The following is a 68,922-nucleotide window of genomic DNA, read 5'->3' on the forward strand; positions in this document are numbered from 1 at the left end:
GATATTGTTACAGTATTTTTATTTTTTTTCAAGTCATTGTGATCCTGGAATTGTTGTGTTTGGTATAATCCCTTCTTTGTTTTTTATTACGTGGAGAGAAAGAGACTGGTTATTTAACCAGTTGTAATGTTGTATTTATCCGTCACTTTTGTATCTATTTTGACACCCTGGTTGAAGGAGGCGTGTTAGTCTGTTGTAAGTGGTGGTTTATTGCTTATTGGGACAATAAATATACTCAAGATCACCTTTGCACCACTTTGCTTTGTTTATTTTCCTCTTAAACACAAATATGTGGACAACATTTTTCCAGATTAGCTGATCTACTCTGGAAACTGCCGAAGTTGCTTCTGTAGTTGGGAATCACTGTACAAGAGGATTTCATGACCAAAAGTTCAGTATCTTTATATGTCTTTATTTTTTTACATGGAAAATATTTGAGTTTGGAACAAATTAAATGTAACAACAGGTCTGTAAAGGCCAGCAGGCACTGGATACAGTCTCAGATGTATCAGGGTTGTTGGTTGTCTTGTTTTTTGTATTAGTCACTGATGTGATTGCTTATGTAGTATTGGGTAATTGTCCGCCCCCTCTGATCACCCTCTCCCTATATATCTATATACTGTATGCAAATATCCTGAAGAGAGAGCCATTTCCTGTCTCATGCCCTCACTAATTTACACTCCCTAATCACCCGGCCCTCTTTGTATTGTGCAGCCTGGTTTTGATGTCCTACAGATTCCACTGCCCGCTCTTTTCGTTAATGAACTAATCTCATTGCTCCGAGGTTGTGGGTGGAGGGAAATGACACTCCACCTCGCTCTTTCATTCATAAATATAATACCTGCATTGTGGTGTAGTGGAGGGGGGAGGTTTTTGAGAGCTTTTTGTAATGCAATAGGAGTAGATCAAAGCGTTAGACCTGGGGGACAGATTGCTCCTCCATCATGGCTGAGGGACAGGATTGTATAACATGGAAAGGTGTCTTTTCTGTTCACCAGGTTTGTTCCATCGTACTACTAGAGTGCGCACTCTGCCCATATGGCCCTTTCGTTTCTCCACTTCCGGTCCCACGCCATCCCCCACTGCGGCCTACAGGGCACGGCTTGCCCAGAAATTAGATCATACCAGACCAAAGGTGCCAAAAAAAAATGAGGCCCTGGCGCTCCAGCACTCCCCTCTGCCACCCAAAACACTCCTCCCACTCGTCTGTGTGGGCAATGCCACTCTCAAACACATGCTCTCCTATGTAAACACCCACACAAAACACACACACACACACACACACACACACACACACACACACACACACACAAACACTGACAAGCAGAAGCATGCAGATTACATTACTACATTCACACACTCGTACAAACACACACACACTCTCCTCTGTGCCCACTGTGCTAATACAAAGTCCATGGACGGATCATGAGACAATGGGTACCTCGGCACAGACATTGTAAAAGCCCCCCCACCCCTGCTATAAACCAGCAAGACACACAGACTGAAACGCACACAAAATTACTACAAACTAGTAGTGTCTTGCGTCTATATTTAGTAGTTTTGCGTTTATTTTTAGTCATTTTGCATTTGTTTGTGGTCTGTTTGCGTCTATTTTTAGTCATTTTGTGAATCATTCTTTTTGTTTTGCGTTTATTTTTAGTCATTTTATGAATCATTCTTTTTGTTTTGCGTTTGTTTTTAGTCATTTTGCATCTTTTTTAGCCAACTGCGCCTCTTTCTGTTTGGTTTGTGCCTATTTTTCATGTAATTTTGTGAATCATTCTGTTTGTTTTGCGTTTATTTTTAGTCATGTTGCATCTCTTTACGGTCATTTTTGCATCTCTTTGTAGTCAGTTTGTGTGCCTTTAAGTAACATTTAGCAGGTGGAGACCTTTGGCCCCTCGAGCCTGTGCCCAGTAGGTCCATTCAGTAATCTATCCAGGACGGCGTCATCCTGCTTCAGTCTGGTTTTCTTTCTTTCCGAATGCCAACAGGAAATTCCAGGGGACCACTTCCCTCCCCGAATGTGACACACACACACACACACACACACACACACCTCCTACCCTACTGCACTCTTTAACACCATCACCAGGCTCTGTCATCTTTGTTCTCCATCATCAGATGATGCCAAGTTATGCAAGAAAAGTCTGTGCTACAACATATTTCAGAGCTGAGAAATAGTATGCTGTATTGTACACCGTTTGTGAAAAGTAGACAAAGTTGCCATCACTTTTTCCTCCCACAGGTATATGAGTTCATGGAAAACGGGAGAAAAATGTAGGCTCACTAGTCAATTAGGTTATAAAACCAACACTCTCTCCTCAGGTTGACGCTATTCCTGGACTGCTGTTGTGAGAGGAGATCTGTGTGATCTGCTGCCTCCTGGTGGCTGAACACCGTCTCCGATTACATAAAACAGGGCTGTGTGTGTGAGTCATCACCCCCCAGTGAGGACAGATGGGAGGTGTGTGTGTGGTGTGTTTGTGTGTAGGACTGGGCGGAGCAAACAGCAGTGGACTGTGAAATAAGGGCTTTCCCCTCTCTCTTTTTCTCCCTCTCTCTCTTTTTCCTTAGTTTTTTTTTTTTTTTTGTGGGTCAGGAGAATCAGTTAGCACACAAGTGAAGTGCTGTGATGGTAAAAATAGAACAGAAGGCCGCAGAGCTTCAGTCTTGCTTCTTTAAACTGCAGGCATTTGCTGCCTTTCCTCTCTAATTTAAGGCTGTTAGGAAGTTGATACAAGATTTAATCAGCTTCTTCCTGATATAAAAACAGTAGAAAAGCAGATATAAAACATTTATTAGTGAAGAAGAGAGAAAACTAAATGGGGCAGTGATCTTTCTGTCTGTTTTTTATGTAACTGATATGATTGGTTGAATGGTTTTAGGTAAGAGATTCCTGCCACGGAAAGCATTTTAGGACAGAAATCATGATGATGTTGGCCGATGATGATACAGAAAGAAGCAAATATATTTTGCCACGTAGGGAGGGCTGCGTTGTTGAGTGTGTGGGTGCAGATAAAGAAGGGGGTGGTTCTGGGATGCTGGAACTAAACCAAACACCAGTTACCCTGTAGACTTGCCTCTTCTCTTACACACGACTTCATGTTGAAACCACTTGTTTCTTAGGTAACAAAGGGAAATAATGAACTGGTGGAACTAGACAAACACTGATGTTTGGACAACTGAGCAGGCCATGTCTATAGCAATGTCCCAGAGCTGGAGGTGAGGTTCTCACAAAGCTTTCTTAAGGCGATCAACAGTCTAAAACACAAAGATATACAGTTTATATTGATATAAAACAGAGGAAAACAGCAAATTCTTCAGCATTTTTGTTTGAAAATGAATTTCCTGTCCATAAATCAGCTAATTATTTCAGCTCTAACGAACATTAATATAAAGGGTCCAGATGGATGGATATTGCCCATAAGAATGAAACTAATCTTTTTCAAGGTATATTGTTTTATTTGGGTTTAAATCTTAGACAAAAAAAAAAGTACAACAAAATCAGCAATGTGACAAACCAATAAAAAAGCAGTGATGGAGAGCTTGAACATAGGAATGGACAGTGGAGGGTGAAGGAGGGGCGTGGATGCTGAGGTCTGATCTGAGTGGTTACTGAATCACGTCTGTCAACAGGAAACAGGGCCGAAGGAATAAAGTGACAAACAGAGCAGAACCGAAGATAAGGATGTAAACTGGTGAAAACAGATTAATCTAGTGACGCTGAGCATGAATCATTGCACCTGAAGGCAGACAGAAAATATGCCACACAGACTTGTTATCACCCTGAACAGATGTGAAGAAAAGATATCTTCAGAGTAAAATCCCTTTTTTTATAGACATCGACCACAGAATGATGCTGTCAGATAGGTACTAAGTACAAAATAACAGTAAACATGATAAGAAACACAAGGGAACTAAACTGACTGGACTAATTCTTTTAAGGCTGTAATTTATCTGAGACACTATTGTATATGTATACTGTATGTATATTCTTCTACATGTAATATGGTGGGCTGACAGAAATGTGTGGCTTTCTTTGGACGACTAATTACGAAATGCTAAGATTGTAACATCACAGTGACTGGTTGAACTGCATCGACCACTTTTGTTTTACAGCTTCATTTTCCTTTTTTGCATCTGTGTTTCTTCCCCAGCTCTCTCTCTCTCTCTCTCTCTCTCTCTCCTTCTTTAAAAGGTGTACGGCCCAACGTAGATGGAGAGTCTGAGGGCGGAGCTGGTTTGGTAGCTGCCCTGGTAGCTGAGCAGGGGGTTAACTGACACCATCTCCAGGTCCAACGTGTACTCTCTGGGCCCCGACACAGCGCGGGCCAGGACCAGCATGGCACTGATATTATTGATTTGCTGGAGAAGATCAAACAAACATTACTGAGCACATTTATACAGCAGAGATACAACTTCTGTGTGAAGTTCATATACAGCTATGGGCAGAAGTTAAATTAAGTTACAAAGATGGGAAACAGCTTGTTTGACTTGGCTCAGATGTAACAATAATCAACCTACCAGTACATGCAACAACATCTACAGCAACTTGTGACACTGAAGCTCTCCTGACACTCATAAATCAGTCTGACCCACCACATTCAGTGATAAAGGAAACAATATATCAATATATGTATATATGTACATATATATATATATATATAATGTGTCCATTATATCAGGAATAATTTGTTATGATGCACTGATATGAATGAATGAATGAATGTGGTGGGTGACAGAACTGTTTCTTGTAATCAGGGAACTTCACAAGGTCTCTGATTACAGGTTTTGTCAGCAGTTGTATTGATAACTTGAGCAAACAATCATACAGCTCTCCATGCTCTGTAACAGTACTCACCCTGATGTAGAAGTCTCCGTTTTCGTCACCGGAGCGGATGCGGAAGGTGTTGTAAGCCCCTGGAGAGACGCTGGTGGCCTGAATCTGGAAGATGTCGGAGGGGACGGAGCGCTCGGAGGTGATGCTCATGTAGCGGTGTACGATAGAGAAAGGCAGATCTCGACAGACGGGCTTGTTGACGGGACACACACAGCGGCTGGACACACACACAAAGGAGTAAAGTAAGGGTGAGAGTTCACTTTGAGAGGCGCACAGGAAATTGTAGTGATATCTGGGCCAGAAAAACATTAAGAGTAGTTCATAAATCAGCCAGCAGAGGGAGTAATATGACTTAGAGTTCTCCTAAATTTTAAATAAATATTGAACAGTAGCCATTTTTTCCCCTCATGTTTTTCTAAAACACATTTTATATTACTAAATCATCTTGGATATGTTAATAGTGACCCACACCTGTTACCAATCCAACACTTGTTCAGTCTGTGATAGTTTTCTTATTGCACTGGAGCATGCTCAAAAGAAAAGGTTGCAAGTTGGACTCATATGTGGAAAAAGTAATTGGGGTAATCTCGCACTTTGAGCCATACTCAATACAGGGGCTGATTATATTCTCAGCTGATGGCCAGCACATAGTTTAGTAATTGGGAAAAGGTGTGTGAAAGTGTGTGTTTGTGTATGAACACACACAAGCTTTCATGAGGTGTCACTCACTTGTCAGACACTTGTACATAAGGGTCTTGGCACCGGTTTGCGTCCACACACTGGTATCGTCCGTGGATATTCACACAGGTCTGTGTGTCGGTACACTGGTGTTCACCTGTTTCACATTCATTTATATCTGAAGAAGAGAAACAGCTCATGATGTTCAATCAAACAGCAACAGGACAAGAATAGAGCTGCTGCCAAAGAATGAATAAGTATTGACTCAGAGCAGCATTTGTGACTCTGAAAGCACAGAGGTAGGTGTTCGTTTTGGGAGGAAATGGAGGCGGGTGTGCTTACCCTGGCATAGTCTGGTGCCTTGCAGCTGGTATCCTTCTGGGCACACACAGGAGAACTTCCCTGGTTCGTTGACACACTGGTACTGGCACAGGTAACTAGAGTAGCTGCACTCATCAATGTCTGTTAAGTTAAAAGTTCAGGTTTTATTAATAGCGCCAATTAAAGGGAGAACAGGAACAGAAAACAGAGCAGACTGGCATCACAGTAAAGGAGAGCTTACACTATTACTCTTTACAGACAGAGTGGGACTCTTACCGTTACAAGCAAAGCCATCAGGCCCCAGCTCATAGCCCTGGTCGCAGCGACACAGGAAGGTGCCGTACGTGTTGTAACACCTCTGAGAGCAGGGGGCACCCATGTCACATTCATTCACATCTGAAAGGAGGAAAGACAGATTTTATAGTGTGAACTTAAAGGACCATTGTGTAGGATTGAAACCAACTGAATACTGTTTGCCTTCCAAGCTTGTAGGAGAAACTAAAAAACTCGCAAAAAATTTAAAAGGCCATAGCTAAAGCCAGTGTTTGGTTTGTCCATTCTGAGCTACTGTAGAAACATGGCAGTTCAATATGGGCTCTATAGAAGAGGACCCGTGGCATCTGTAGATAAAAACGGCTCATTCTAAGGAAATAAAAAAGATTCTCATACACCAATAAAAACATATCTATGAATATTGTATTCCATTTCTGCCAATAGATCCTTGTAAATGTTACACACTGGACCTTTAAATACTGTATGACTAATTTCAAACAGCATGCACACCCAAAAAATTTTACTGGATAAAAAAACTCAAACTGAAGACAGAAATCAGAATGATAGCTCCCAATACATTTGAAGGCTGTGAAAACACATTTTCTCAATCAGCTTGTTGCTGTGAGTGAAGGGGTTCAACATGGGAACACAGTTTTCTGCCAAAGTTGAAACTGTTTTAGTTTCTTCACATGAGAGATTTTTTTTTTACCGCTGGTTTAAAGTGAGGCAGGCTGCATTGGGAAAAGGTCATGTTAGGTGCACCAACTAGAATTTAGCAATATTGAATCAATATGTAGTGGCAGTTGTTGCAATTACCTAACTTTCTGAAAATTTAACTCTTAATAAATACATTTTTCTTTTTCTTAACTGTTACCTCTGTACTCACGAATGTGTAATCATGAAAAATGCCTTAATGTGTAATCCACTGATTTAGCATTGACTACTGGAACATTGTCGGACACATGATGGACAGTTTTAGGGATCAAAATCGATCCAGCAAAACCCGAGCTAATGTCTTTTATTATTCCACACATTCTTCTTCCTTGTCAAAACCTGGCACCTAAATTACCCACATTGCAACTCAACCACTGAAAGTTTAGTCTGAATCAGTCAAGTGACATCACTTGAGGCAATTTATTAGACTCCACGCAGCTTCCTCTGGAGCCACAAAAGGCTTTTTACAACTGTTGTCACATATGCAGTAGTTTTCCCCCAGAGCTGTAAACGGACTAATGTGTAAAAGATGTTTTTAAAGGCTTTAATTTTTGTCAAGCACTTGACAATAGCAAATAAATCTGTAAGATCAACATTGATTGGAAGCTATCAGTACAATGTGCTGATTTCAGAGGCTGTAGCTACGACAATTAAATCTCATAATCAGCTGCAGAGGGCGTCACTCACCGATGCAAGACCGGTTGTTTCCTGCCAGCTGGAAACCAGGTTCACACTGACAAGAGAAGGAACCGGGAACATTGACACAGCGATGTTGGCAGTACCTGTACCTGCACTCATCGATGTCTGAGAGAGAGAAACAGAGTCAGACGAGGGATATTCACATTCCTACTGGCTATTAAGATCACTATCCAACTTTACCCCGGGCCATGTGGCAAAGCATCGCTCTGAGTTGCCATATTTAAGCCTGCTTAGCTACACTCGTTAAAGAATAAATTATCTCACCAATACACTCTGTGCCAACCTTGCGGTAACCATCCGGACACTGACAGGTGTAGGCTCCCAGTGCGTTGATACACTGCTGGCTGGGCTGGCAGTCATGTTCATCTCGCTCACACTCATCGATGTCTGCGTGAAAGTGAAACAAGCACACACATGTCAAAATGTGGCTATTGTGAGCAAACGCATCATAATTCAGCATGACAGGAAGATACAGTGTGACTGTTGGAGGGCAGACGATAGCGACTCTATTCCCCTCATTTGCACCCGACAGCTGAAAATATCACATCATGTTGAATCATGTTTGCTGTCTCATGCAGGCTGATGAACACCTCGCCGCCCTCCAGCACGAGTAGGTTTCTCGCTGCAAGTCCAGTTCTTAAAACACAGCAGCTGTTCTCGTGTGAAATTGTCCGAATTCCTACACTGTCTGTCTGCCCCCCGTGGACTCTACTCACTCACACCCACACAGATTGCACCAACATGCTGCCTCCAGTCCCAACACCTGCTACAGCCACCTGTCCCTCACAATCTGTGGCCACTGACAATAAATTTACACAATTACTCACACACACAAACATGCCTAATGATCACTCATCCTGTGGCCACCTGTCCACCTCAAGCCCCCCAGACCTACAAACCAGACACCCACCCACACAGCTGTCTCCCTGCGGCTCGTATCCCGGAGGACAGGGGTTGGTCACAGCGGGCGTGATAGGGGGCTCTGGGGCTGGGATGACTGACGCAGAGCGGGGAAGGCACAGGTATCCTCCATAGTGGTTGAAGCACTTCATTTCCCCTTTGCAGGCATCTGGAATGGTCTCACACTCGTTTATGTCTGATGGAAGATACAGAGAACGTAATTAGGACCAAATCAGCAACAGGAGAACAACGGCATGATCAAAACTGTTACTGTACATAAGAGTTAGGTGGTGAGGTGGAATAAATGAAATTACCTTTGCAGTGCTCAGTCTGAGGGTCCCAATGATACCCATCTGTGCATTCCTACAAAGAGCAGCAGAGGGAGAAAGGAAATTTGAGAAAGTGATGGAAAGAAAGATGTGAACAGTCCCAGTGAGCCAAGTAGTTGCATAATATATTCATAATACATAATAAATCCCCAGTAGTGGGACATGCAAAAAAGAAGCAGAGGATAGAGAAACTTGTTTCCTGTATTCATGTAAGAGTGCTGGGCCAAAAAGAAGAAGTCGGCTGCTGTTAAAGTATTTGTGACATTTTTAACTACTCTCCTTAAGCCAATGTCACTTCAAAAACAAATAAGGCCAATGTTTGGAAAAAGGGCCATTATCATTCTGGAAAAAAAATATTTCTGTGAGCAGCATGGAAAGAAAAAGTGTGGCCTAAAAAAACATGGAATTATACCTAAAATTACCCCCAGCTATGACTGCTATAAAATGTTGGAAAAGGGAATACTGCTGTGGAATATTAAACAAGAAGAAGATGAGGAAAGAAAAAAAAGAGAGAAGAGAAGGATTTGAGCCCAAAATTTCCACACACAAAAGAGAAGTAACATCAACTGAGAGGTGTGATATATATATATATATATATAATATGGAAGAAAGAAAAAGGAGATGCAAAGAAAAAGAAAGGAGGAAGAGAGGAGAAGAGAAGAGGAGGAGGGAGAGAGATTCGTCCATCCTTACCGTGTAGGTGTCACTTTCTGTAGGCGGCTGTGAAATAGCACTGCGGAGGAGCACAGACACACATATGCACACGCACAAGATTGACACACAAGCGCCCTGCATACTAATGCACTAATTTGTGGGAGACGGGACAGGAACACACACAAAACATGCACACACACACACACACACACACACACACAGACACAGCTATCAGACAGGTAGTGCTGCTTTAAAGATGAGAGGCCGAAGACTTTGTGATGTACAGAGCAGCCAAGAAGTGATATCTGTATTTCGGGGAGAGAGAGAGAGAGAGAGAGAGAGAGAGAGAGAGAGAGAGAGAGAGAGAGAGAGAGAGAGAGAGAGAGAGAGAGAGAGAGAGAGAGAGAGAGAGGACATAAAAAGGCAATATTAGAAACTCACAAAATGGTTCAATTCAGTCTCAAAACACACTGGTGCTAGAAGCCGTTCCCACAGCTGAAATGGATAAATCAACTCGAAGCAAAAGCGCTGGAGCCAATTTTTAAGTAGTCAGTCAGAACACAAACAGTTAGCTTCTTGGACTTGGTTCACTGTTTGTCAACCAAACAGTTTCCCCTTGAACGCAGCAGGAATAAATGGAATGAATCACTCTGCCAGGTAAAAACATAAACATTGTGACGTACTCCATCCTTCTGCTGAAAATAACAAAGTCAACATCACAGAAATACTTTCATATTACAGAAAGCCCTCTGTGTCTGCAGACTGGCAGACTACAACTCACTGGAATGATAGTCTCGCTGAGCGCTGCCTCCAGAGGTTCGGTTTACTGTGTATCAGAGCAGCATCTGACATAAATCCTGGCTATTACTTGCATATTTTAAAGCATCTCCTGTTCAGCTGCCTCAGTTTCTGAGATAAGCTTCAAGTTAATTTGTCTCTGTGACAAAGAATCTCCTGTGGGGATGCTGTGTTGGTCTTTGTCAGTGGTGGAAAGAAACTAAGTACATTTTAAGGTACTTTATACTTGTACTTCACTACATTTTAGAAAGTTATTAATACTCAGTAAAAAAAAAAGGCCAAATGTTAGGCGAGTATTCCTATGGAAGCCCAGTAATCCTGTTAAATGATGCGCATGCCTATTGAGCAACCAAATTAACCAAACCAAGCATACTGTCTGAGCCACCTACTAGACCTAAAATAAGAGTAAAGCACATATTTTAACACTATGAAAGAGGCCATTAGGCATAAAGAGTATTTTTACTTTGGATACTACAAGTACATTTTACTGGTAATACAATTGCACTGTTTCTTAAGTAGAATTTGGGACTGTAGTACTGCTACCTTTACTAAAACAAAGGATCTAAGTACTTCTCCCCTCGCTGGTCTTTTCTACCAGGTTCTGTACAGTGTAGTGTATTTTTGAGGTAGATTTATAGTGAATTATGTTTGCTGAGTATTCTGGTGGACTGGGCTTTTCTCCCAGCAGAGACACAATGATCCTTCAGTTAATGTTCCTGGGGGGAAGCTATAAGTGTTTAAGCTGACTCTAAACATAAACAAATCACCTATTCCAGCTCCCACAGACCAAAAACTGAGCTAAGGCAGGCCGATTCAAGGAGTTAAAAAGAAAATCTAAGTCATGTGCAAAGTCAGTGAGTTCCAGTTAAAATACATGACAGGAAAGTTATAATCACTGCCTGTCTACGTGCATGGACACTCACACACACGCTCTGATGTGAACTCCAGAGGCCACATTTGCAGGCATTGCTTATTGTTTTATTTCATGTTGAGACAAACAGAAGGCCACAGGCTGACGTGGACACCCTCAAATACTTCATGGATGACATCACAGGTGATTTGTGACCTTTGTGTGGTGAAAAGCAGCAAAACGTGCCTTCACCCCGTAAGCACAGACGGTAATACATACCACTAAGCAATCAGACGGCCACAGTACGTGACCTCTCCGAATTGGCCCAGCAGCCACTTACAACCAGCAAGAATGTGAATCAAAACCACCCAAAAACAAACTGACCATCAGTCCGGGGTCCAGTCACTCGCTGGCTACTGAGTGCGGGCAGTGGGGATGCATGGGTGTTGCCCTGCTACTGCTGGAGATCAAGTGGCGGTGGACCTCTGGAATGCAAGTGGCAAGGATGTGGGCGCCAGTTCCCAGCTGGGATGCCCTGCCACGGCAGTGGTTCCCAGAGTATCAGGTTCTGGGAAACCCCCCATGGATTCACATAAGAGGATAGCTGGTGCCAAACCTCCAGCCACTGCTCCCCTAACCCTCTCTCCTCATTGTGTAGGAGATGTCAGAACATGTGGCCCAAGTGCAGGAAGTCATCGTCTGGGTTTTGACTTCCACTGACAGGTTGACTGTAATACCACATCGCCATGAAAGATAATCAGTAACTATTTTGATAAATAATTTCTGATCAATTTCTGAATTTCTAAAATCCTAAATGTTTGTAGTTCAAGCTTCATAAATAGGGAAGATTTGCTGCTTTTCCTTGTCATATATGTTAGAAAATGAAATATATTTTGGTTGTGGACTGCTGGACAGACAAAACAAGACATTTTTACTATTTTGACATTTACTAAATTAAATAATTCATGGATAAAATAATCTCCAGATTAATCGATCATCCCAAGTCAAAACCTCAAAATATTACTGCTGTAACACCTGTTGTGTATAATATTAACAATACCTCTCAGGATATAAAAAAAAGTACCACTTGGGACTCGCTTTGGCCTCAGTAACAGCAAGCTGACCCATTTTTAAATTCACATAGTCAGCACAATTTAACACGCAAAATGTCAGGCAGATTATAAAAGTGACCACATGGGGACCAGGAAAAACACACAGTTGGACCACACACACACGCACGGAGTGTACACTGCAGGATAGTCATGTGTTGTAGTGTATACACAGTGACCTTTGTGTTGTTCTGCTCGGTTGTGCATGGAGCAGCCTAAGAACACGGTGGCCCAGCGAGCTCCAGCTGAGCTCTGGTACTGTTGTAGCACTGAACCTGCAAATCCACAACCAGGGGGTCACCGTCTCACACACAGCAGCAGCTTACACAACTCCTGCTCAGGGAAACTCCACAGTCAGTGATGGATTGTGGCCTTCAGGAGGAATTCACACTGTGTAACTGTACCAAGTCCCTCCTGAGCTGTTCTCCCAGTGGTGATGCTGCTCTGCCTCCCTGTGTAAAGGGTGTTTAAGAGCTGTGATGTATTATAGTATGCATACAGTGTGCCACAAAATGATGGGCGGCTCTCAGGGGAACAGCACTGCTTCCTGTTGCTTTTATAATCCCACCTGAGTCATTACAGTGACGGTAGAGCTGTCACATGTTAGCTATTAGGATTATACTGTATAAACAGTGATTAAATACGCTGTCAAATATTAGTAAGGCAGCAACCGAGAGGTTTCTAAGAGTGTTTTGTGTGTATATGTTCCTGTAGCTGCCACCTGCTTCTCTTACTTAGAACTTCCCACAGATTGTTTTCCTTTAGTTTTCCCCTCGAGTAACCACACCGAGATTGTGACACTGACTTTAAATGTTGGACAACTGGGATGAGGTGGAAGAATTTTGCAACATACTGTACAATAAAACATGTCCTATGAGTCATTGCCTCTCTTCCTGTCTACCCCCCTATTACAGTCTCTGAAACACAGAGCCAAGAAGAAAACTAGACAGACCGTGGGCCACGTTATCTTGGCTCTCGTAAGGAGCCAAGTGTAGCGGGGAGAGCAGAGCAGTGGTGTAGCCGTGACGTGTATGGCCTGTACCACAAAAGAGTGTAAGTGGCACATCTCACCTCCATTACTCCTCCCTAAAAAGTCTCGTAAACATAATAAGTCATCCACCAGTTCTCTATTAGACACAAATCTCTTATAACATGGATATCAGACATTAGAGAAACAGAGGAAAACTCACAGATGAATCTTTTCAAATGGGTCTTCTGTGTCTGCGTGTCCCTCTGACCAGCGTGTCCTTCTGCTGGCTGCAGTCGTCCCGGCTGAGCTGGCGTACAGAAGTGGTCCCTTAAACTCCTGCCTGTATGACCCTGAGAGAGTGAGTGGGGAGACCGACAGCTGGAGCAGCTGAACACATGCAAAGGGAGGGAGGGAGAGAGCAAGAGACGGAGAGTAGAGAGAGAGAGGGAGGAGAGAGGGACAGCCCATTCTTACCCCCCCACTTCCCTCCCCTCTGGCCCCCTGCACTGCCATCCTCCACTCTCCGAACCCCCTCTCCCTGACCCCCCAGGATGCAAATTCCTGGTCTGCGGCCCAAATACCAAAATTCCAAATCCGTCCAAATCGCAGGCGGAACAACTCACAGATTCACACACTTGCCCCCCCCCCCCATCTTCTTACAAAATGCCCCCTCTTGCTGGTCCCACAACACACCTGGTTTCATTTAAACTAAACCCCACAAAAGCTCCAAGCTCTCCCACCCTTTCCTCCCTCCTTTTTCCCACTTACCCCCCATCTATCTATACTTACCTCCCCCATCTTTTTCCCTTTTTTTTTTTTCCATAAAGCGACTAAAGCCCTCGCTCCCGTCCAATCTGACATGCAGGATATTTATAGCCGGGGAAAGAGAAGTTAATGGAATGTGGACAAAAATTAGAGAGTGGAAGACCGAGAGCGAGAGAGTGCGGAGACTTGTTTGGAAAATTTGTCATCTTATTCTGCAGAATGAAGCGGTGGCGTTTTTCTGGGATAAAATACAGAAAAATAAACAGTTTTTCAATATTCAACTCATTATTCTTGACCGATACACCAACTTTGCTCTTCTCTGTTCGTGCATGACTAATCCATTTCTCCACGTGGAATCATTTCCAGCTTTTTTGTTGCAAAATTTGTAGTCTGTTATGTTGCAAACTGGATAAGATATTGCTTAACGCACGTTAGTCTACATTAGTTCAACTCTGACTCAACTTAGTGTCAAACTTTGAGGTCACCCTTTCTCTTCTCACTAAATAAAAGCCCCTTTAAAATTAAACGAGCAACAGCCACATTACTATAATTGCAGGCTTCATTCCAAGATACTGTAAGAAATATAACACCATTACAAAATGATGGCCTGCATTAAAGTTTACAACCAAATATTCTTTAGTAGACACTAATCTTCATATTTTTAGAGCGCAATCATGCTATTGTTTTAAATTACAGGAGCAATTACTGTATTTTCTCATGTTTTTTCCAAGTAAATCTCCATAGTTTTGGTTCACACCTTTTCTCAGCCTCAGATTGTTTATCTGCCCTGTCTTTGTGGGGGGTGGCAGACATGGCAGCTGTCATTACGGGGGATGTTGTTAAAAGTCACACTGACAACCCCCTAGCTGGACCAACTGTGCCCCCCCTGGTTGGTCCCTTATTGCCATGACCACACACAAACACCCCATACACACTGGAAGAGGTCTCAATTCATGACACATGTAATCTGCTGGCGATATTTAACATCTAAACACTAACACAGTTTATGCTCTATACTGAGTGCAGACTGCTGAAACAGGGCTTTACAAATGTGCCATCTTCACTTTAGCTGTGTTTTATATCTCCTCTCTCGCTGTCTCTAATCTCCATCGAGTGCTCTAAAGATCAGTAAATCTTGTCCCTGGAACGGGTTAATGATAACATCTCTCCCATATAACACAGCAGATAAAACGATAACATAAAACAGAATTGATGTAAATGTGTTCATTTTATTTACAAACCAAATTTACAGACACTGCGAGGACAACTAGAAGTGCAAACAGGGAGGCTGAAAGCGATAATGGGGCTTGAGAAGCAGAATTCATCGCCGCTGATGAAACAAAACAGAGAAAGCAAAAACCGAGGGGCTAAGATAACGGCTTCAGCGGGGGGAACAGACAGAAAACAAACTGAGGGAAGTGCCGGGGGGAGAGAGAAAGGGGCGAGCCGCAAAGAAAACACTTCAGTCGTGATACATTTTGAAGATACAGCTTTTGATGACGCCCATGTATCTGTCCCACACAACCTGATGTCTGAGGGTCAGAAAACAGAAAGAGAACAAACTGTAAGTGAATGGTGCAAAGAGGTACTGTAAGTCTTATGACAAACTGTTGTGAAATCTGGGTGAAGAGAGTAAATGAGGCAATCTTTGTCCACTGAGAGGAATGGGGGGGGGGGTGTGTCTATGTTTCTTTTTATGAATATCTCTTTGTTAAGCATGTAGTGGTGCAGGGCTGTGTAAACCCTTAACTACATTCCAGAGTGTTTGCATGAGAAACAAGGTAACTACAGTTTAAGAAATCAGGGGCGAGATAGGGTGACACCCACTGGTAGAACAGAGACGTCAATATTAAAGAGGATTTTAACATACGACTTTATGCTCGAGCAGCATTTAATGACTGCCAGAGTGTATGTCATTATTCAATTACTGGTTAGTTTTCCCATGACTGAATTCTTAGCATGAGTTGCCCCCGGATGGCCTCTGATAACTTAAGCAAAGTTGGTGATATGCTTTACTTGATAAGCTTTGCAGAATAAAAGCACATTAACTCACTTGAATGTGTCAAGTATGTGTGCAGAGTTGGTGTAGTGAGTGAGGTAGAGTTTCATATCCGCTGCTGTCCATCTGTCCGAACGACACGGCTCAATAAACTGGGGGAGAAAAAGGAGGGGAGGAGACGTTACATCACACCGTCTCAAAGGCAGACTCTAAAGCTGGCCTCAGAAAAACTGGCTGAATGATTTGTCTTTCCTTTAAACACTTTTATAAAACGTACAAACCTTTTCCACAAGATCAATGAAGAAATCTCTGACATCTTTTGTGTTGGTTAACTTTGCAGCGATATTAATGAGGCCTCTGGAAAGATTCTAAAAAAAGAGAAATATAATTACATTTAAAACTTATATTTCCTTCCATTGCAGAAGTTACTGACTGATTACATTTAGGATATTACAAAAAATGCTTCTCACCTTGAAATTAGCCTCCATCTCATTAAAAGCTTTAGTTTTTCCTCTGAGAGCTGTGCAGACCAGACTGAACCAAATGAAGAGAATGGAAAAAGATAAATTGTAAAAGAGATTGTGGATAAAATTATAATTAAAATCCAGTCTGTTTTTCAGTCATCAGCAAAAAATTTGTAGGTTTCACTGTGTTTCTGTTACCTTTTGTGTTGATCCAGCAGATCTTTGTCAGTGATTAAAATCTTCAGCTCTTTCAGCTCTTGTAAAAACTCTTTATCGAGATCCACGTCCATGTCTTCCACCATATTATCTACAAAGAAAACTCAGACAAATCAGTTTAAAGGATGTTTTTTCTTATTACTATTATCACTGATTATTCTTTTTCTTACAATTATTCAGTTATTATGGCATTACTCAAACTCTAACCCAATTAACATTTTTAACTTATAATTATCTAATTGGTGACAAATTCATCTTCATTTTAATGAGGATCTGCAAAACCTGAAGGACCTCTGGTGGTCAGTAGGTCTCACTGAAGGAGGCTCTGATTGTTCTTATTCATAACAACCAACCATAAACAGAATACCTCTTGTTCCTACGCATACTTAGTCTCACAGTTTCAAATGTTTTTACTATATATATATATATATATATTTATTTATCTATAATATATGTTTTTCTTGGATTGAACACAAATATTTTGTCACTCTGTAAACATCAAACTAAGAGACATTAACATAATTCCAGTTGATTAATCAATCAGTTACATAACTGATTTAAATGCTGTGTATGTCTCTTACGTCTCAGATAAAAATGGCAGGAGTCCGCCAAAGGAAACAAGAATAATGGCTCACCAACGGCACCAACGGTCCAGTTGTTGATAAGCTGCCCAGCACAAAAAGCAAAGTCCTGGAAAGTAAGATATTGCAGCTTTCTTTTCCCAGTCTCAAACCGATTGTTGGCAAAGAAGACGATGGCAGCATAATCCCTAAAACAAACAAAGAAGGCATTATAAGAGCTAACAAAGAAAACAGTACAAGACAATAAAATAAAACTTTTAATATCCTGAACACTGATCTTTTCTGGTGTTGTTTTGTTAATGTTAGTTAACAAAACAAACCTATGACGTAATTCATCATAAAACCTACAATAAATCAGATATGAAGTAACAGCAATGTTTTGGAAAATAAAACTGAGGAAGGAAGGCGTCTACTCTGTTCTCCTCACTGATTACCTTGCAAGCTTGTCAGAGAGAAGGAAATGCTGACGTATGTTCTCCACCAGGGGTCCCTTCAGCTCTTCCACAACTTTGAAAACACGTTTGAAGTTGTCAAACTGAAATTAAACACATGACTCAGGGTTTACTAAAGTACTAAAAAACATGACTTGTATAAAACCTGCCAGAGTGCTTACTCTGCAGACATTCAGCTGCAGCTGCCTCGTCACAACTAATAAACTGAACCCACTGCTAGAGAAATGTTGCACAATAAAAGATGTTGACTGAAAATGTTAACAGTGTCAGAGATTCAGTTTATTGCTGAAACTCGAAACAAATATAAAGTAACTATAATAAACAATAGCCAAACTGGAGGTCAGATTAGGACCAATTTCACTACAGAAATGAGCAAAGAAAGCATAAAATACTAAATAGTGACCACAGACCATTTAAAAACTGATAATACAGATGAATCATTGTGGTGTTCAGAATTCAGAATGTACATACCTGCCGTCTGCAGCTCTTCAGAGTCACACCTGTCTTGGCACCGATATCGTCCAAGTCTTTCTTAGTTCCTTTGGAGAGTTTCTTTCCTAAGACCTCTCTGACGAACGCATCATCAAAGGCATAGTATCTACACAAGGAAAAACCGATGGGAAGAAAAGAAACTTATAGAACATATCGTCATTTAGTATGTCACACTGTGGTAACATCTTCCTTGAGAGGAGAATAACCTGGTTAAGAGGAATCCACATTTTACCCTTCTTACACCAAAATTAGCTCATCTATGAAGGTGTTTTTTAAAGACGGTAAACCTGCTAAAAATAGGCAATTGACTCCTAACATCTCGCCAGCAGACAGTTTTGCCTTTCTTTTTCTTCTTTTTTTATGTCACGCACATGCCAGAAAACAGGGTTAGTGAACAGTAGAAAGCAGCATTTGTTACTTGCCCTGGGCTGGGAGCAATGCCTCTTTGATTGTTACCCTTTTTCACTGGAGGCAAAAGTCAGATGTTAGTGGGTTTTTTGTCGAGTGTAAAAGGGGATAAAGAGAGTAAAAACCTTTCCTTGATTAAATGTTGACAATGAGATAAATGTAATACTCATTCAAATCAGACACTGAAAACACATCAGATAACTGAAGGAGAATTAATGAGAACATCATTACTCCACCTCTCTATGAGGATGGCTTGTCGATTTGGTGGGATCTGGAACAGTAGCTGGTTGGCTAGTTTGGCTGGACTGTGCAGCAGACGTTCACACATCTGGAAAGTCCTGTACTGGTCCATGGTGTCACTCAGCAGAACATCTGCACTTGCCTCACACTCCTCCATCACTCCTCCTTCCATCCGTACCTTCACTGCATCATTCACTGTTGGATAAGTCAGACAAGCTTGGTGATCCAAGTATGGATGAAGTTATGTGTAATAACAATTAGCAAAGCTACTGGTGTGGTGTGAACATACAGCAGCAGTAATGTGTGCTTCCCCATCATACGTCACACTGACGTCTACAAATGTACAGGATGTGGATGTAAATGCTGCAATATGGGTGTGCTCATTATTGGCTTCATTGTGTGTTTTCCATTGCTGTCGGACATTTAGTGTATTAGAAGCTCCCAATCTTTAGGCTTGTAACCCTTTAAAAAAAAACTTACTCAGTGTCTATTACCACCCCTTACAACCAAAGAGGGATGTTGCCAGATTGGTTCATTTGATCAGCTTATAGAGGACCGAAAAGGTAAAAGTCACTTTCATGAATTTTAAAATAAAAATGGCAAACAGTAGAAAAACTAAATATCTTTTTTTCTAAATTTCCTATCTTTTTCAATACTTTTATTAATGTATTTAACCAAACTCCAATACATCTCACATTAGTGTGCATCTTTGTAAAATAACTCCAATCATCCAGGACTCCTACTGAGCATCTAACCCTATGTCCACAGTCCCCTGGAGCACATTGTGTGAAGAGACATAAATACATGGTGTGATCCATACCTGTGTATCCATCCAACCAGAGCTGGTAAACCTCCTCATCCATGATAGTGGTGTTTCCCACGAACACATCCAGCTCCACTGCCATCTGATTGGAGGCAAAGAAGTAAAAGCAACATTTGTTTATCTTAAGTAGCCATTAACATCATATTAAATTAGCTCCACACCATTAAAAATGCCAACAGAGTAACGTTATACCTTGCTTTAAGTGTTGTCCCAACCAGCTTCAAAAACCAAGCTACAATAAAACCTGACGTGACAAGTATACAGTTGACTTCTAATGGCTGAACTTAGATTTTCTTTCCATGGCGTCCTAATTAGCTAACTTCCTCCATTAACAGCTAGCCTGCTATGCTAGCTACGGCGCAAAGTTAGCAGGGTTGGCGGAGTTTAAACTGACAACCGGACAACGAAACGGCAAATTAAGCACAAATTAATATGACGACATAATCGACTAATCAACGCACGTTCTTTGAAACACGAACATCCACCAAATGGTAGCTTATTGCTAAGGGTGCGCAGTGTCAACAACAGCAGTCAGGGAACACGAGTTTCCGTTTTTGTTACGTCACAGGAAAGGCTCTTAACGTGCACTGTTATGTCTCTTACACTAGCTATCTCCTCAGAACAAAAAATACATATTTATTGTACTTAAAATGATTTAATTTGAATCTTTTATCTTATTATCTTATTTTATTTACGGGCATTATATGTTTTATATTAAATGTTCTTGTATTGTTTAAGTACGAATTAGAATAATGTTCTAACATTCAGTATATTTCGTGGACTGTAATAGAAGACAATGTGTGTGTGGTAAACCAAACCCTGCATCCGTGTATACAAATCATTAATACCACATGTTGCTCAGAATGTAAATGTGTTTTGAAGGATTGTGTGTGATTATTTTTTTTTTCAGAAAGTATGCTTTTATTCTGAAACAGTCACACCGGTAATGTATTTTTGCTCTATTGCCGCTCTCCTGTTAGAGATTCTCAGTTAGTTGAGTTCACACTTCTTATGTATCTGCGTTCCATTCCTTTTCCTTTTCCTGTTGTTGCCTCATACGTTACACTGTAACGCTGAACGTTCCAACGTTCCATCATCGCAACAATGTAGCAATGGTCGAGTGTGCGACTGTTGATGTACCTGTTCCAGTTACAGTAGAGCCGGAGCAGACGTGTGTTAACCCTATCTAATCCACTGTGTGTAGAACGTGCCACAGTTCCATATCGAATGTGTTTAAATGAAGATCAATGAATATGCGGGTGCAGACAAAGTTGCCTATACACAATTAACAACCAGAGATAGATAAAGCAGTAAGGGGCAGTGTTTTGGGGTTTTTAATTAGGGACAGGCTACAGTAGTCTTCTTTGTTTGAATTCCATTATTATGGAAAGCATGATGACCAGTTTCATCATTTGCAGAATTGATACAAATGTAGGCCACATGTTTACCTCAGATTGTTTTATTACCCCTGTCACCCCACTTATAAATGAACCCGAACCTAAAGCTGAAAGGAAGGGGTTGCTTACATAGCAGCATGCTGACATGGGGCCCAGAACCTATAACCACTGGCTATACTGCACTCAGGGCCGAACGTGAGAAAGTATTTACCTGTATTTAATCCTATTGGCCAATCCCAACACGGTACCTGATATTTCTTGCTAACTGGGTAGGCTTACACTTGAGTGGCTTCACATCATAAGGGCCGGATTATTAACCCAATAACAGTCTCCATACTTGGGACCTACCTATACATCGCTTTACTTTTAAGTCTCATCACTCAACACCAACACACCATTCATTTTAAGTTAGAAAACCATCAATGGCCAGATGAAATACTGAATATTCAAATTACAACTGTGCATTTAGCAGCCAGACAGTAGCCTATTGTTGATCTATGTCCTTTCATTTGTGCTCTTAGTTGTTTTAAAATGTGTCAGATCAGAGATAGGCCTCTGTCTGAGCACCGCGGCCCCCTATGTGCTGTGCTTGCTGCGTGTACACAATCTGCTCTCTTTTTCCTCCGGCGATTAATCTAAATAAATCCCTGCAAATCCCTGTCCTCGCCCTCCCTTTCTGTGTTTCTGCATGTGTCCTTCAAAATCACAACATAAGGGAAAACGACTCAGTCAACATGTCTTTTTGTCGCATGTCTCGCTGCACATCAACACTCTCGTTTCTAACCTCACATGACACCCTGATTCCATCCCCAGCTCCCCCTTACACGGTTAACACCCTACATTGTTATGGCCTCAGTGAAACAATGGAGGTGGGACAGAGGGCGGAAGGATGTGGCTGAATGCCTCAGCATAAACCCATGGAAAAAAGCCTGCAGTCACACTTTCCGCCAGTGTTCTTTGAAAAGAAACGAGTACAACCAGGAGTCACTCGTGATACGACTATACTCTGTACTGTACATCTTCCTCTGTAGTGAACCCCAAAGGCATATATGGCTTATTGATGTATTTCTCATGTTTTGCAAGGGTGTGGGGATAGAAAATTAATATAGGCATATATCTTTAGTTTGTGTGACGATGAGTTCATTCCAATGAACAGAAACCCCCAGAGGAAGTGGCTTCACACAGGCCTTTCCTACTCATTTCCTTTGTGAATTGCGCTTATCCATGTTGTTTTGGTTTCATAGCACGGTACGGGTAAAAAAAATATGTTTCTGAATCCAAATGGGGGCGCACAAGACCCTCACTGACAGAGCGCATGGAGCAGATCTTCAACCTCACATCTTGTTTTTTCATAATGTAGCTGAATCGGTTCAGTTGGATCGTTGAGCAGATCGATTCAGTTTTGCCATTTACGGTCAGCCCATACGTACTGTAGGCCTATGGTATGCGAAGAGTCACTGGAAACCTCAGAGGAAACCACAAATATTCCTGATTACAATCTCACCGACACTGTCAAAGTAGCAGTCGTTATAAAAAGTACAACTTCCGGGAAAATCACTCAAAATAAAACCAGTGTTGTTGAGGAACACGATTGCATTGGAACACAAGTAACACGCCATCAATGTGACGTGTAAGAAATCTATATTGTGTGAAAATAAAGTCCCACAAAACATATTTTCCAATACCGCCTCACTTCTTGTAGTAAAATTCCCTAAATCGATGCTTTTATTTTGAAGACTGCACAGACTACCTCTGGCAGTAGCCTCCTTGAGCTTCACACTCTCCGCTAAACGGAGTCACAGCCGTGAAAGTGGCGGAGGCGGACATTGTTGTGGTAACAGTCCAGCCCAAGAGGATGAGCAGAGATGATGCACTTATTTTGAGCGGATAGAGGGCGAGATTGGATTGTGATTTATTTTGTTTTTTATCTAAAGAATGAATCCTTTTTAAAAATAAATTAATACATCTAAAAAAAAACCTGCTGCACCGTACGGACTCATCCTCCAACCAACCGGGGAACGGAGTTCATTCAGCCGAGGCGAGCGGAGCACAGCCTGATGAGACGATGCCAGCGACGTAAAAATCACAACATCTGCAGGGTGTGCATCCGAGGCTGCTGGATTAAACACCCGTGGATCGATCGGGCCTTTGTACATACAGTACAGAAAAGCCCCCAGGGCGACTGTTGCCTTCAAAATACTGCGAGAGGAGGTAAAACAAGGACAGATGTTTTCTTGGAGGCCTTTGGAAAACACAGCCTGCTGTTGAGAGGATGACAGATTGACATTAACGGTGGAACTGCGGTGCATTTTCATACACGACCTCCTTAAGGCATTATCCACGGAGAGCAACCACTGGGTTCAGCACAAAATCGGACCGAAGTCCCCGCTTCTTGAAAAAAGCCATCTAAATAAAGATATCACATGTTTCTGCCATGATTTGGCCTCCGGTGCTGTCGTGATTTGCACACATGACATCTGGAACACACTGGGTGCAGAAGACGAGGATGTGATGACTGAGTGTTAAGCATTGAAGCACCCAGCTATATCTCAGCGCTTTTAATAGATTCTCAGGTACCCTCTATACGTCTAGGTTTTTTAATAGAAAATGGGAAGCGAAGGTGAGATAATAAATAGAGAACTGTCAAAGATGTCTGACGAGGATTTGCTGGCGTGCTCCAAAGAGGAGCTGGTGAGCCGGCTGCGTAAAGAGGAGACGGATAAAATATCAGCTCTCATCCAGCGAGGACGGCTGATAAAAGAGGTAAATAAACAGCTGCAGGGACACCTCCTTGAAATCAGGGAACTGAAAGTCATCAATCAGCGCCTGCAGGAGGAAAACGTGGAGCTGCGGGACCTGTGCTGCTTCCTGGACGACGACCGGCTCAAAGTGAAGAAGCTGGCGCGGGAATGGCAGCTGTTCGGGCATCACGCAGCCAAAGTGATGCGGGAGGACCTGGGCGGTTACTTGAAAAAGCTCGCAGACCTGGAGCGCATGCAGGACGGACTGGTGAAGGAGAATTTGGACCTGAAGGAGCTTTGCCTGGTCCTGGAGGAGGAGTGTGTTAGCAGGAGCGACTCCAGCCCCGGAGGGTCCACCGAGCTCAACCTGCCCTGCATGGTGGCCCGGGACCTGGGGGACGGAAGCTCAAGCACAGGCAGCGTGGGAAGCCCGGACCAGCTTCACCTGGTGTGCTCACCTGATGACTGATGATAGGTTTAATGTCCGCAGTCAGGGCTTCTCCCGTTCAAATAAGGAACCTGTAGAGTAGGGGTGATGTGATTGACAGAATGGAGACACAGAGGCTTTGTCAGACAATACGAATTTAATTGGTGCAAAAGCATTAGAGCCTTCTGAATGCTGCAACGGTTTTGTGTGCCACTAGGTTTTGACTTGACAAAGATTCTACAACCATAGACATTTTCAGGACTTTACAAAGACATTTAATAGATGTTTGCCAGATGATAATGTATCTAAATTTTACAGTGTTTTTTCTAATGACTCTTCTGTTTTTGGGAAATTCTCCTTTTTCAGTGGTCTGTTGTTGAAAAAAAAAAAAAATGGGACCAAAAAACTGGGTCACATATATAAATTTATCTCATGCACTGGACTAGCCTACACTGGTAGAAGCCTTTTTTCTATTGCACTGGACAGCGTTATCATGGATCTTTAAATCACAGATCTAAAGATTCATTTCAATCCAGTTTTGAGCCATATTTAGTCCACTGAATTCCAATAGCACTGAAATAGATGAGTTGTGATAAAAGAAAAATATGAAACTATTTGATATTTGCTTTTTGCTAGATGCCCAATAATGTGTAATATTTTATGCACTCTCTTCCTCAGGACAGGATTGGAGTGCCATATGTGCATGATGATTGTCACAATTTGTACAGGCCTGTTAACCAGTCTGCTGTGAAGGCCCTTCAGGTTTACTGTGGGTGGGGCTGCTGTGCATAATGTACATGTGCTATTGCCGGGGCAGAGCCAGCACACTTGTTAAAGGGGTTTGGATCAGAGGTGATAGATGTCCTTGGACCTCACTCAGAGCTGAACTGAAGTTCTGTCACTTTTTTAAATCCAACTGGAAACTCTTTGTATCAAACTGGAAGGTCTACAAGTTTGAATGATTTCTATTCTATTCTATTCAACCCAAGCTGTTTAAATTCACTTGTATTACTTTTTTTTATTACATTGTTGTTGTTGATGTTTAATTAGCATATCACAGAGTTTAAGTTGGTCAGCTTCGTCTTCTGTAACTCATGCTTTGTATTTACCCTGTAACATTAGGGATAATCTTAACTTTGACCCTTCTTTATCTTGATTTATCTGTATTAACTTGCATTACTAACAGATTTCAGTTTAAATCATAGATAATGCACATGGATTAGAAAAGATTTATTTTGTTGTTAGCTGTTTATTGGTGGGCTATGCTCGTAGTGCATTGAAGAGCTTTAAATACAGTGGGTATGACACTTTGTGCTGTTCTGACCTTTCTTTGTGTATTCGACTTTACAGAAACAAGCATTCACATTTACATGACACAGAATGATGGATTGATTTCTGCACTTGTTGTTTTGACCTTCATGTCGGAACCGACTGCACTTGATTGATGTTCCCTTCGTGTCATACAGACAGACTTTATGGATGTTCATCAGTTTTATTTTTGGATCCCCATTTGCACAGTCTGGAGAGCTGAAGAGAGCAGTAATGCTTTTACCCACTTAGTGATGCACAAACGTCCTTTGACAGCAGCATACACACAGATTTTTCTCCTCCCTCGTGCTCTCCAGCTCTCAATCTGACTCTCGTTCCATCTCTATTTCTCTCTCTAACCCCATTTCAGCAGAGCAATCCAATGCCCTTTGAGCCATGTATGTATTAGCAAGAGATCCGCTTCATTTTTTGGAAATGGAGTAACAGAGAACACAGTGTTCACAGATGAGGGGCACAGAGCGCGTCATTAGAGTTTGTCAGTAAACATTGCAGTCATCCAACCCTTTTAATGAGTGTCAGGGAAAGACTGCTGTTTGTGATTACATCCTCTTTATTTCGTCGATCAATCGTTTAATCTATTAAATATCCAAAGAAATGAAATATACCCTTTGTGATTTCTAAGAGTCAGAGGTTATGTCTTCAAATTGCTTGTTTTTTTCCGCCCAACTGTCCAAACAGAAAGTTAACAGAAAGTGATATAAAACACAGATAGAGAAGCTGCAACCCTCGATAATACTCAATTCTCTTTGCTTGATTAATAGTAAATTAGTTACTGATTCATCTTCTAATCAAATACTCCTTTCAGTCCTACAGTATTTATGCTCCAGTTTGGGTTATTCTGGTATCTCAGTGTTCACTTTACAAAATCTTTCTCAACTGAATCTGTTGTTTTTAATCTGCATTTCATCTTAATCATTTCCTCCTGTTGTTTGTTTTTCACCAATAATATTACACCGTCACACAGTTATGAAAAGTTCTTTATTATCTGTGAAGTAGTACAGCTTTGACAAAAAAATTAAGGCACTGCCCACCAGAACAGTCCGTTCGTCAGAGAAAACATTACCAAAAATATATTACACTCTCAAAAATAAATACATGATTACATAATCTATATTAACTCCTAGGGGCCAGCCTTAGTGGTCAATAATTTGCATAGACAATATTAGGATTCTTAAAAGAGTCATATAAAAATAAGGACCATTTATTTGAAAAAGTACTATTTCCCTTTGTGAGGACATATATAACTATAAGTGTTACATAACATGACGTAACAATGTAACATGTCATTAAATGCAACATGTAATTAATTATCACTATTAATATATTATTAGTTTTATTTCTAGAAATCTTGTATAGTAATTCTTCATAGAATATATTCTGCATGCAATGTTTCCATAATAAACCTCAAACACTCATTCTATCTGATAGCATCAAAATGAGAAATTTCAAGATTTTACATATATATCAAAACTAAAGAGTGTAACATTCATATCTTGATAATGCCACTAATTGCATATCATCTAAGTACAAAATCAACTTTCTAAATAAATTAAATCAAGCAGAGGCACGTAGCGAATTTTGAAATGGTTATCACAATCATCATTTTCATTTTGTCACGTTTCCCAGAGATCCTGTTTGTCACACACACACACACACACAAACACACCCACACACGCACACACACACACTACGACTGCATGGAAATTAACATTAGTGTTCTGCCAGGATGACAGGGGCCGCCAATCACAGAGTGAGAATGGTTGGGGAGTGCAGGGAGTGATCCGATTGGTCACCACTGCTGCTGCTGCGGCGATGAGCAACCCCACAGGGCTGCGGGGCATGAGACTGTGGGATGTTTCCTTGCTGTGATGTAGCATGGGATGTGATGGAGGCGTTGGTGTCCAACGGGGCCGAGGGATAGGTGAACACCATGCTAGCTGTGAAGGGCATGAGAGAGGGGGTAGATGTGAGAACAGGGGTGTGGAGCGACTCTGATTCAATGGCAACAGCGGAGGCAGGCGATATCACAGGCTTGCTGGGGATGGTTATCTTTGGTTTGGGCTTCTCCATCTTTGTTGTTAGTTTGGTTGAGGGTCCAGGTCTCCTGGAATCCTCTGGCTCCATTTTGATGACTCCCACAGAGGAATGGGTTGGATTTGGGTCAGAATCCGAATCAGACTCCTCTATTTTACAAATGGGACGGTGAGCCTCCAGGACCAGCTCAAGCTTATCTCTCTCCTTTTGTAGTTCAGCTATTTCCTTCTGTAACCGTGACTTCTCATCCTCCAGCTGGTCGGTCTCCTACACCAGGGGAAAGCAGAGACAGACAGACATATGTGTAAATTATTTCATGCCTGATGGAGACCAATATTTGAAGCATTAATGTTATGACATTTGTACAATGCTCACTCACATTTTGCAGTGTGTCTGTCAGCTCCCGGCGGCGATTGCGACATTTTGCTGCTGCCAGTTTATTCCGCTCCCTTCTTACTCTACGTCTCTCCATCTCTTCCTGGGATAACTTTGATGAGAAAAAGGGGAAAAGAAGATTAAAATACATAAAATAGGTCAACCCGACACAGTGAAATGAAAGAGTCAAACTCTAAACCCCATTTAATGCCTATAGTTGGATTCTGAAACCTTTTTGTTTTGGGCAAAAACGTATCAAACGTAGACATGTTGAGTCCACCATAAGCAACATGACACATGAGAAACACTACCACCATGTGTGTGCACTGAGTCATCACAGTCAGAGCAGCTGAATGATTTAGTCTGAGCTTTTGTGGCACACTAACTCTGACTCCATCCAGCGCCCTACTGAATAATTACTGTTGATCCAATACTTCTCGCCCTTTCAGGGCGATGACTCATGCTCAGACCCCAGCAGTGACTCAGGTGTGAGTCACAGAATATGACTTGCCCCTGTGAGTCACATGACAGTCTACTTCCTGTATCATGAATTTACAACTCTACAACAAAACTGTGACGAGGATATGTGCCAACATGTGCCTGATGAAACCAACAAATGACACTGTAGAGGTGACGAACATGATGATAGTTCTTAAATGTTGAAACTGCGTTGTACCGGGTCACTTCAACATCTGTGCTATCTTGTCCTGACACGTAACATTGCTCTGCTAACAAAATGCAGACCTTTGCAGTGTGTCACAGGTAATCATTTCACTGTGTCAACATAGACTCCAAGTAAACACCATCAAATAACATAAACAGTGTGTGTTTACCCCCGGTGAGTAAAGTTTCCCTTTTTAAATTACCTAAGAATTGAAAATGTTTTTAAATAATGTCAATTAATAATGGTATGTTACCCTATTTCTAAATGGATTTGTGTAATGTGTAAGTCTAAAGGAAATGACTGTGTCATAGAGTATTACAGGATATTACACACTGCTTACACAGAAATGATTGAGGTACTGTCCACACCTCACCATCTGCAATCCCTCTAGGGGAAATATGACTCCCAACAAACCCAACAAATACACAATCATCAGTGTCTCTTCAAAGAAGAATTTTTTTTTTGGCACTATCTTCATAAATTTTCCGTTGTTAAAGGACTACTATCTTACCTGTTCATCGTTCCTGCGCCTTGTTGGCGCAGTGGTGTGTGCAGCTGCTCTTATGACCCCCGGTCTGAGAAGATGGGAGTGGGAGGATAGCGGACCCAACGGCCGTGCCCCTGAGAGGGTTGGGTAAGGAGGTACTGAAGATTGTGACGGGCCCGGTGGACGCAAGAGGGAGGGCTGGACTAGCCACTGAAGTTCCTGGTTGGTTGTGATGGCATTGAGGCTTGGTACAAACTGACCACTGCCAGCCATTGTACATTTCTGAAAAAATTCAAAAATGTGGATAAAGTAAGAAAAAGTAGGAAAAGTACTGTAACAGAAGACCTAAAACCAACATGTGATCAATAACAAAACACATCCAGTTATTGAGGACTAAATGTAAAGTAAGTAAAGTAAAACAGATCATGATTATGTTAATATATATTCAGTTTAACTTTTATAACTGACACATACAGTATAATCACTTGTATAACTACACTACAATTAACTATGATAATATGATATTAACACTATTACAGGTTTATTAAATTGTATATTGAAATTCACAACTTTTCCCCCTAGGTTTAGCTTACATTTTACCAATTTATGTGGGATAACCTGTAGCCTTATACAAAGTTAGTTAAATTAATTAATTAAAGTTCCCCTACCTGCTCCTGTTGTGTAGTTGAAGAGCTGGTGCTTCCCAGGGTAGCAGAGTGTGACCCAGAGACACCGCCGGTGTACGCCGGGTTGCCTCTCCCTTGATTCCCAAAGTTTCGATACATCCTTTTCTGTGTAAAAGAAAATAAAACTGGATCCAGCAGGGGCTGTAAAGCCTTGAGGTCTCGCTGAATGACTTTCGGGTTGAGTCTCGTGTGTCAATTCAAACTTGGGGTAAGCGCACCTTATTGCGGTAACGGTCGAGTCCAAACGGGTACGTCTTCAAGGGGGGAACAAGGAAGAAAATCACGCCTTGCTTTTTTTCAAATCGGGCTAAAATATCCGAAAGCGACTTTTAGTACAACCTCTTATCCTTAGTCATACATCCAGAAGCCAACGTCTGGGAATGATTGTGAGGTTGTAAACTCTTAAACTGGCACTATAGGTTCACCCCGCCCCTCCGCAGTTACGGGAAATACTGTTGTCTGGAATCTCTCACGAACTCCTGACGTCATTGCCCATATTTGGTGAGAGTTTCCTCCTGAGAGTTAACACCCGGGATTCCTCGCCTCACCTCTCCGTCGGTACGTGCTGTTTTTTCTGCTCGGTGAGTCTGATGTAAGTTAGTGGTTGAAATTGCTACAACATTTTCCCCCTCCAGTGGAAGTAAAACAAAAAAAAAAAACATTTAAATTGAACTTAATTTTAATATTTCTTTCTGTGGAGATGAGGACACAGTTTTATGTGATCATTCCACATGATAATAGACTAGTTTTAAAAAGGTGAGTGGAGGGAATTTATCACTGTTAAAAATGTATAAAATTACAAAAATAATGTTTTTATCATTACATATGTAATACAGTTTTGCATTTACAATACCTTAACATTTTTATTTAGTTAGTAATCAATGTAATTTTAACTGTGGCTAAAAGTACTTTAGCAAAACAGCATAGAAGAGTTCAATGAAATGAAATAATCTTTTATCATTACCTTAATGTAAATTATTATATTATAGTTTTATATAATACTTTAAATTTCAAGTTTTCATTATCATATCCTTTTCTTAACTTACAAACATCTTGAAATTATTAAAGCATTTGTATTAAGTGACTGATGTCAACTGCCATTTAAAGAGTACTACCTTTCAAATATAATACTTATGTTAACGTGAAAGTTAGTTTAAGATGTACAAAAGCAGGGCGCCCTGACAGCTCACCTGGCAACGGCCATTGGTTTAAGTCTGAACCGTGGCCCTTTGCTGTGTGTCATCCCCACTCTTCCTGTCACACTTCAGCTGTCACGATCATTTAAAGGCCAGAAAAGCCCCCAAAAATGTTATTAAAAAAAATTATAGATAAAAAAATAATGAGGACTAGTTGATTCATCTGTGTAGCCTTGGGTTGAAAATGTGATTGTACATCTGGGTTTTTTATATAGCTTTGGTACTTTCAATACCATTGAACTATTGAATGGTAGTATTGGATCTAAACAAGTGTTATTGAAAAGTATTGAAGTATCGATACTTTTAACAACCTTAGTACAAATACTTTTACATAAAAAGAGTAAAATGCACCATTTCATCATTCCAGCTGTCAGATCTAATAACTGTTAGTAATCTTATAATAAGAAAAACAGAAGAAAGCCCAAAAATGCTACTGATATCTTAAATATGACTGAATTTCAAGGTTGCATGTATACTATTGGATGGGTTATAAAATATATTATAAAGTGTGGGTAAAACTGGATCCATGTGCTTAATTGTGCTGAGGTTTTTTGCAGTCACTCTCACTTGCCAACCACATCAATGTGCACACATGCCTGTGGAGATGAGTCAGTAGATTGCCACAAAGCCGCTTGATTATTTCACCATCCATTTCAACGACATTTTTTACTTGACAGCACAATATAGTAGCTAGTACAGTTTCAAAAAACGCATGCTGTAGATTTGGTAAGCTTAGTCTGACACAACAGCTGCTGACCTTGCAATCCCAAAGGACAGAGTTCCCGGCAAAGGCTTATTTCTCCTAGCTGCTGACTGTTGAACCAACGTCTCACATTACTGCTAACTCTTCTCTTAGAAATAAGGATTGTCAATTTTTTATTTTTTTTTAAAGAATCACTAAAGTTTTTGTGAGGAAAAAAAGAGGTAAATTGATGATCCTCATCTATATAGAAATTGAGACATTGAACTGTGGGCTTTGGTCTCATAACTTATGAATGAGAATAGAGACAGCGAACAAAAACTGAAACTGCCAGGAGCATGACATTTAACAATACCTGTTGCTCATTGCCTTATTTGGCTGGCGAGTCTCATATTTCAGATGTTAACAATATTACACCCTGTAGTAATGAAGACACACACGCTGGATGTTTTTTTTGTGGTAAATGGTATCACATGAAGGGAATATAGGGTAAAGGTGAGCATTAGATGACTCAAGCATCAAGAATGCAAGGATGACACATTTGTTGCGTCTCTAATTGTGACATGTCATAACATGTTGGATACCTTTTTTCCCTGATTATGCCTTCATTGATTCACTAGACGTTTCTTTCATATTTTATTCGAGGAGGAAAGGTCTGTTCAACAGAAATTCCCATTTTGATGAATAAAAAAAAAAAAATGTTCTATGTATATTTGCCATGACAGTGTGAGTAAGTTTCTGTTTTACTCCACATTGTTTCTCCAAAAGTAAAAAAGAAATTCTGGGGGGTTTTGAGGATGGAGGAAGTTTAGATTCCATTGGCATTTACTCACCCTAGAAGTCTCCACATGTATTCACATAACTCATCCACATCCATCCACCCACCCCCACACACACACACCCACACACACACGTGCATCAAACAGCATCCTCATGCCACACTTACATATAATTGGTGTAGTGGGTGTTACTATTCACGCCTTGTTATTTCATGCTTAAGTACATCCTTATTGTGAGTGCACTTTTTAAATATGCCTACATGTACTAAGACAGTTCAGATTGTCCTGGTACTGTTGACATACTGTACGTTTGTCTAGTCTAGTGATAACTCCTAAATAGTGTGGAAGATATTACATAATACAATTATAATTTCAGTCAGCTTCACATTTAATTTAGTATAGTGGTGTAGATATATTAGCAGTAAAATGTACTGAGGTAATAGTAAAAGTACTCATTCTGAAGCACTTTTCATTATAATAGAGATGGTAAAAGTACAGATTATAAAAGTATCAATACATCAATATAGTAGTTCAAGCAGAAGTCCTGAATTAAACATTTTAAGTAAAAATGTTTTAGTTTCAGCAATCAAATGTTCTTAACTAGCAAGAGTAAAAGCAGCACTGCAGCTGGTCCAGATAAAGCTTAATTAAACCACAATAGTAGTTTTAAGAACACTATAAAATGTTTTTATATATTAAATCTTTATCTGCAATGTATCAGGTAACTTCAACCAAATGGGATAAAAAGAGTAAAATGTTATTTCCCTACAATGTTGTATAAAGTTGCTCAAAAGGAAATTAGTCAAGTAAAATATCTCAACTGGACTTAAGTAGACTACTTTAGTAAATTTACTTAGATAAATAAATAGAAGTGCTTTGACCTGATGCATTAACCTGTAATGAGTATAAGAAGTCTAGGTGGTCTTGCACTTTAACCTTTAATCTATAATTATCTCTATAACATTATTTGAATGCAAAACCTTATTCTAGACAGTGAACAGTCAGAGTAAATGTAAATATAAAGTAAATCAAGTTCCCCTGCATATTTTAAAACAAGTGTGTACCCCTTGTGTCAATCTATATTCTAATATAACATTATGTGATATTTATGTTAATGTTACAGTATCTAACCTACTCTGCTCTCCCCACAAACAGTTAAGCGAAGCTAGGAAATAGGAAGCACAGTAACCTTCCCACACGGAGGTACGAGCACCGACTGGCTGTGTGTACTACGTCTGGTACCGTGTTCTGCCACGCAGGCACACTGAAGTCATCCAACCCGGGTGGATGGGTGGGATCAGACCGAGCCCTCCGATAGCCACGTAGCCAGCTAACATCGTTAGCTGTGTAGGTAAGTGCTCTCCTGCTGCTTATTTTCCTCCATTATCTCACCGTTATCCTTGAGACAAGTTGTGTGCGACTGTTAAAAAAAAAATGCTGCTGTTCACATGTTGCCACCAGCCGCGAGGTTCCGCCGAGTATTAAAACATAATGTTATTAACTTAGCTCGCCTTGCTAAGGTAGCTAGCGTTAGCATTAACTGCCAGCAGCGGTGGTTACTGTACGGTTAGCTTTACGTAAGGTTAGCTAGCAAGTATTAGCATAAAAGTGCTCCGAGATAAGTCACGTAACGTTACTTATATCACGTAATTTAATACTGTTGTTGTTAACCTGTGGTGTAACAGCACGTTGCTTAAATTCAGCCACGATTCATTGTTGAGATTAAGTGTTAAATAAGATGAAACTGTGCTAACGTGTCATTGTTTTTAATTCAGCTAACGTCAGCGAACGTCACAATGGAGTTGCCACATCATGGGTACCGAGCAAGTAAGTTACCATCAGTTATCAGTGGCACAATATCCACCCATGTCCACCCCTACATACTTCCTTATTTCTTAGGAAGGCAAGATACACAAGGCTCGACATACTTGTCATATGACACATGTCCCACTTTATTACGTAGACCTCTTTAAAACTAATGTAGTCTGATAGACCTGTACCTGAATGAATCTCACCTGCATGAGGTTTATAATGTCAGTCCTAATGGATAGGTGGGGTGGACACAATATTAGAAACAGCTGTCAGTATAATGCAGTACAATTCAACAGCACCACAAACTACAGCCTCCAAAAGGAAGTTGAATCAACACCTCTCCCAAATATCCTGAACAAAAAACAGAAAATTATTCATATATATATTTGTGAAGGTAGGATTTATTGCTAACTCTTTTACACTGCATTAGTTTTAGCTAGGGGACCTGATAAACTAGCAGTTTAGTATAAACCCTGGAGGATTTTGACAATCACTCATATAATAATTTTAACAATGGACATGGGAACATATTTGGAGTACCTGAGTGAAATGAAATAACATTCCTACAAAAGCTCAACAAACAGCATTAGTGAAGGCGCTCCTCATGTTATCTTAGTCATCAAAAAGCATTGTTTCTCTCTTGCTCAGGGAAATACTGGATATGGAAAGTCTTAAGTAATATAGAATCAGAATCAGATTTATTGCCAGGTAGGTTTTTACACATACAAGGAATTTGTCTTGGTGCAATGGTGCTTAAAATATACAATCACAAAGAAATATACAAATCACACAAAAATCCAGAATAAAGTACGTTATAAAAATATAAATAAATAAAAATAAGACTGTACAGAAGACGGGAGTGCATTAGTATTAATGTGTCAACAAATTAAGGTGGAATTCAGTGTATGTTAATCATTATTGTGCATAATAAAAATATTTGTTAATATAAATTTAAATGCATCCATTTACTTTGTTGTGCTGTCTTTTCCACAGCTAAACCGAGAGCTCGTGCAGCTCCCCCCACAGCAGATTCTGTCCTGTTTGAAGACACCAGCTCTGCAGCACCAGCAATGAACAATCAAGCATACTACACTCCTGGGTACAATATGGGACCGCCCACAAATGACATGCAAGGAGGTACCGGGGTGGACAACCTGTTTGCCGACCCAATGGCTAATGCTGCAATGATGTACGGCTCCTCATTAGCCAACCAAGGAAAGGATATTGTAAACAAAGAGGTGAGGAAAAGCTGGTTCTGTATGTGTTTTAATGGGAGGACAGGGTGTTAACCAACTTTCCTATGAATAAGGTCAAGGCCTAGATTGAGCAGTTGGCACCACTATTTATCTGCCCTTAAAAATGTGTCAGTCATAGTCAAAGTTTAAGTACACCCCACACACATTGAGAACAATTTTCACCAAGTTGTTTTCCAAGCAGACTGACTTAGACACAGCCAGACTCTTAATATATGAGAAAAGATAATAGCTCTAAACATGAGTACAGCAGTTTACTGTGAACAAATATTTTCCTCAGTGAAAGTTTTTTCATTTTATTACATGTTTAGCCCCAAAAAAGCGAGTCTCGCTTTCACAAGTTCATTATTTCAAGATTCTCAACATAGCGGACCACACAGATGTGTTCTTTCATTGACATGGTCACTCTCCAGGACCATTTTTAGTGAAAAGGTTTTTTAGTCAAGCAGACCATTTTCTGTTCTTGATTTCTAATATAAAACAGTTAGTAAGTTCCTCACCCAGGAATAAAGAAAGAGTAATTGGATCTTCTGGATTGACAACTTCATTACGCAGGTGATTAAACGTACGTAGACTGGGTGTGAAGCCAAAGCGACTCTGAGGGCAGATGCAGCCTTTTTTAAAATGACTATGACTCAGATGTATTATTTACTTTGTCACTCCTCATCTGTTAAGTTAATGTTTGTAATTCCTTTGTCTTTCAGATCAGCAGATACGTGTCTGTGAACAAGCTGAAATACTTCTTTGCTGTCGACACCAGATATGTATTGAAGAAACTCATGATCCTGATGTTCCCTTACACACATCAGGTAATCAGAACCTTTCATCCCATCAGACTTTGTCCTGCATCAGCGTACGGGACAACACAAAACATTGAATAGTTAAAAACGGCATGATAATGAAACTGGTGTCATAATTTCAACCATTTATCACACTTATCACACTGAAACCATGTAAACAAGATAATCAGCCACTTAATCCCTACTCCAGCTTTATTTATGAGCATCATAATGCAGTGATTGCCTGTGCACATATAAAACACATTGAGGTCAGTTAATTCCCACGCACTTTTTCAGATTGCAAATAAAATGTCACCACTCCAAACATTCTGTGCCCTGATAATGGACGAACTATACAAAGTGCAAACTCTCCTTTCTGGACCAGAGTCACATAGTAATTACTGTTACACTACTGTATGTACTACTACATATTATTTACAACCATTGCGGTTTGTTTGTAATGTTTAGTCTACAAAGAGTACCTCATAGCTGGAATTGAAGTCTTTTCAGTAGTAGTTAGTATTTTTTCTGTGTAGGCGAAGTATGATATAACTTCTTCCTTTGTGCCATAGATGTCCTCTGTTCTCATAAACTATTTAAAAACACACTAGTGAGCCACACTGTTGCATTGGGTAATATGTTGCGTCATGCTTATTTCATTGTCATTTACAACGTAGAGTTGTCTAATGAAGTTCAGATATTGCTCCCTTTAGGCTTCTCCTAGAAAATCTTTGTTAAAAACTACAGTGCTTGGCTTTTGTATATTATTCAAAAAAGTGTAAAATATACATTTGTGACCTTTTATTAAAAAAAAAAAAAAGATTTACACCATGATTTGGAACAGATGGGCTTCTGGGTACACAAAGAGGATACAGAAGTTGGAAAATATAGACAGACTAATGTGTTGTTGGTTTTGGTCTTTTCCTGGAACTTGTTGGCAGTAACAAATATATATATATATGTGAAGGGCAACAAACCTTTTAACAAAATAATAGCCATATGAAAGAAGACATATGTCCCACAATAGGTTATTTTAAGTGTAATGTTATACATACTATTTTCTTCATTCTTACTCATAAAATATCATATATTGAGCTTTAATCTTCAATCAAGTTTAAATTAACTTCCATAAACCGTTTGTATAAACTATTTTATTGTTTAATGTAAACTTAGTTATTTATTTAGTAGACCCTTACGGTGAAAAGAGAGGATCATTTGCGTATAACCCTGTTAGACTCTACAGGATGAGTCATACTGTATATGTGTTTGTTCCTGGTAGGATTGGGAAGTCCGTTACCATCGGGACACTCCACTGACCCCACGACAGGATGTAAATGCACCTGATCTTTACATACCAAGTAAGTTTTCTATAAATACAAAATGATCAATAGCAGAGTGTTTTGGGAAGCCTGTGTAATGTAATACATGTACGTTTTGTCTTCTAGCGATGGCTTTCATCACCTACATTTTACTTGCTGGAATTGCCCTCGGCATTCAGAAAAGGTGAGTCATCAAATGTGTTGTAGGACTCTCAGTAGTGGTGGTGTTTGTATCAAATGAGTTAAATAAGGAATGTGTGTGTTGTCTCTGTGTGAAGGTTCAGTCCAGAAGTCCTTGGACTGTGTGCCAGCACTGCCCTCGTGTGGGTCATCATCGAGGTCTTGGTGATGTTGTTGAGTTTGTACCTGCTGACTGTACACAGCGACCTCTCTACTTTCGATCTTATTGCGTACAGTGGATACAAATATGTTGGGTAAATATGACATTATACTCAAGATGCATACAGCGGGTAAAATAAGTATTGAACACGTCACCATTTTTCTCAGTAAATATATTTCTAAAGGTGCTATTGTCATGAAATTGAACCAGATGTCGGTAACAACCCATGCAATCCACACATGCAAAGAAACCAAAATAAATAATTTCAGAAATTAAAGTTATGTGTAATAAAATGGAATGACACAGGGAAAAAGTATTGAACACGCTTACTGAAATTTATTTAATACTTCGTACAAAAGCCTTTGTTGGTAATGACAGCTTTAAGACGCCTCCTGTATGGAGAAACTGTCGCATGCATTGCTCAGGTGTGATTTTGGCCCATTCTTCCACACAAACAGTCTTCAAATCTTGAAGTTTCCGTGGGACTCTTCTATGAACTCTGATCTTTAGTTCTTTCCATAGATTTTCTATTGGATTCAAGTCAGGTGATTGGCTGGGCCATTCTACCAGCTTTATTTTCTTTCCCTGAAACCAATTGAGAGTTTCCTTGGCTGTGTGTTTGGGATCATTGTCTTGCTGAAATGTCCACCCTCATTTCATCTTCATCATCCTGGTAGATGGCAGCATATTTTTTTATCAAGAATGTCTTCAATTATATGAAGTTTGCCAGTGCGGTATGCTGAAAAACAGCCCCACACCATGATGTTCCCACCTCCAAACTTCACTGTTGGTATGGTGTTTTTGGGGTGATGTGCAGTGCCATTTGACCTCCAAACATGCTTTGTATTACGGCATCCAAAGAGTTGAATTTTGATCTCATCTGACCAGACTATATTCTCGCAGTATTTCACAGGCTTGTCTAAATGTTGTGCAGCAAACTTTGAACGTACTTCAACATGCTGTCTTGCACGGTGAGCGTGCATACAGGCCATGACGGTTGAGTGCGTTACTTATTGTTTTCTATGAAACAATTGTACCTGCTAATTTCAGGTCTTTCTGAAGCTCTCCACAAGTGGTCCTTGGCTCTTGGACAACTCTTCTGATAATCTTCTAATTTTCACTCCTCTGTCAGAAATCTTGCAAAGAGCACCTAGTCGTGGCCGGTTTATGGTGAAATGATGTTCTTTCCACTTCCGGATTATGACCCCAACAGGGCTCACTCGAACATTCAGAAGTTTAGAAATCCTTATGTAACCAATGCCATCAGTATGTTTTGCAACAATAAGGTTTCAAAGGTCTTGAGAGAGCTCTTTGGTTTTACCCATCATGAGATGTTTCTTGTGTGACACCTTGGTGATGAGACACCTTTTTATAGGCCATCAGTTTGGACTGAACCAGCTGATATTAATTTGCTCTGACAAGTGGCAGGATTGTTCTCTAATTACTGATAGATTTCAGCTGGTGTCTTGGCTTTCCATGCCTTTTTGCACCTCCCTTTCGTCATTTGTTCAATACTTTTTCCCTGTGTCATTTCACATTATTACCAGGCCAGCTGACAGTCTTGCCTGGGCCCAGGACGAGATAATCTTAGATGGGCCACCCTGCACCCGTAGCCTGACTCTGTCCCTCCGTTGCAGGGCAGCGGGCCCCTACCGCATCACTTTCTCTGTCACCTGACTGCAGCTGGATCTCTCTCCTCTCTGTCTCATCCTCTCTGACGGAGCTACCGAACTCAACTGTTTCTGTCGGAGATAACGTGTTGTGTCAGGCTTTTATACAAGCTGATGGACGTTAACATTAGAGCTGGCTTGTTAGGTTACGTTACAAGGCTGGTAAATGTTGGCTGCGCTGTTTCTTACCTTGCTCTACGTTGACTTTACTAGTTCCAGCTTCACCGTCACCACCTTTTTTTAAATATTTATTTAGAAAATCTCTAAGGCCTCTATTTTCTTCTTCTCTTCTTCTCCTTTCTTTCCTTTTCTGAGCACCAGACCTGTGCTGACCAGACATTTTGACCATACTGAAATTCAAATCAAATGACAACACCAAATTTTGATCAGTGGCCAAACCATTTTTGTGTTGGGGGTGGGGGGGTTCTTGACCACTCTTTCAAGGACAATTAGGAAGAAAACATAAAAAGCTTTTATGTAACTCAAATATTACAAATTTTTCCACAAATAGGCCTATTTAATTTTTTTTTTTTAATTATTCCATAATTTAATGAGGGCCCAATTCTGGCCCCCCCCTACCCTGGGCCTGGGACAACAGACCCGTTTGCCCCCCCCCTATCGGCGGGAGTGATTATTACACATAACGTCATTTATCTATGGTTTGATTTCTTTGCATGTGTGGATTGGATGGGTTGTTGCCGACATCTGGTGAAAATTTCATGTCAATAGCACCTTTAGAAATATATTTACTGAGAAAAATGGTGATGTGTTCAATACTTATTTTACCCGCTGTATATCACTGTGACAATTAGTTTTAGACCAAACGTTTTATGTATTAAAAATAAACCGATTAACTGCTAAAAACACAGATGTAGATGAAATGGTTCTGATTCAGCTCAGTGGAGACTCGTCCATGTTAACTGCTTTATACATTCATGTTGAAGTAATTTAGAGCATTATAAATATATATATTTCATGCCTCTCTTCTAGGATGATCTTCACAGTGTTGTGTGGCTTACTGTTTGGCAGTGATGGTTATTTTGTGGCCCTAGCCTGGTCCTCTTGTGCCCTTATGTTCTTCATTGTAAGTATATTGAATCCTTATTATCATCCACTATATTTCTAAATCTGAAGAACTGGAGAAATGTTGTTCTCAAACAGTGAACTAAATCAATTTGATGAATTTCTGCTCAGTCTGAACCAGAGTGAGATTATTGCACCATTAACTGAATATTTATGATTTATGAACAAAATTGTGCGCTTGGAATAATCTGAAGTTTTCTGTGTCAAAATATTCAACCTACCAACTGTAATTTATTTACTGTTATTTAAAACCACACAAGCATAATTAACTATGAATTTGCTATCCACAGCAGTATTTTGTTTCCTTCATGTGGCATATTTTTAGTTCAGATGTAATTGCCTTTGTAATTATGATTAATTATAGTCCACAAGTATGTATGTATATTTACATATTCATATTCTGTTTTTTTTTTTTTTTTTAATGTTCCTTTCCAGAGTGTTTAAATAGAGAATAATTAAGAAACAAACTGCTGTCTCTTTTCTTTATGTATTCTGTGTATTAATACACACAAACATTAAATCAATATCTGTATATAAAATATGATACTATATAAATACCTATAATAGTTGTGTAAACCATCTGGTTTAGGCTTTACGTTGCAACCACTAAGTGTGATAAATACACTGATGTCTAGTGCAAGAACTAAATACATCAGCTTTTAGCATTATTCAGCATTATCATGTGGTCATTATTACACTTTATTATGAATAAGAATATGTTTAACTTTTCCTCTAATCAAGTCTGCTTTATAGCTTGTATATAATTAGTTTTAGCCTGAATTGCAGGTTTAAAAATGTTTCTCTCTCTGTTCACAGGTTCGATCTCTGAAGATAAAGATCCTTACATCTCTCTCGTCTGACTCCATGGGAACTGGATCAAGTGCCAAACCTCAACTCCGCCTTTATATCACTATGGCTACTGCAATCTTTCAGCCAATCATTATATACTGGTTAACCTCTCACTTGATCAGGTGACCACGAGGCATTTAATAACATGAAGTCCAAGTGTATTGGACCCAAAAAATGTGGCTGTTGAGTGTTTGTACACCTGCCTTTATATGCTCTTTTGTCAGTAAACTCAAAACATATGTAGACAGTGTTGAATTGCAGCGTGTGTTGAGCTTGTCAGATGGACATGTTCATAATGCAATGGTTTCATTCATTTAACCACAAAGTGTGACACATAAGATGTCTCACTGGAAGATTGTTGTCTTCTACTATGAGTGTACAATAACATATTTTTGGCCACCTAACTTTGAAAACAAGGGCTTTCATTGTGAGATTTGTTCAATAATAACTCAGATTCAGTTTAACTTTCTTAAAATGTCCCTGGACATGTTTCCAGTATCTATGCCACACAGTACAAACCACACCAACAGTAACACACATTACACACGAGTGCCACTTTTCTGGTCTGGTAATGTTGCTGCATTATCTCTCTTTCTCCTGTGAGTCCTGGAATCATTTTATTTATCTACATTTGACAAAGCATGACAATGTTGGGATTTTTTGTAGAAAAAAATAAATATATTTAGCTTTGTGCATTCAATTTGATCAGTCTTTTGTTTTATACAAAGAGCTAGCTCTGTAGGGAATGTATTTATCTGAATTTCCTTATGAGAAATACTGATATATGTCAATAAGATTTCATTTTTAAAGAAGGTGCTAAAGCTCAATATTTGACCTGCAGTCTATGACTGAGACAGATATGTTACAAAGTTATACAGTTGTTCTCAGAGATTGAAAGTAACTGCAATTCATTTACTTAAAATGTAACATTTAGTGTCATCTGTTATCATATTTAGTTATAAAGTCATTGCAGTAAACGTGCAGTATACGGTGTTACAGACACTTGATGTACAACATGACAACAATGATGCATTATTAGAGCTATATTATATAGATATTATAGCCCTCACTAGGCTATTTACAGTGGTGGAATTTAACAGATTCACACACACACGATGAGCTTGTAAAATATACATTTTTATTGATTAAACCACTGAACAAGTTATTAAAAGTTAGAACTGACCCTATCTCGACCTGCTACTGAAACTGAAATGTTATTATCCTATAGTATATAATATATAACAATGACATAAGTCACTATGCTATATAATAACCCCCACCACCACCACTACTGTTGTTTGGTGTGACGCTGCGGCGGGAGCGCGCCTGGGAGCGTGCTCACTGCAAAGCGTCCTTTTGGTTTCCATGGAAACCCCGGACGGCAACAGAACACAGTGGGAGAGGTGTCCGACTCCGGTTCTAGTTTTAAACACCAAAATATCACCTTTAACTTTTGAACGACGTGTTGTTGGACAAATAAGGAGCTCTGGGTTGTGCCGGGATTATCGTTCTGGTAATTTGGTAAGTAAGTAGTTCATATTTTGCATTTGAAGCACTAGCTACCATCACCGAGTGGGTTACCTGTGAGGGGGAAAAGGCGGCTTTCTTGACTAAATGAAACTTTATATTGTTCCGCCATTTGCCTGCTGGAGTGCGTTGTAGGACCATGTGGCATCACATACAAACTGTAGGAGCGTTATATATATATGATTTTACACGCATTAAGTGTTTTATTAGTTTGTTATAAGCATTTAATTGATGGTAGCGCACCTTCAGTATGTATAGCTACCAAAAACAATGACTTTGTGAGAGAGCTGCACCTGTGTGGCTGCTTTGTGTTCATTAAAACTGGAGATGGGACTGTAAGGTAAGAGTCCACATAGTGGACTTTGGACGTTTAGTGGATGCTCATCAGAGGGGAACCGATAGCTAACATTTAACTAAATCAACCTGTTGAGTTTTTTTCCTTTTTTTCCTGTTTTCCATCAACTCTTTTTAATCTAAAGATGTGTATTTTAAATTAACCTGGAGTTAATTGACTGAGTTTACCCTGCATGTTTTATTTATTGTTTCTGTTTTGAACTGTAGTTTTTATAGTTTGTTTTTCTAATCCTTCAAAAAAGACAGTAAACAGAAACAACAATACAGATAATTACAGTGTAATTTCACTATTATTTCTATATCTGTGTCAATGGTCTATCTACTCTTTACAGAACCCATACATTGTGTTTCTGTCTGTCAAAGGGTGTTGTATGCTGTACGGATTGTAAAGCCCTTTGGTGCAAATTTGTGAAATTGGCTATATGAATTGATTATATAAAAATAAATATTATCAACTTTTTGATGGACTAACATGACTATGGATCACATTGCTTCACATCTATTCAGGCACTTTCAATGCACAACCTGAATTTACCATCATACCATGCCATACAATAATTATATATATTTAATTTCAGTCCTTAGTGCAAAGTTGCTCAGTTTTAATCCTGATTTACATTTATCATTCCCTTTCATCAAAGGTACAGCTGCATGACCCTGGATGTTTCCTCCTGGGAGAGAGATGGAGAACAGCTCTCATACACTGCCACCCTTGTCACCATGTCCTACCACTTTCGGAGTGTCCCTGCCTTTCTCCTCGTCTCCGCAGCAGACCTGTTTAAATGGCCGTGTTTCACTCCCACTGTCACCTATTTCATTTCCTCCATCCCCTACCTCACTTTCTCCAGCAACAGCAGAGTCTTTTCAGTCTTCCTCCCCTCTTTCACATTGCACAGCATCTCAGTGTCTCGAAGGACAAAACATACAATGTCTCAGTCCGGCAAACACATCTGACCAAGATGACCTGACCTGCCTCAGCTGGCTGCATCAGAGGGGCGACCTGTTACCTCTGCAGCCCCTTCCCAAAATGATACCACTGCCTCAGCTAGAGTCCTCCGCACTTACCCAATCTCTTCCTCCTGCCTCGTCCAAGCCACCGTACTCCTTCAGCAGTCTGATTTTCATGGCAATAGAAGATTCATCTGGCAAGAGGCTTCCGGTGAAGGACATCTACGAATGGATTGTGAACAATTTCCCCTACTACAGGACAGCCTCTGGGGGCTGGAGGAACTCTGTTAGACACAACCTGTCCCTGAGCAAGAGCTTCCGCCGCATTCAGAGGGACAAGAGCCAGGTGGGGACGTGATTCACGTTCAACACATTAAGAGCAACCAAGTCATGTAGTGAGTCATTGTGCTTAAAATATAGGACAGAGGTTCAAGCATCCTATTAAAATGTCCCTGAGCAACACACTGAATCCAGATGTGTTGCTCTGTCAGATAAGATAAGATGTTCCTTTATTGATCCCCCTACAGGGAAATTTACATTGGCACAGCAGCACATGGGAACGTAGTGCAAAGAGTAAGAAAGAGAATAAAATACAAGATATTCAGGCAGCAATTAACTGCCCTACAGGGAAATTATTATAATGTACTCCACATGTGCTATAGTTCTTATAGTCTCATTGTTGATTAAAACAAACATCTTTGCTGCTGCAGTTTGAATGTTTCAAAGTGGTTTTGAATATTTGTTTCAGTCAGTGGGGAAGGGATCGCTTTGGTGTGTGTGCCCGGAGTATCGGCCGGCACTCCTCGAGGTGCTGAGGAAGACCCACAGTTATCACAGCACCAATCTGATTAACAAGCCTGCACTGTGAGTATAATCACACAGTTTACATATTCTATTCATCTCTAACTCCATAAATTCAACGTTTGTCTCAACAGCTGCCAGGAATTCCAATTAACTGATTATCATAGGGTATTAAATTAACAAAAAGTAAAGAGCTCCTTAAATCTGTGACACTGGGAGTTAGAGTTTGGTGGATACATTTTTGTTGACTGACTCTTTGTCAGATAATAGACAGAAAGTCAATACTAAGTATTAGTTCGTGATAGGATTAGTTGGTTAATCAATTACTTGAAATTACTTCACAACTATTTTGATAATCGGTTATGTCACTTATCTGAGGAAACATTTTCTGGGACCAGTTTCTGATGTGAGAATTGACTGCTTTTCACTGGTTTTTTTTTATAAATTTAATTTTAATATTTTTGTATTTTGGACTATTAGTTGGACAAAACATTCAATTTAAAGACTTTTTGTTTGGCTCTTGAAAATTGCAATGGGCATATTTCACTGTTTTCTGTTTTTTTATAGATAAACTGATTGATTACATGGGAATTTGTATTGGTTGCAGCACCACATAATATTTCTTCACTCAGCATTTCTGAGTATTCTTGTGTTGATTGAGTTGTTTTTTCTGTTAATACAGTACATTTTTCTCTATAGCATTTTAATGACAATATCTTACTGAGGTGTATATGTAAGAAAAACAACTATATTTACATATTTCTTTACTCTAACTATCTTACCATGTTGTGTGCAGGTTGGAAGGAGCTGAATTTGGGGTGCCTGCAGTGTGCGACTCTTTGGAGATCTCAGGTTAGTGATGGTGGCTCACGTCACTTAATTATTAGCACAAGAACTTACATATTCAACCCTTTATGAATTTCTTTCAGACTACAATATTTTATCAATGGAGTAACAGCTCTCTGTGACACTTTTATTACCTGCAGCTTTTCTCCTGCTCTGCGGCTTTCTCAGCATGCAACATTGTTCCTGTGTTTGTGTTCCGTTGCCGTGGAAACAACCTTCTATTGCCTAGGCAACCGAGCAATAGCCTAGCTTAGCCCCCTTTTTATGTGCCCTCGTTTTAATTTCCGAGCCTATGCGCTATATGTGCACACATGCTCATTGAAGAATCTGACAAGTGGTTGTTCAACCAGCCAAGTTATCAATATTAATGACCCATTTTCTGCTTGAACACTGTCGTTTCCTTCCTTTTTTGTTTTTGTTTCTCATGCAGATCCTCTTTCTCAGACCCTCCTCCTCTCACCCTCACCCCAAACCTTAACCAATGATAACCCAAATTTCTCTGAAAACCCACCGTGCCCTTTGACCCCGGACCACGAGGAGCTCGTCACCATGGAGTCGATTGATTACCAGCAGGAGGAGGTCAGCGAGGAGATGGAGAAGGATCCCCTGTCGGACAGCGGGTACATCGAGTTACACTATTATCAGTCTCACCAGTACCAGTACCTGGTGCTACCGGGTGACACCGAGCTGGACCTGGAGACCGTGGAGATCCTTCAGCTCGATGCTGAGGCCCAGGAGGCTGCTGGGTCACTGCTGGACCTAGCAGGCGGAGGATATTAATGTTATATCCTGTTTAACAGTCACAACTGATGCAATGCTTCAATCCACTATAAGCAAATACCCCAACAAACCAACATAAATGGGGATTTATGTTATGTTTAAAATTATGACGTTTGGCAAACCGACTGCCTCTTCCCGAGATGTTGACACTGCCCTAAGGCTTGCGTATTGTTTTGTAGTTAGGTAAAAATATATATAATCAACTTTTTGATGGACTAACAAGACTATGGATCACATTGCTTCACATGTATTCAGGCACTTTCAATGTACAACCTGAATTTACCATCATGCCATACTATACAATGAATAACCTGGACAAAGACTGAATAATGTGGACAAAATCAAAGTATTAAAAGAGTATAGTCTTCAATGCAGTAAGATTTTTAGGTTTTCCACTGTGATTTTGTAACACATTATGTTCATTCTCAGGGGTGGAAGGAGTGTTTCCAACTCTACTGTGTCTTCATTAAGATGTTTCCCAAGTTAGAATAAGATTGATAAAGCACTAAAACCTGTACAAGAGAAGTACAAAAATAGCTCTTTCGAGGAATACACTGACTCATATTCACACTATTACCATTTCAATATTACTTTGTCTTAGCAACCAGTTCTTCAAAGTGGTGACCATCTTGTCTTTATAAGAAGGGTTATTTTATGAGGAAATAAAGCTTTCAAAACAAACTTCAGTCAAATATCTTGCCCCTCAACATTGTTACTGTAGCCTATTCTAAGAAAATGCTGTCTTTCTTAAAGTAGAGTATATTTAATTTATGATGTAGTTTTGATTGTAGATTGCACTCAAAAAGTGTGAAAGCACTACTCGGTTACAATAATATGCGTACTTCCGATTCTATTTCTAATTCATTTCTTTACACCCATCTTCATTCTTCAGATCATGTTTGTTAGAGTTGATTTTATCTAAATGACGTCATGTTACAGCATCCCTGAATGTTTTTCAGCTTTCTCTGAATTTGAAAACGTAGACATGACATTGTAAGATAAGCTACGCTGCTTAAATCAGGAAAAGTTTTGATTTAGAGTTGAAATGTAAGATGAACTCACTGCCATTTAAACCACTTTACATTTCAGGGTACACTGAATTTGTTTGTAAATTATATGTATTTTCAAAAGCTTCAGATTTTGTAATCTAACAAATAAAATGTGTCATGCAGTTCTTGTGAATTGAAGTTTCGTGTTGTTTGCATCACAATTTGTTATAAAGGCAGTTTTCCATCATCTATGGAAGCTTGTTTGTGTTTGTACGAGTTTCACCATCAGAGGGCGTACCAACCACAGCCTCCTCCCAAATACAGTCTGCTGCACGTTTACATGGTATGTCCTCAAACAAACACCTGTTGCTAAGCTACGATGTCTTTTTCATCCGCGGAAGTTTTCAAATATGATTTTAATATACGCAAAACACCTAACGTCTGTTTTACATTACTTATACGGTAGTTCCGTACTCGTAACTTTTACATTAAAAACTAAATTTCCCATGGGTATGAGGCCGAGTTGTCATGTGGGTAACGTAGTTCGTAGAGAGCCTAAAGCACAAACAGGAAATGACAGCAAGACTACATTTCCCGTGCGGCGTTGCGCGAGCTGAACGCGGAAGTGTGCGAGTTTTTCGTGGTGGAAAAAAGTTCTCATTAGTTGTTTTCATGCCAGCATAAAAAAACAGTCACGTTTCGTTTCTCGACTCTGGTGAGATTGTGTTGAAGCCATTTGAAGACACCAAAGGTAACATTACATTAAGCACAGAGGTGTGTTATTGTGACTGTAGCTACTTTTTAAAAAAAATATTGCTGCATCGTTATTTTAACACTTCGTTTCCCGTTTGTGTAACAGATAGTTAGCCTCTTAACGTTACTGTCTGAGAACATGGAGACATATGAGCTGTTCGCTACAGCCACTAGCTAGTATGATATTCCGTCAATATGTATGGGGTTTAGTGGGCTATTGATCCACGTTGACGTTACAGGTCTGTTGATCTTAGTGCCAGTGTAACCATCGGCGCTGTCAGTAGCTAGCACCGAGCAGCGGTCATTACAGAGAAACTACTGTACAATGGAGTGGATATCAGGCGGTACGTGCTCACAACGAAGTGCAGGCAGATTATAAAATATGGGTTTGCTGCAGACTTTTTTTTTTTTTTGGTTGCTTTATTGCATCAACTCGGTCCAACACACCTACCTCCCACAAATGCCTGGTATGATAATGCTGGGTGCCACACCTTTATGGGGGTGTCGGGTTTTTGGTGAAAGGAGAGAACGAGCTTTGGGTATTATAACCAAAGATAAACTGTTATGAAAGCACCTCCCTGTCTACTTACTCATCATGGGAGGAGAGGAGGGCCTCTTCCTCAGAAAGCAACAACAATGAAGGCCATTGAAGAGGCTAACCTGAGCAGTGTATGGGAGAGCATGCTGAATCCACTAGCTGGAGGCAAAGCAGCGTGACACCCATAAGAGTCTCCCACAGTCGGCTCTACACAGAGACAAATATTGTGTCTGATGGAAAGATCAGTGCATGACTGATTTTTCTGTAGGCTGGAAAGAGGATCAGTTGCATGGCTTTAGCACAGTGATGTCTAAGGAATTTGACCTTTAGGCATATAACTAATGGTTGTTGTCATTATTGATTAATCTATTGATTATTTTTCCATTCCATTTTCCAGTTTTCTTCTGACCACTTAATTTTGAATGATTTCTGTTTTTGTGATGGACAGACATGGAAAGTTATTATGAAGTTTTAAGTTTTTATAGCAACTTAAAAAGAAGGAAAAACCCGACTCCAGTAGTTACCAATTATTTTTATAATCAGAAGAAAGGAACACTCTAAAGATTCACTATTCCCAGTGTGTCAAATGTGTTGATTTGCTGCTTTTCTATGCTTTATATCACTGTAAATTTATATTTGTCAGGGATGTGGACGATTAGTTGTTACCTTGGACATTTTTCACTTTGTGTGAAGTTAAAGACACAATTCATAAAAAAAATTAACATATTAATTAATATATTCCAGTACTAATATCAAACCAATGTTTTCTTATCTGTGATATTCACAGGGACCAGTACCTCTTAAGAATGGGGAGTGAACCAGGCCCAGTTCAGATCGTCACGGTGTGTAAGGAGGATCACTCTTTCGGTTTGGACACGGAGGCTTTGTCTCGGGTTCTGTTGGCACCTGAGGTCCGAGACAAACATGTGGTGGTGCTGTCAGTGGCTGGAGCCTTCAGAAAGGGAAAGAGCTTTCTGCTGGATTTTATGCTCCGTTACATGTACAGAAAGGTGAGTCACACTGTAACATGATCTTTCAGTGTCAGACATTATGTCTTACTCCAGTATCTGTCTACAGTACTCAGAGAACACTTAACTAAAGAGGACTTATTTGATGCTGAAATATTATCATGGCAACTAATGACTGCTTTACAGCGGGTAATGCTGACTAGTTCATCCTCCTGTGTTGAAGGTGTGATAGTCTGGAATATAACTATCAGTCTTGAAAACTTATGTAATGTGCAGTCATTCCACATGACCGCCCATCCCTGCTGTAACATGTGAACTAACAAGTTTAGTCAACAGAAATTAAACATATAGTCATTGTCTTCATTAAGGAGTGGAGTCTATGTGAAATCACTCAAGTTTGTTTTATGTACATATCTTGCATAACTAACCTAATCCTTGGCATTGCATTTGCTGGGTTCATTGATAAATCTTATTGATTTTGGTAACCTTTGCTGTAAGGCCACCATCAGGCTCAATGTTGGCTACCACTGAATCTTTTTGACATCTGCACACTGCTGTCAATATAGTGAACTGTGGGGATCATTTTGACCTGACTGAGGTCCACATTCCACGTAGGACTTTTTGTTGTTGTAATTTATGTAGAACAGCTGGAGTTTCTATTAACAATTGCTGCTGCATTCTTCAGAAATGAGAGTCATGTTTCAATTTTTGAATAAGGAAGAAGGTTTTTTATACACAGTTGTTTACAGAAGCCCCAGACTGATCTTGAAAGTGTAATTTGTATTTCTGCAGGGTGATGAGAACTGGCTGGGTGAGGATGATGAGCCGCTGACTGGATTTTCTTGGAGAGGGGGTTCAGAACCAGAGACAACCGGCATCCAGCTGTGGAGCGAAGTTTTCCCTGTTACAAAGAGCGATGGAACAGAGGTACAGAGTTTATTTATGTACCACGTGTGGGCCTGTGTAAGTATTTAATATTTAGAACTTTCTATATAAGGCCTTTATTTCACTTGGGTTATTATCAGATTTTTATTCTTCAATTTTCCTCCCATATTCTCTTCTTATTGACCTTTTCATCTTTGTAACTACACTCTCATTTGTTAGTCTGACTTGCATGTTTATAGTGCAGAAAAGATTAACATTTATCAACATTTTTTTTTTGTCATTAATCAAGAAAAAAATTCAAACTTCTAGTTCCAGCGTTTTAAATGTGATTATTGGCTGTTTTCCTGTTTTATGTCATTTGTGAATTGTATTTTTTGTGGGGTTTGATTGTTGTTCGACTAAATCAATCTGAAGGTTGTGGGAAACTGCACTGAGCATTGTATTATATTATTATTACATTTTATACATAAAACAATTAATAAATTAATTGAAAACAATATACTTATACTAATTATATTTTCTTATAATAGCTGTTTGTTGTTGCCCTGCATGTTAGACAGGGTTGCTCAAAAAAGAGAAACGATGAACATTAGACTTTAGTGAATGTAGAAACATACCTAATTTATTCTGTAATTTACTCAACATCTTACATTAATACAGATAATTTCATGTGTGATAAAAATAATTTTACACTGCTTTTGTTTTGATTTGTTTGTAATTTCAAGGATATATTAGATTTATACAAATAATTAAGCAGCTTTTCAACAGGTACATTTCTAACACTATTCTTTCTTGTCTGTGTTATGCTTTATTTTGTCCTGTAGGTGGCAGTGGTGTTGATGGACACTCAGGGAGCCTTTGATAATCAGTCCACCGTGAAGGACTGTGCCACCATCTTTGCCCTCAGCACCATGACCAGCTCAATACAGGTGACTGATTCTGACTCTCATTCAATCGTCTCTCATTATCCTCATTATAATTTATGCTTACACAGGTTCTCTTTTGTAGATCTACAATTTGTCACAGAACATACAAGAGGACGATCTGCAGCAGCTACAGGTCTGTTAGTACTTTGATGTTGTTAGTGAGGCATGAAGTTTAATACTATATGATTTAGTGTTAATTCATTTTTAAAACGTTGGATATGAAATATAAAGGTCTTAGAATAAGCTTTCCTGTGTCTGATAATATGGTGTTTCATTCATTTTACTACTTTACATCAGTTGCTCTTCAGATTTTTGCATCTTAGTACTAATTTTGCATCATGGCTGCCTCCTCACAGTTGTTCACAGAGTATGGTCGTCTCGCCATGGATGAGATCTTCCTGAAGCCCTTTCAGGTCAGTTTTGTTGCTGCTGTTTGATATGCATCTGATTGTTTTACTGGCTCTATTTTTTGTGGTAAAATAAAAACATGTTTTCTTGAATTTAAAACCTTCCTTTTCCTCCGACAGTCTCTGATGTTCCTAATCAGGGACTGGAGCTTTCCTTATGAATATGCATACGGCTTTAAAGGAGGCAGTGAGTTCCTGGATAAACGATTACAGGTACCAATTCTGTTGTTGATTTTTCAGAATAATAAATACACTTAGCTCAAATTAAATACTGAGTTTGAGATGTCGCCTTACTATTATTTGTTTGTTTGTGTACTGTTGTTTTTTAAAGGTTAAGGAGGCCCAACACGAGGAGCTGCAAACAGTGAGGGAGCACATTCATTCATGCTTCACCAAAATTTCCTGCTTCTTGTTACCTCACCCTGGGTTGAACGTTGCTACCAGCCCTTCTTTTAAGGGACAGCTTAATGGTAAGATCCCCCCCTTTTTTATACTATTCTTACTTATAAGGTTGGTATTTAGCAGAATGCCTGGTATACTGAGTGCTGTCCTCAGTTTTGATATATTTATTTTGTCAGATGTGGCCCCAGAGTTCAGAGAGCAGCTGAAGAGCCTGATTCCTAAACTGCTACACCCGGATCGTCTGGCTGAGAAAGAAATAAATGGAAACAAAGTCACTTGCCGGGGCCTGCTTGAGTTCTTCAAGGTAACATCTTCTCCTTCTGATTTTTCCTGCTAAACCCGAACAAGTTTTTCATATCTGATATTGTATTTTTTGTCTTACCAGGCTTACATCAAGATTTACCAGGGAGAAGACTTGCCACAGCCAAAGACAATGCTCATGGTACGTGCAGGACAAACACACGTTTTAAATAAGCTGTACAGTTTTCCTGTTAACTAGGGGATAACTAATATAATATACCTGTTTGTCTCACCAGGCTACAGCAGAGGCCAACAACCTGGCAGCCGTGGCAACAGCCAAAGATCAGTATTACAAGAAAATGGAGAAGGTGGGTTCACTTACGTGTGAAAAATCTAAAAGCTGTCGACAGAACAAGGATGGATAATCCTGTTATATTCTAACAACAAGTGACTGGTAATCTTCATGCAATTCTGACTTCAGACTTTCTATCATAAGTGTCTTTTCTCTTTGTTTTCCTTTCTAAGGTGTGTGGGGGAGACTTGCCCTATGTGTCTCCTGACTCTCTGGAGGAAAAGCATCACTTTAACTTCAGAGAGGCTCTTCATGCCTTCTCCTCGACCAAGAAGATGGGCGGACAAGAGTTTTGTGACCGTTACCAAACACAGCTGGAAAAGGAGCTGGAGGAAATGTGGCAGTCATTTAGCAAACACAATGAGGCAAGAGACCGTTCCATAAACAGGATATTATTTACAACTATTCTATTCTATTGTATAAACAGCTCTAACAGGCCTGTTTTAAAGAATTATATTGAATTAGAATAAACATTTGAATCATTTATTACGAAAACAAAACTGTTTTTTCACTTTAATTGACCGTAGTATGTTGTTATTGCATGCATCACTGTTTTTGGTAATAATATAATTTGAAAAAGGTTTTTAATAATCTGTTTTTCCTCTTTGCTGTTAAAGTCGAAAAATCTCTTCAGCGCCTTCCGGACACCTGCAGTGCTGTTTGTACTGGTGTGCTTCCTCTACGTGCTGTCAGGTGTGTTGCTCTTCATCGGCCTGTCCACCTTCGCCTTGGTGTGTGACTGTACTCTGGGTGTGGTCATGATGTCCATCCTGACGTGGGCCTTCATCCGCTACTCCGGTCGGTACCGGACTGTAGGAGGAGCCATCGACCAGGCAGCAGGTGTCGTCCTGGAGCAGGTGAGGATAACGGGGCTGGTGGCAGTGGTCAGTTACTGTTGGCTGATGTCTGTCTTATATGGCTTTCAGAGCTTTTAGTTATGTCAATATAACCTTTTATTTCAATGCATGGCCCCATAAAAGTCACTAGAAGGTGAAGAAGAACAAGAATGGCATCCAGCTATCCTAGGGTAGGAGAAATCAGGACTAAATGTTTAGTGCTAGTTTATCGAGTCATGTACGGTGTGACATTCAAATACTGGATATGAGCACAGTAATAGTTTCAGTTTAGAATGTGTTCACCACAATAGGTTTTTTTACTTTAATCATGTAACAACATCAGAAACACAAGGGAACACTTCTTGACAATAAAACTATAGCAATATATCAGCAATAGACCCTTCAAATTGTTCAGTAGACTACCAACAGTTTCACCCTTTGGAGTACGCAACATGTCGTCAGTCACGATTTATCTGTTGATCTCATGAAACAATCCACAGGCAGACAGACGGAGAAGTAATCAGCAACAATACTGTAAGATATAAATGATTAACTGTGTGCCTTAAAAAAATTAATTAAATTAAAAGTAGTAAATTAAACCTTGTTTCCACAAACTAAAAATAGGTCATTAAAAATGATCAATCATTAACGTTGAGAACTGAACTGAAATGAACCGTTTTATTGTGATACATTTTTCAGCTATGTCCCAGCCCTAGTTTGGATCTTGCTTTGTATAGAGCCAGTGAAACAAGAAGCCAATCAAAAGACTGTTCAACACATCCAGTAACTGTCTTAGATCACTGGCTTAGGTCGGGTCATTTCTGTCCTTTCAAGAATAGCAGCAGTAGTTGTTGTCCTCAGATAAAGGCCACTGGTCATGTGAGTGTTTGAAATCACAGGTTAACCATGTGGCTTTTCTGGTGTGTCCATAATCAATTTCCTTTTAGTAGTGACCTTTTTAAAGGCTCCTTTCTACTTCATTTGTCTTCAAAGCTTCATTATTGAGTAATGAGCCACAAGGTGGACAACGGACCCACAAAGAAGGTGGCGGACACACAGGCCTGATATTTTATTGCCCTTTGAAAGTTATTACAGGTAATGTGATAGGAAACAATTATCTACTTGTGGAAGTCCATTAATTTTACAGTCCTACATCTTCTGAATACATTTACAGTTTTAATCCCGTGTCAGTTCTTTTAGCTCTTACAGGGTTACATGCTAAATGTGTCAAAATGTCTCTCCTCTCTTACTGTTAAACCTAAAAATATGTATGTGACTCATCTTGAACTGTTACATAAATTTATCCAATCCAGTGTGATTTAGTGGGACTAGCTGACTTGCCAATCATATATAACTGTATTTGACTGTGTGGGTAGCTAGCAGAGCAATACAGTAGGAGGTGTGTGTTTGGATTTCAGCTGGTAAACCTGTGAAAACGAAGAATGTGGTTGAGGTCTGATTTGTTTATTTAACCCTTACGCTCCTCTTCATGGTCTAACAACGCAGGTGAAGGAAGGTGTTTGGAGGTCTGTAGTCCTCTGCAGCTCCATATCCAGTCACGCTAAGCCACACCTACTTAGACCGATCCTATAACATTGTTGTGATTCTGTAATAATTTTTGATAATTAATATGTAGAGCTTTAATTAAATAAAAAGCATTACATTAAAAATAATCTTCAACAGCACACAGATACAAAATGAAACTAACAGAGTCTAAAAGCCCTACCGTAAGCCCTCACTGGCATTCATTCTTAAGTTAATTCCTTTTTACTTACACAAAACCGGAAGTGGTTTTGAATTTATCGAACTCTTTCTGGCTGGTTTAAAAATGTGACGGGTGAGGTGGAGAGGTTGCAGCGAATTTAACCACAACACAGAATAACGGAAGTCAGCCAGCTTTGCAAGAAACACTTGATGATGATGATGATGATGATGATGATGATGATGATGATGATAGAGTAAGCAGTCATATTGTCTTCCCTTTTATGTGTTTTCAGGCCACCGTGGTGTTGAACAAGTCGAGGGGTACAAGCACTGTTGACCAGAAGAAATCCAGTTAAAGGACCTCTGAACCTTCATAATCTTGATGCAATGCAACCAGCGCACAACACAAGCACACATTCAGCACTAAAGCCTTATCATGCCACCCATTGGAACAAACATGCAGCTCAACCACATTGGCACAAGGTAAAAATATGATGCCAATTTACCAGCATCTGTATTATGCACGTTACTCTGCCTGTTAAAGTTCAGGCTCATAAAGGTGTCTGGATTCACTCAGTCAGGGATTGAAACCATCCCAATCCCTCTTATTGATCCTCGATGTCTTAAATTTACACTGCCGTCATTTTACAAGTTTACAATTGGTCTTAATAGACGAGTCAATGTTTACCTTTAAACTTAAAAACACTTAAATTTTCTATTTCAGCTGAATGCATCTTACTTGGCTGTATATTGTTCAGACAGGGTAATCAGGGTGCTTTTCAAACAGAGCTTCTGCATTATATCTTTAAATAATTACCTTTAAACTAAATTCTGGCTTTAAAGCTTTGACATTTATACATATTTCTTTGTGGCTATATTTTTTTACTTTGTGGCCTTAAAAACATTCCATTCTGTTCGATTTTGCTTTATATTTGATATAAATTAGCATTTTCCAGACGAGTGAACTGTCACTACTTTAAAAGGGGAAGAGGATACACAGTTTCTATATAGCACAGTAGGTTTTGTAAACTGCATGTAATGGTAGTTGAGTTGAATCTCGTATGTTTCAAGTGCTTTGCCGTTTATTCCTTGATGGAAATATGTTCAACTTTGTAGATTTTGATATACTCTTCTAGAAAAATGATATATATATAAAGTAGCTTAATTTCAGCAACATTTTCCAACTCCAAAGACATTAATGGAATACTCAAAGGTATTGTTGAACACCCAATATAATAAAACTAGCGACCAGTCAGCCAAAGAGTTAGCTTTAAATATTTGAATTATACTTTGGCCTTGTACTCTTATCACTTCAAACCTCAGTAAATATAAATTCAAATAAAGTCTGCAGTGTAAACAGGAGAGTTCTGTTCCTTCAAAAATTTAGAAATTACTACAATCAAAGTCAGAAAACACTGTTATACAGTGATAAACATGTAGCAGATAACAAGCAGAATGCACACTACTAATAAGCTGTAAAACCTGCCCCCCCCCCTTCTGCTTGTATATCCGTCTCGGTTTTCTGAGGTTTGCACCAATTGAACAGGTTTTGATCAAATTTGGTTGTTGTAAAATGAATCCTTCACACGTAGTCCTGTTGGTATATTATTTCCTGACGTAATGAGACCCTTCGTAGCCAGTGCTATCAGCTGCACTGTAAGAAAACACTCTGCGATATATCACTGATACAGTTTATAGAGTTCATATTGGTGATGTGTGTCTCTATTAAGGTTCTAATGTCATCTGAAGTGTAACTGTATAAGAAAATCTTGTCAATGTAAAACTTCTTCTTGAATATGACAAACTTTTTGGTAAAATAATCACTGTATTCGTGGCCATCAATCCAGCTTGAAACTATTGCGTGCCGGGGTTAGAGATTTACTTCCACATAATTCTTATGTAACATTTAATGAAACCATATTACAGGAAAGGAAAAATAATAAATTTGGGCCGACTTGTTGCATAGGTCCACGTTTACTTGCACCCATTTAATCAATCAGCTTTATTTTTTATTTTTTTCAAAAATCAGTCATACAGGGAATTTAAAAGGTGGATTTATTAGGTTTTAGTTTTCCTTTGTGTGGCCAAGGCAGGGTTTTCTCAGGCCAACCCAGAATGAATCAGACATTGGATTAAAGGACTCTGATTATTTGCAGGTGTGCCCTACATCTCTGAATATGATTAAATGCAGATTCTTTCAGGAAATATTGGATTGGCAGTGGAATGGCATGTAGTGTTGTAAAATAGACCTTTTGAAATGCCACAAGAGAGAAAGTATTATCTGCACTTCAGCATCTAACCATATATATTCCCTGTGCTCAAATACAGAGTAGAAACGCACAAAGCTGACTAACAGTGTCTTCATCTCAGTGATTGTTTGATACTGTAGGTATACGTTGTAAGAGTACGGGGCCAAAACAGAAGTGTAGAAATATGGAGGGAGAGAGATTTAATCAATCGATGATTTTTGACCGTGTTTTTGCACATTCCATGTCTGACACTTTCCACAAGAGGAGGAAACGTTAGGATGTTTTACAGGCACTTTCTATTGCACTTCCCCTCCTCTTTGGTGCTCTTTGCACACAGCTCGTTCCAAAAGTGGATAAATGCATGCAATATTGTAGTAACGGCTAATGTAATCATCTCCTGCAGGGCTACAGTGGCCGTGACTAGAGAAATGCTGTTTTATAAGGAATAAACAGAGCTTGAAACTGTTGATGTGCGTCTCCTGTCTGTTCCTTTTAACTGGCTTTTATTCTAAGAAGTGAACCAAAGGATGAAACTCAGTCATGTAGAGGTTGTACAAAACTGAAAAGAGGATATAGGATGTTTTACCACAGATCTACCAGCAGGTTCACCACTACAAACGCTTTGTGATAAAGCAGTGATTAAAAAACACTGAATATAACGTCTGATTTCACTAATATTTTAGAAAAATACTATGTTCTGTTTCAGATTTGAATATTTGACCCATTAGATGGCATCAGATTAAACTTTATTGTCATTGTACAAAGTAACAGTACAACAAAGAGCAGTTGAGCATCTAACCACATATTGTAAATGGTATTAAAGAGCATTTAGATACTATAAATATGAATTATTGTACAAAATGAATAATAAACCGGTGTAGTATGATGGGATTTCTAATAATAAACCAATATACAGTATGTAACAGTTATACATCATGAGTAAATGTAGCTACTGTATCAATAATCTATTTGTACATTGCAAACAATGAACCATTATACTGTATGTGTAATGATATGTGGGCTACAGCATGAATCCAGTAATCTATGACATAGACAATGAACCATTATACAGTATATAATGTAATATATGCAGCATGATCAATAACAGTACATAGTATTTACAGCAGGATGAGTAAAGCTACTGTCTGTAATGTATGTCAATGAGATCTTATATGAGGACGGTATTAACAACATGAGTTCATGTGTTTTTAATATAAAATAGTGTTGTCTTCATTGGCTGTTACACCACATAATGAATGTAGGTCAAATTTTAAAGGCTTTGTTTTTACAACCACGGCGCCGTTACTCTATATAACCCACAAACAAACAAACAAACAAACAAACAGCACTCTGAATGAACTATCCTCAGCTGTGACATTATAGCGGCAGCATCCTTTTATTCTCCGGAGAAATGTGTGTATTCAGCTCTCTGCTTGTTGTGTCATTCTTGTCCCTCATCTTCCGCCCCTCGCTTCCTACTGCCTGGAAGTCTGCCTCTCATCCTCACCCTGACCCTCCCTCCATCTCCCCCCTCTCTCTCTCTGTCTCTCTCTCTCTGTGTGTGTGTCTTTCTCTCTCCCCTCCGCGAGATGCCGTGTACAAAAATCTGCTACAGCGAATTTCGTGTCCCTTGTTTCCTTATATGGTGATCAGCGTCGCGGCCCTACCCTCCTCGCGCTGTGAGCGAGGCGCGTGCACTGACCGCGGCCGTTCACCGTTCGCTTCCATATTTGGAAGTGAGTCCAACAAAAACCGCACGAAGGGAGGAGGAGGAGGGGGAGGAGGAGGGAGGAGGAGGAGGAGGAGGAGGAGGGGGAGAGAGAGAGAGAGAGAGAGAGAGAGAGAGGAGGGAGGGATGGCGGAGAATTTCCTTCCAGCCTGAAACCCGCTTTGAGCCCGACGAGCTGCTGAATGTCGGTTAAAACACGACGGACTCACTTATCGATCACACATAACGCCATCGGGGTGATGCGTTCAGGTTCAGATACTGTAATCACTCAACAATGGTTACAAACACGTATTAAATATATATATTTTAATGGTTTTCTTTTTGGAAACAGGTTATAATAATAACCACTAAATAAAAAGGTGTGGCTGCAGAGCATCAACAAGCTTCACTCATCATCTTAATGGTAGTTGTGCGTCGAGCAGCACTATTAAATCTCTTTATATGTTTAACATCGGATGTTACGGGGATTTGTAGGTTTATTCAAATACTACACAAACACACATTCCCATGATGCTCTCCGCTAACCAGTCGGTGTGTTTGATTTGTTCACGCTGGCCTACCGCCGGCACAAAAACGAAATCAAACTATTAAAAGAAACATGCAAAATATCAAGAACAAGTATATAAAGAGAAATGAAGAGGCAAAACATTATTTCCCTCGAACGGATGTCGATTAGTGTCATGTTTAAAAACAGTGGTCTATAATACGTTAAAATGTACGTTAATTGTTGTCTCTGTTGTTACATCACCTGTTTAATTTATATATAAAAACATTAAACTAAAGATAATTAATCATTACATTGGACAAGCGGCGCTCTTTGTCTTTGGATATGTCGGTGAACAGTAAACACCCCGCAGCAACAACACCGCCGGGCGCTCGGGGTGAACACACAGGCGCTCCCGCTCGTGCACTACCCTCGAGCCAGGCTCGCGCTTATAGGCGCGTTCACGTTGTGTATTGAGTGTGTGAGCGAGACCAACACTTCATCATCACAGTCCAGTTTGTACCCGACGCTGACCTACCCCCAGCTACTGCAATGGTAGGTTGAACGGCGCTTTTACCCCACGTTATGTGTCCTCGCTGGTGTTACGGTCGAGTACAGACTTAATCTTGAGATGTGTGAGGTTTGGAGAAGGTTTGTGTTTGTTTTATACCGGATTGTCTTCGTTTTTAGCATCAAACGTAGTTAGCTGGTAAACCGGCGCTGTGCCGCCGCCGCCGCCGCAGCTAGCGCCGGTGCTAGTGAGCGAACCGCTCTGGTGTCGGAGCGGCTCACTAAACTTTAAAGGTTTTATATTCGTCACAGGCAGACAGCATCCACCGGGCGCTCATTTTATTTTATTTTTATATATAAGTGTTGATAATGTACCAAATAAAATACCTAACGGCCCAAAACAACTGGCGCCATTTCGCTCATCTCTCCGTGTTTCGCCGACAAACAGCTGAAAGGTTCTGGTCGGTGTCCGGACTCGGTTCCGCGGTGTTTTTCACGTTAATTTCACCTGTGCTCGTCGAGGCTCTCACAGAATAACAGTGCAGCGCTGGCAGGTGCAGCAGCGCCCCGGGGCTAACCAGCTCTCGGTATTGTTAGCCGAACTAGCTTCGTTAGCACAGACAGAAAATGACACCCATTATGGCGCTAGCTGTGATTTTGTCGTTCTTTGTCTGTACACGGCTCCGCAGCTAGCACTGTTACACACGCTGGTTGACTGCGATCTCCAGACCAGGAGACTGCTCACTCCCAGGGACACTACACGGACAATATGTATGTTTATTCCGAGTTGTACTGGGACACAAATGAATGAATTGACAACGATCGGTCCGATTGAGCCGAGCTTCGCCTTATATAGCAAGCTAGCGCACACATGTGCGTGTGCTGCATTCATGGCCCCACCCTGAATTTGGTGCAAAGACCATTTTGTTTGGTGCTGTATTACAACGAATCTGCCGTTAGATTCATTTTACCACCATTTGCTGTGTGATCATTCCTCCGTGTCTAAGTTGATGTGTCTCAGATATTTGAATGAATTGTGATATTATGTAACGGCGGTGTGGCTCCCGGTCGGATCCGCTAGCTGAAGCTAACGGGCCGCTGTCTCTGGATCTTCATGGTCGGTACTGCGCACCTTTTTTTTTTTTTTTTTTTTTTTTTAAGTTGCGCATCTAATTCGTACAGCCGTTTATACGCACTGCACGCTCATCACGTCATTAGACTACTATACAATACCAAGAGGGAATAATCTGTTTATTTAAAATACAGTCATCAAACATTAGAGAACCATAGATATACCGATACGAAGTATTATGCGTTATTTACAGCGCAACACAAAAACAATAATGTCACATAATGCATTTTATATAAGTTTTTGTTAACGTCCAGCTATGTGTGTATTGCCTTTTAATTGCTGAGTCTGAGCTGTGAACCGCTGCACACTTCCCCTTTGCTGTGTGTGTTTTTTTTGTGTCAGTTTGGGTATAATCCCATTAGGCCTGTGTGATAATAGTGTGAGGCCTGTAATCTTAACTGTTAATGTGTGTAAAGGAATTCAAGACTTAGACTGACCAGGTTTGTCTTGAGTCACTTGAACCTTGACTTCTGTTTTTTTTTTTTTTTTTTTTAAGTATCCATGGTTAAGATTAGATAAGGTGAGTCTAGTAATCGCCATAGTGATACTGGCTGCAACAACAAAATAAACAGAATATAAACTAGCTGCCAGATTAGGCCAAAGCAAGGCAGTGGGGAGGAAGAAGTAGAAACAAAGGTACTTTATTGACTTAAAAGATGTAATTTTGTGTTTGTGTGTGGAAAAGTCAGGCATGCAAAGCATATGGTCGTCATTTCTCAACGTCATCATAGAGGAAGAACACAGCGAGACAAATGTGTCATGTGCCATATCGTATGCAAAGGGGAAAATACAAATTTGTTAACCTCAGCAGATGTTTTGGAAACAGACAATGCTGCAATGAAAAGGTTGGGGTGGGGTAAATATCTGGTACAATTATTTTATTGATGGGATTAAGGAAGTGAGTACGGGTGTTTGCTGGTTAATTATTACTCTAAAATTCACGGTTATCTCATACAGGTCTTTTACGCCCTAAGTAAACATACGGTGCCTGCCTCTGCTGCTTTGCAGTGGGGTTCCTTTTCCGTCTTTCCTGCCCATTATTTCCTTTTCATTGTTGTCTCTTTTTTTTTTTTTTTTTTTAAGTTGCGCATCTAATTCGTACAGCCGTTTATACGCACTGCACGCTCATCACGTCATTAGACTACTATACAATACCAAGAGGGAATAATCTGTTTATTTAAAATACAGTCATCAAACATTAGAGAACCATAGATATACCGATACGAAGTATTATGCGTTATTTTCAGCGCAACACAAAAACAATAATGTCACATAATGCATTTTATATAAGTTTTTGTTAACGTCCAGCTATGTGTGTATTGCCTTTTTAATTGCTGAGTCTGAGCTGTGAACCGCTGCACACTTCCCCTTTGCTGTGTGTGTTTTTTTTGTGTCAGTTTGGGTATAATCCCATTAGGCCTGTGTGATAATAGTGTGAGGCCTGTAATCTTAACTGTTAATGTGTGTAAAGGAATTCAAGACTTAGACCGACCAGGTTTGTCTTGAGTCACTTGAACCTTGACTTCTGTTTTTTTTTTTTTTTTTTTTTTAAGTATCCATGGTTAAGATTAGATTAGGTGAGTCTAGTAATCGCCATAGTGATACTGGCTGCAACAACAAAATAAACAGAATATAAACTAGCTGCCAGATTAGGCCAAAGCAAGGCAGTGGGGAGGAAGAAGTAGAAACAAAGGTACTTTATTGACTTAAAAGATGTAATGTTGTGTTTGTGTGGAAAAGTCAGGCATGCAAAGCATATGGTCGTCATTTCTCAACGTCATCATAGAGGAAGAACACAGCGAGACAAATGTGTCATGTGCCATATCGTATGCAAAGGGGAAAATACAAATTTGTTAACCTCAGCAGATGTTTTGGAAACAGACAATGCTGCAATGAAAAGGTTGGGGTGGGGTAAATATCTGGTACAATTATTTTATTGATGGGATTAAGGAAGTGAGTACGGGTGTTTGCTGGTTAATTATTACTCTAAAATTCACGGTTATCTCATATAGGTCTTTTACGCCCTAAGTAAACATACGGTGCCTGCCTCTGCTGCTTTGCAGTGGGGTTCCTTTTCCGTCTTTCCTGCCCATTATTTCCTTTTCATTGTTGTCTCTTTTTTTTTTTTTTCCCACTGACACATTGCTGGTAGCTAGCAGTTTTCTTCCATCTTCTCCTGAGATTGCATTTTCCTGTGATGGAGTGCTTTAAACAGAGTCAGAAGACCTGATTGAGTTTATGCAGCAGCTGTGACTCTGCGATGTGACTTGTATTCTATATTTCTACAGAAGCCCCATTGTCTGTGACTGAACCCTGCACTGAAACACTTAATTCCTGACCGCACCCTCACCCACATGGTCATCTTTATGGTAGAGATACATGGCTGTTCCCTCTGCTCGCAGAAAGAGCGCAGATGTAATGTTTTATACCTTCTGCTCCCGTCACTGTCACAGAGACTTAGCTGACACACCTGTTAGCTGAACATATTAGTATTCATGTTCGAGGTGGACTTTGGACAAGCCATGCTGGCCACATATTTTATTTCTGTCCTTCAGTATTCTTACAGTCTGACCTCATGCATAATAAATGGGATTAAAAGGCTGTACTGACTGAATGATCAGTGTTGATTTCATTTGGACCGACGCTGCTGACAGTAATAATACAATTTGCATTACACAACATAAATCTTCCTCCACTATAACAGTTTGTCACAGCCACACCTTTTTATTTCAATACTTATCAGTCGGCCTCGTAAGAAGCATTCCTGCTCTGTGTGTGTGATAGTCACATGCCGCCCTCTCAGGCCCTCCTTCTGCTTCATCATGTCTGCATTTACTGTGCTTGAGTCGTCACTTCTAGCCTGTTAGACAATGGCAACTGTTCAAGCCCTCACTGTGGAGTAGGACTGCAGCTAACAATTATCCATTAGTTTGTTGATTATTTTCCAAATGAGTCATTTGGGTCAGTGTGTCACAATTTCCAAAAGCCCAAGTTTAGATGTGAAGTGCTTTTTTTATTTTTATTTTTTTTTTTGGTCTGGCCAGCAGTACAACACCAGGACGTATTTAGTATAATATTATGTGTCTGCTAAAACAGCAAATATTCACATTTGAGAAGGTAAAACCAGTGAGTTTGTCGTTTTTTTTTAAATCAAAAAGCGTCTTGAGCATTTAACAGATTAACAGTGTGTCATGATATTTGCCCAAATCAATCCATTGATTAAAGAACAATTCAGTGTTCTAGCAATGTTGCTCGATCCCCTGTAAAGTCTGTCAAATAACTATAATGCTATATTTAAAAAAACCAATCCGTATTAGTTTGGAAGAAAACATGGCCAGTAGCAGTGATGGCAGCTGCCATGTAAATCTGTAAATACATTAAACTCTGAGTTAACAGATTGTTCTCTCCGCAGGCCTCCGGTGTGAAAGTCACAGATGAAGTTATCGCAGTCTTCAATGACATGAAGGTGCGTAAGGCTCAGGCGAACGAGGATGAGAAGAGGAAGAGGAAGAAGGCCATTCTGTTCTGCATCAGCAAGGACCTCAAGAACATTGTTCTTGATGAAGACAAAGAGATTCTGCTGGGTGACTTGGGAACCACCGTCCAGGACCCATACCAGCACTTTGTGAAGATGCTGCCCCCAGACGACTGCCGCTACGCCCTGTATGACGCCACCTATGAGACCAAAGAAACAAAGAAGGAAGACCTGGTCTTTATCTTCTGGTGAGGGCAACCATTATCAGACATTAAATGGTTTATGACCAACCTTAAGACAACATTTGGCTTTAATCACTTTCTTCCTCCCACTCACAGGGCTCCAGAAAGTGCCCCCTTGAAGAGCAAGATGATCTATGCCAGCTCAAAAGATGCAATCAAGAGAAAATTTGAAGGTAAATAGGTGTGTGTGTGTGTGGATATAGAGATATATATATATATATATATATATATATATATATATTTAGTGGTTTTGTTGATGGATAAACACTTTTAGAATCACAAAGATGCAGGCGCAAACATTTTTACCTAAACATAAACTTCAACTATAACCACACCCAGTCCATACCTTAACTTAAAGCTGCACTGATCAGTATTTTTCTATTAACAATGAGTCAGATGACCGTGTATTGTGACAAACCCACCGAGAATTGTCAATCTGCAGTCGGTTTTAATGAGCATATTTTAGTTCACTGCTCATAGTGAGTGTTGTTTTCAGACACAGCAGCACAACTAGCTGGTGAATATTCGCTCTCCGTTTAGCCGCCTGTTGAGCTAAATGGAGAGTGAATATTCAACATAAATGTGTCAGGTGGCCAGAATCACAATGACAAATGAATGCTTACATAGCATCTGGTCTTTTGGATATTCAAATAGGAAATTGTTTGATTGTGTTAATAGATTCTTCCGCTGCCCCCTTGTGGACAAGACCATTAATACTGCTTAAAAACCCATCATTACATAAACCTAATCTTTCGCTTTAAATAGCCATCCCTAGTCTATTTCTCTCCTCTTATACCTACAGTTTTTTATTATTTATTTATATTTAATTGAATTAAGGTTTGAGCTGATAACAATAATTGATTAATAGGGAAAATTGTTTATTTCCTTTAAGTAAAAGTTTATACACGCTCTTTCCCGCCCTACAGTCATTCACCATAATACTGTACATTGTCATATTTGCGGTACTCAAAGGAAACGTATAAGGCTGCGAAAAGAAAGAGGGGATTTCTGCTTTCATTGAAGCAACAATAGTGGTATGCTTTGTACAGTTTGCCAGCGGTTCCATTGAAAGGTCAACGGAGCGGGTTTGTGTTTTTAAAGGCACAGTTATCAAAAACATGCGCCGTCATGTCCAGACATGGCGCAGTTGAACTGTCTGCAGTGGACAGGTGGCTCACAGGAGCAGACAGGAGCTTGGAATAAACATGTGCACACAAAAACTATATACTAAATAACCATAAAATGAATGCCTTTTATTTTCTATCCATATTCGCTAAAATGTTTTCAGAATCTAAAAGTGAGTTGGCCAGTGGGGGAAAATGTTACATTGAACAATAACACTGGTGTAGACTGAGTATTCACTTCTGTTTTCTAATTTTGTGATCTTGCACTCCTTTTCATTTAGTTGTGCATTGGTAGCCATTAGTTTGCTTCCATGCTTTATTTATATCAGAGCTAATGCTGCTTTTCACCAGAAAGTGTTCAGAATATACACCACAAAGTTGCTGCTCACCTACAAAACCTATTTGTATATTTGGATATGTAGGACAGACTCGTATGATCTAAGAACTTGTAATGCTTAATTAAAGATCCCCTTCAGACCTCTATTAAAACCATACAATACAAATGGTCTGTTTGGAACAGTAATGTGTCTGATATGTTTTTTTTTTTTTTTTTTTTTTTAAGTCTTCTACCCCATCATGTCTCCTACTTCACTGTAAAGTCCATTCTCAGTGTATGTGCACTGGTGGCTTCAAGTTTCTACATCACATTTGTAAACGTTGCGTACTGAACCAGATTTCTATCTGTCAATATTTTTTCATATGTTGATGATGATGATTATTATTATTATTATTATTATTATTATTATTATTATTATAATAAAGACAATCTAAATTACCACAAGAGAGGATTTTGTCCATTTATTACAATATTACAATGGCCTGCTGCTATTAGACAGTTTTCACCAGATAGACGTACTAAAAGGATATGTTGTTAATAAACGTGATTCAGTGAGATTTATTTTTGTCTGAAAACTTGTACAACATTGTAATTCTAACATGGTTTTTTTACTTTATTTCAGGTATTAAGCACGAGTGGCAGGTGAATGGTTTGGAAGACCTCAAAGACCGGCACACCCTGGCAGAAAAGCTTGGCGGCTCGTCAGTAGTCAGCCTGGAAGGATCCCCTATATAAATATTGCCCCTCCCTCTCCCCTCTCTCTGGCTTCGATCGAGGCCTTTCAGACACATCTGTTGGGTTTAGCTGTTCATTCCAGTGTGGTTTGGAGAAGGGCAAAAGCAGAACCAGCACCAATTGCAGGACTCTCTGGGTGGGATATTGTGGGTGGGTTTTGGGTCAAGTGACAGACAAAAAAATAAATAAATTCCACAAATGCAGACTGTCATTCCAGTTCACGCAACATAAAGAATATGAACAAAACACATACTAAGAAAAAAAAAAACATTAAGATACAACTGAGGAAGGATGATGATACTAAAATACACATATTGTTCATGTTTAAGGACGGGGTTTTGTTCTCTCCAGGTTCCATTTGAATGATTGCAGAGAAAGGGACAGGCAAAAAACTTTAGTTTTCCAACAATCAAATCCTGACAAATAATTGTTCCAACTACATTTATTTTTTTTGCCAAACTTCTAGTTAAGTTTTGTAAGTGTGTAGTTGAGACTAGGTGTAGTATGAACTAATTCACTCTTGATCGCACAAGATGTAACAAAACTTTCTCTGGGGGAACACGGTTAAATATATATATTTTTCTTTTGTTGTTTTGTTTTATCTTTCTTTTTAAACATGCAAATTCCAAAACATGTGTGATTCCTTTTTATTTCCAGTTCTGGGTCAGAAAACCATGGCATTTGATGTAGTAAACGGACAACATTCCTTGTACCTGTTTAAAAACCAGGATCCTCTTGATTTAAAATCTTTGGTGTTATGAAGGTCTGATGGGGAGCGATGTGTATATGAAAGACCAGCGGTCAGAGTTAAGACTGAATATTGAATGGTGGATGTTTTGTATCGTCTCCTTATCTCTAATAAAAAGCACTAAACTACTGATTTGGTTCTGCTCTTTTTTTCACTTTATTTTCCCTCACATGAAATCCCTATAACCTATTATAGCATTATGGTGGATGGTGCCCATTTTAAAGTCCTACATTTAAGGTTTTTACTGCACAAACTACCTGATTCAGATTAAATTATGGCTGAAACTAACTCATTTTTATCATCTACTAACTATTCTGACAGTAAAATGTCTAAAAATATTTTTTTAAATGCCGATCACAATGTCCTAAATGCAAAGTTTTAATATTTGAACTTGTTCAGTTCA

At 39.8% G+C, this 68,922-nt stretch overlaps 8 protein-coding genes across 11 annotated transcripts; 5 read left to right on the forward strand and 3 right to left on the reverse strand.

The window, feature by feature from the left end:
- Nucleotides 1–3,444: 3,444 nt before the first annotated feature.
- Nucleotides 3,445–13,589, reverse strand: efemp2a (EGF containing fibulin extracellular matrix protein 2a). Of its 2 annotated transcripts, XM_051418992.1 has the most exons (11): nucleotides 13,359–13,587; nucleotides 9,451–9,716; nucleotides 8,743–8,791; nucleotides 8,439–8,624; nucleotides 7,793–7,915; nucleotides 7,517–7,633; nucleotides 6,119–6,238; nucleotides 5,864–5,983; nucleotides 5,573–5,699; nucleotides 4,865–5,060; nucleotides 3,445–4,368 (listed from the first exon to the last, which is right to left on the reverse strand). In XM_051418992.1, exons 2-11 carry the CDS (start codon nucleotides 9,550–9,552, stop codon nucleotides 4,195–4,197), a joined length of 1,314 nt encoding a protein of 437 aa, XP_051274952.1. In that variant the 5' UTR covers nucleotides 9,553–9,716; nucleotides 13,359–13,587; the 3' UTR covers nucleotides 3,445–4,194. The 2 variants fall into 2 exon arrangements, with proteins under 2 accessions (XP_051274952.1, XP_051274953.1); XM_051418993.1 differs by lacking the exon at nucleotides 7,793–7,915 and having other exon boundaries at nucleotides 13,359–13,589.
- A 1,523-nt stretch (nucleotides 13,590–15,112) lies between these two features.
- Nucleotides 15,113–20,138, reverse strand: fibpa (fibroblast growth factor (acidic) intracellular binding protein a). 2 transcript variants are annotated; one of them, XM_051418995.1, is made up of 11 exons: nucleotides 19,771–20,138; nucleotides 19,576–19,660; nucleotides 18,752–18,950; nucleotides 18,087–18,213; nucleotides 17,598–17,698; nucleotides 17,218–17,351; nucleotides 16,565–16,673; nucleotides 16,373–16,436; nucleotides 16,184–16,270; nucleotides 15,957–16,054; nucleotides 15,113–15,435 (listed from the first exon to the last, which is right to left on the reverse strand). In XM_051418995.1, exons 2-11 carry the CDS (start codon nucleotides 19,658–19,660, stop codon nucleotides 15,366–15,368), a joined length of 1,074 nt encoding a protein of 357 aa, XP_051274955.1. In that variant the 5' UTR covers nucleotides 19,771–20,138; the 3' UTR covers nucleotides 15,113–15,365. The 2 variants fall into 2 exon arrangements, with proteins under 2 accessions (XP_051274955.1, XP_051274956.1); XM_051418996.1 differs by having other exon boundaries at nucleotides 20,040–20,114.
- A 382-nt stretch (nucleotides 20,139–20,520) lies between these two features.
- ccdc85b (coiled-coil domain containing 85B) lies at nucleotides 20,521–25,453 on the forward strand. The gene has a single exon (XM_051418999.1). It carries the CDS (start codon nucleotides 23,583–23,585, stop codon nucleotides 24,183–24,185), a length of 603 nt encoding a protein of 200 aa, XP_051274959.1. The 5' UTR covers nucleotides 20,521–23,582; the 3' UTR covers nucleotides 24,186–25,453.
- Nucleotides 25,454–26,431: 978 nt separating this feature from the next.
- On the reverse strand, nucleotides 26,432–30,123 carry fosl1a (FOS like 1, AP-1 transcription factor subunit a). The gene is made up of 4 exons (XM_051418997.1): nucleotides 29,701–30,123; nucleotides 29,057–29,314; nucleotides 27,886–27,993; nucleotides 26,432–27,773 (listed from the first exon to the last, which is right to left on the reverse strand). The coding sequence occupies exons 1-4, from the start codon at nucleotides 29,815–29,817 to the stop codon at nucleotides 27,216–27,218; spliced, it is 1,041 nt and encodes a 346-aa protein (XP_051274957.1). The 5' UTR covers nucleotides 29,818–30,123; the 3' UTR covers nucleotides 26,432–27,215.
- A 3,446-nt stretch (nucleotides 30,124–33,569) lies between these two features.
- yif1a (Yip1 interacting factor homolog A (S. cerevisiae)) lies at nucleotides 33,570–42,198 on the forward strand. The gene is made up of 9 exons (XM_051418998.1): nucleotides 33,570–33,744; nucleotides 34,169–34,220; nucleotides 35,199–35,443; nucleotides 36,163–36,267; nucleotides 37,517–37,595; nucleotides 37,683–37,740; nucleotides 37,835–37,990; nucleotides 40,557–40,650; nucleotides 41,466–42,198. Exons 2-9 carry the CDS (start codon nucleotides 34,190–34,192, stop codon nucleotides 41,622–41,624), a joined length of 927 nt encoding a protein of 308 aa, XP_051274958.1. The 5' UTR covers nucleotides 33,570–33,744; nucleotides 34,169–34,189; the 3' UTR covers nucleotides 41,625–42,198.
- A 640-nt stretch (nucleotides 42,199–42,838) lies between these two features.
- Nucleotides 42,839–47,936, forward strand: si:ch211-145o7.3 (forkhead box protein N2). The gene is made up of 5 exons (XM_051418994.1): nucleotides 42,839–43,019; nucleotides 44,021–44,673; nucleotides 45,076–45,191; nucleotides 45,925–45,980; nucleotides 46,405–47,936. The coding sequence occupies exons 2-5, from the start codon at nucleotides 44,041–44,043 to the stop codon at nucleotides 46,752–46,754; spliced, it is 1,155 nt and encodes a 384-aa protein (XP_051274954.1). The 5' UTR covers nucleotides 42,839–43,019; nucleotides 44,021–44,040; the 3' UTR covers nucleotides 46,755–47,936.
- A 400-nt stretch (nucleotides 47,937–48,336) lies between these two features.
- Nucleotides 48,337–58,470, forward strand: atl3 (atlastin 3). Of its 2 annotated transcripts, none has more exons than XM_051418923.1 (14): nucleotides 48,337–48,494; nucleotides 49,822–50,044; nucleotides 50,795–50,929; nucleotides 51,712–51,816; nucleotides 51,896–51,946; nucleotides 52,170–52,226; nucleotides 52,341–52,433; nucleotides 52,552–52,690; nucleotides 52,799–52,926; nucleotides 53,008–53,064; nucleotides 53,159–53,230; nucleotides 53,388–53,579; nucleotides 53,832–54,071; nucleotides 56,048–58,470. In XM_051418923.1, exons 2-14 carry the CDS (start codon nucleotides 49,841–49,843, stop codon nucleotides 56,108–56,110), a joined length of 1,536 nt encoding a protein of 511 aa, XP_051274883.1. In that variant the 5' UTR covers nucleotides 48,337–48,494; nucleotides 49,822–49,840; the 3' UTR covers nucleotides 56,111–58,470. The 2 variants fall into 2 exon arrangements, with proteins under 2 accessions (XP_051274883.1, XP_051274884.1); XM_051418924.1 differs by having other exon boundaries at nucleotides 48,368–48,517.
- Nucleotides 58,471–60,633: 2,163 nt separating this feature from the next.
- On the forward strand, nucleotides 60,634–68,649 carry cfl1 (cofilin 1). Its single transcript, XM_051418926.1, has 4 exons — nucleotides 60,634–60,771; nucleotides 65,271–65,581; nucleotides 65,672–65,748; nucleotides 67,659–68,649. The coding sequence occupies exons 1-4, from the start codon at nucleotides 60,769–60,771 to the stop codon at nucleotides 67,769–67,771; spliced, it is 504 nt and encodes a 167-aa protein (XP_051274886.1). The 5' UTR covers nucleotides 60,634–60,768; the 3' UTR covers nucleotides 67,772–68,649.
- Nucleotides 68,650–68,922: the final 273 nt, after the last annotated feature.

The sequence above is a fragment of the Dicentrarchus labrax genome, unplaced genomic scaffold (genome assembly GCF_905237075.1).
Source record: "Dicentrarchus labrax unplaced genomic scaffold, dlabrax2021, whole genome shotgun sequence".
Lineage (NCBI taxonomy): Eukaryota > Metazoa > Chordata > Actinopteri > Moronidae > Dicentrarchus > Dicentrarchus labrax.

Excerpts from the sequence above, each read along its gene's own strand:
- ccdc85b (XM_051418999.1), top strand. The coding sequence starts at position 23,583 with ATGGGAAGCGAAGGTGAGATAATAAATAGAGAACTGTCAAAGATGTCT.
- si:ch211-145o7.3 (XM_051418994.1), top strand. The coding sequence starts at position 44,041 with ATGTTTCCTCCTGGGAGAGAGATGGAGAACAGCTCTCATACACTGCCA. Across the intron at positions 45,192-45,924 it reads CTGATTAACAAGCCTGCACT|GTTGGAAGGAGCTGAATTTG; the intron begins GTGAGTATAATC and ends TGTTGTGTGCAG. Across the intron at positions 45,981-46,404 it reads CGACTCTTTGGAGATCTCAG|ATCCTCTTTCTCAGACCCTC; the intron begins GTTAGTGATGGT and ends TTTCTCATGCAG.
- atl3 (XM_051418923.1), top strand. The coding sequence starts at position 49,841 with ATGGGGAGTGAACCAGGCCCAGTTCAGATCGTCACGGTGTGTAAGGAG. Across the intron at positions 51,817-51,895 it reads CCATGACCAGCTCAATACAG|ATCTACAATTTGTCACAGAA; the intron begins GTGACTGATTCT and ends TCTCTTTTGTAG. Across the intron at positions 53,580-53,831 it reads CATTTAGCAAACACAATGAG|TCGAAAAATCTCTTCAGCGC; the intron begins GCAAGAGACCGT and ends TTGCTGTTAAAG.
- yif1a (XM_051418998.1), top strand. The coding sequence starts at position 34,190 with ATGGAGTTGCCACATCATGGGTACCGAGCAA. Across the intron at positions 34,221-35,198 it reads ACATCATGGGTACCGAGCAA|CTAAACCGAGAGCTCGTGCA; the intron begins GTAAGTTACCAT and ends TCTTTTCCACAG. Across the intron at positions 35,444-36,162 it reads AGGATATTGTAAACAAAGAG|ATCAGCAGATACGTGTCTGT; the intron begins GTGAGGAAAAGC and ends TTTGTCTTTCAG.
- fibpa (XM_051418995.1), bottom strand. The coding sequence starts at position 19,660 with ATGGCAGTGGAGCTGGATGTGTTCGTGGGAAACACCACTATCATGGAT. Across the intron at positions 17,699-18,086 it reads TGAAGAGCTGCAGACGGCAG|TTTGACAACTTCAAACGTGT; the intron begins GTATGTACATTC and ends GTTTAATTTCAG. Across the intron at positions 17,352-17,597 it reads CTCTCTGACAAGCTTGCAAG|GGATTATGCTGCCATCGTCT; the intron begins GTAATCAGTGAG and ends TGTTTGTTTTAG.
- efemp2a (XM_051418992.1), bottom strand. The coding sequence starts at position 9,552 with ATGCAGGGCGCTTGTGTGTCAATCTTGTGCGTGTGCATATGTGTGTCT. Across the intron at positions 8,792-9,450 it reads CAGAAAGTGACACCTACACG|GAATGCACAGATGGGTATCA; the intron begins GTAAGGATGGAC and ends TGCTCTTTGTAG. Across the intron at positions 5,700-5,863 it reads AGGCACCAGACTATGCCAGG|ATATAAATGAATGTGAAACA; the intron begins GTAAGCACACCC and ends TCTCTTCTTCAG.
- fosl1a (XM_051418997.1), bottom strand. The coding sequence starts at position 29,817 with ATGTATCGAAACTTTGGGAATCAAGGGAGAGGCAACCCGGCGTACACC. Across the intron at positions 27,994-29,056 it reads GGCGCAGGAACGATGAACAG|TTATCCCAGGAAGAGATGGA; the intron begins GTAAGATAGTAG and ends TTCTCATCAAAG. Across the intron at positions 27,774-27,885 it reads TGACAGACACACTGCAAAAT|GAGACCGACCAGCTGGAGGA; the intron begins GTGAGTGAGCAT and ends CCCCTGGTGTAG.
- cfl1 (XM_051418926.1), top strand. Across the intron at positions 65,582-65,671 it reads GACCTGGTCTTTATCTTCTG|GGCTCCAGAAAGTGCCCCCT; the intron begins GTGAGGGCAACC and ends TCCCACTCACAG. Across the intron at positions 65,749-67,658 it reads AATCAAGAGAAAATTTGAAG|GTATTAAGCACGAGTGGCAG; the intron begins GTAAATAGGTGT and ends ACTTTATTTCAG.